General features: G+C 34.9%; 2 pseudogenes; one reads left to right on the forward strand and one right to left on the reverse strand.

The window, feature by feature from the left end:
* The first annotated feature begins 20,883 nt into the window (after window positions 1–20,883).
* Window positions 20,884–29,142, forward strand: LOC114755717 (ribonuclease P protein subunit p29-like; annotated as a pseudogene).
* Window positions 29,143–34,205: 5,063 nt separating this feature from the next.
* On the reverse strand, window positions 34,206–35,905 carry LOC114755732 (UDP-glycosyltransferase 88F3-like; annotated as a pseudogene).
* Between the last annotated feature and the right edge of the window lie 36,184 nt (window positions 35,906–72,089).

Raw genomic sequence — 72,089 nt, forward strand, 5'->3', positions numbered from 1 at the left:
CTGTGATTTTTGGTTTCAGATCTACCGTAGACTGCGAGGACATTGAGGGAGATCAGACTAGCTACGACTGTGATTTTGGAGCTCTGCTGAACAATGACCTCTGTCAGAGACTGTAGTGCCGTCGGCGACACTAAGGAGCAGGGATTGATTTTGGTTTGAGGGAGGAAGTCGGGTGAGCTGTCGCCAGGTTCAGTTTCAGGGGAGGGAAAATGAAAGATAGAATGGGAGACAGTTGCGACTTGTGAGCGAAAAGGAAAGGAAGAACCAAAGAAGAGAAAATTTTTTTTCAATAAATAAAACGACAATGTTTTGGGGGTGCTAACAGGCAAAAAAACTGACCAACCAGCCAACCGGGAAATACCCGGTTCATTCTGGTTATAACCGGTTGGACCAGTTTTTTCCCAGTTCGATGGTTCCCCGGTTAAGCAACTCATCCGGACCAACTAGAGACCGGTTTACCAGTTTTCCGATTGAACCAGCCAGTCCGGTCTATTTTTTTTCCTTGCATCTAAGGAGTATGAGGACGACGTAGAAGAATTTATTGAATTTACCAAGAGGAATGCTTATGACAAAAGTGAAAAGTATTTTTCCCCCTGTATTAATTGTTTAAATGGGAAACGATTGACTATTGATGGTTTAAGGGATCACTTATTTTGTGAGAGGATAAATCTTCAATATACAATATGGATATGGCATGGTGAAAGAGGAACAATGCCATTGGTTGAAGAAGAGGAAGTGGTGGGTGGATTCAATGATAGAATGCATGATATGATTCATGATGTTAGGCTGGTGCTCTCCGCACAATCACATATAAATGATAGCTTGCAAAGTGATGCAGAAATAGCTTTATACCCTCGGTGTTCTACGTATACACTGTTGATAGCTGTATTAAAGTTATTCAATTTGAAGGCAACTAATGGATGGACAGATAAAAGTTTTACGGAATTACTTCAATTGTTAGGTGATATGCTTCCGACTGATAATGTTCTTCCAAATAGTGTCTATGAGCCAAAGAAAATCTTGTCTTAGATAGGAATGGGCTATGAAAAAATACACGCTTGTCCTAATGATTGCATATTATACAGGTTTTCCTTCTTGTTATATTTCAGTCGACATTGGTCGTTGTGCATTCCTTGCCCCAGAGATAATGTCATTTACTGGTTTAATGCATTGAGTCGTCCCCCAAGCAAGGAAATGAAACATGTCTTTGACACATAAGTTTTATCATCATATATTTAGTTTTCCTACTTCATTAAGTTGTTCTAATCTCTGGTCATTTCTATTTGGTCATAGGTATGATTATTTGCTTTTTTCTATTGAATTGTTTTTCTTTAATTATCTTATTTTGATGAATTCAATCTTCTTATTTATAACTTACAGATCTTTGATGATGACAAATATTATAATGATGAAGAGATTGATGCTATCCGAGATTGTTTGGCGGGACAATTTCTTCAAGAGTTTTACTCTCAAAATGATACATGAGGTTGGCTTGGATGGTACTAAAGTGTCTAGGATTATTTTGATTGTTAAAACATATTAGAATGTTATTAGGATTGTGTATATATTCTTTTCTATGGAATGGATATGAATTTGGTGAATTATTATGTATTGATGTTATTAGGATTGTTGATTATGGAATGGATCTGAATCTGTTGAATTATTATGTATTGATGTTAATAGAATTGTGGATTATGAAATGGATTTGAATCTGTTGAATTGGCTATACTTTATTTTTTGCAAATCTTTCAGGGTTTTCTGTAAAAAAATTCGGGCAATTTCATATTTGTGAGGAAATTTTTTTTTATGGAACATATTCGTCTGTTGATGCGTCATTTTCATATGTTTTGATTGAACAGAGTTAACGATAAATTTTAGCTATATTTTAAGGACTACGTTAGGGTTATAGATACAACACACATATGTGCTAAAGTACCTAGGGTGGATGTTCCTTATTATTACGGTAGGAAGGAATTCCCTACACAAAATGTGTCAACAACTTGCACATTCGATTTAAAGTTCACTTATGTGCTTGTTAGGTGGGAAGGCACTACATTTGACTTAAGGATTATAAAAGATGCATTAAGACAAGAAGATAGCCTTAAGATTCTTCAAGGTAATAGTTCTACTAATTAGTAAAAAGTGAAATAATTAAATAACATCACAAATTTAAAACTAATAAAGTGACTATTTCATTTGATGATAGGGAAATATTACCTAGTCAATGCTAGATTCATGTTAACAGGTAGTCTTACAACATCTTATAGAGGAGTTTGGTACCATTTGAAAGAATATTTAGGTAGAAATTCGCCCCAAAATCATAGAAAACTTTTCAATATTTGACATGCATTATTGTGTAAAGCAATTGAATGGGCTTTTGGAGTATTAAAAAAAGATTTGTAATTTTATCAAGTACTGCAGAGCCTACTTATGGTGTCAAAGCTCAAAAGTTGATCATTGCTACATGTTGCATTCTTTGCAATTACTTTATGAATGTAAACCTTGATGAAGAGCTTATCCTTGAAGTGGATGATGAACTTACAGCTATGTTAGTGGTAGTCTCAACCAAGAGGGAGGTGAATTGGGTGAGATATAAAAATTTTACGAAATTAAAACAATGAACTAATGGAAACAGAGTGTGAGTTAGAGAGATTTCACTGTAGAAAAGTGGACACAGAATTTATACTGGTTCGGTCTCAACCACTTGAACTACGTCCAGTCCTCAGAACACCTCTGAGTATTGCACTATGTTCCAAGATTGATCGAGCTCTTAGTGCCTTAGTACAGTAATTGATACTCTTAATCACTCCCCCTTACTACCCGTAAGGTTACAATCCCACTCAAGAGTCCACACTCTTGAGTTTCACACAAGACGTGATTAATGATAAAAAATATAAACTCTCTTACAGAGTGAATAAATGATAATCACTGAAGCTCGGTGTATGGAAGAACAGAGTATTGAATGCAACAGTAAATGATCAACAGAGGGTAGCTCGCGTATTCAATCTGTTCATTTAATGCTTCTTCACGCCTTTCATAGTTGAGGTAGTTTAGTAACCGTTAGATGGAAGAGTTTCTAGCCATTGAGAGTCCGGTTGCGTGTTTTCCCAGTTGCAACGGTTTCCGCCATTAATGCTTTTGATAAGGTAGGTTACAGGCTACTTAGACAATCGTTGGAGAGCTGTTGGGTTTTTCTTTGTAATCTACAATAATACATTGATTCAATAAGTTTTTCTTTGCAGAGTAAGATCAAAAGCAAAACCGAACAAATGATAAAATGAACATTCATAGTTTACAAGTAGAATCAATCAGTTGTTAAATATGCTGAGCAATAACTGATCGTGCTTGATCGAAGTGGTGATTGATTACTGGTTGATCGATCAGGTTATCGATTATTCAGAGTAAGAGCTTTTGAAACAGATAACTAAGTTTATCGATCAAGTAATGAATTAATGATTTATCGATCAGGTGATCGATCAAAGGAAATAGTAACATCATACTGGTATGCAGAGAAAAAGATGAAGGTCACTTTTGATTTTGAATCTCTCTTTAAATAGAGAATTAAGACAATCATGAAGGCTGAGAAAAGCTCGAATGAAATAGATGATAAATTTTAAGAAACATCATGACTGGTTGAAGTTTAAACTGAAATCGCTCCATGATCGAACAAGTGATTGAACACTTGTTGATCGATCAGGTTATCGATAAACACGGTGTTATTAAAATAGATTTTAACGCAATAATTTTTGAACACATTATCGATAAATAGATGATAGATAACCTTATTGATAAACAATAAGCAAAAGTATATTCAATAAAAACACAGACTATGTAGGTTGATCGAATAGGTGATCGATTAATGAATGTTCGATGAAGTTATCGATAAAGTGGTTTAATCCTGTAAAGTCAAAGAATTGATTTATTGATCACGTTATGTGAAAAACAAGGTAAACATGTAAGTACGATAATTGATTATATTATCAATAATTTGATTATCAATCTGGTGATTGAAGAACCATAAACTAAGAGCGATGTACCGATGATCGATCATGTGATCAATAATTTGCTGATCAATCAGGTGATCGATAAGCTGCTAAAATAAGTACCTGCATAGAGAGTGTTATGAAGCAATATTTGATCATATTATCAAAAAATGGTGACTAAAGCAAAACATAGAATGAGTAGAGCGCATTACCATTTATCTGTCTTCTTATCGATAATCTGTTTATCGATCATGTGATTGATAATTGCCTGTCAGATTTATATTCCTTTATCTGATAGATGTTCGATCATCCTGATTATCGATAAAGTGATTGATAATTTACTCCAGACTTTCATACACAACTAAGTTAACAATGATTGATCAACACATTATCTAACACGTAATCGATCAAAGTTTCTGCTAAGTTACTTGATTGTACAGAGATATTATCTATCAGCTTATCGATAAGTTCTTAATCGATCAGATGATCAATCAACATACTGAAACACAAATTTCTTACTTTGTTATCATCAAAACCTTAATCCTAACATTCTCCCCCTTTTTGATGATGATAAAACATAGGTGAGGGATATTAACTAAGTAGCATCAGATAATAGTAAAATCAAATAAAATCAAATCAGATCAGATCAAAATGAGACAGAAAGGCAGCATAAAAGAAACTTTAACTGATAAGCAACAAAATTACACAACTATCATATTAGTAAGCAACAACTGTGAGAAACATACATTACAGAAATTGAATAAAAAAACTTAAACAACAAAATTAAATAGTAGAATCCTTATCATACATAACAGAAATTGAATAAAAAAAACTTAAACAATAGAATTAAACAGTAGAATCCTTCTCCCCCTTTTTGTCAGTATCAGAAGAAGAAGGGGAAGGAGTAGAAGCAGTAGGCACGGGCAGTGGAATAGGAAGAGGTAGAAGGTGAGAAAGTGGAGAGAATAGTGGAAAATATAAAGAAGGGCCTGGCTGGGGAATAGTAATAAGGGCTAAAGTGGTAAAAGGAGTAGGAGAGGTAGTGGGTACAGATGGTGAAGTGGAAATAGGAGAAGTGGGTATGGGAGAGGTAGATGGGGCAGGCTCATGGTGAGGAGGAGATGGTGGATGAGATAGTAAGTCCTCAAAGCTAAAAGTAGTGCTGGGGGCAGAGAAGTTGTTGCAGAGAGAGGTGACCATCCCTTTGAGCTCTTGGATCTCTCTGTCAATATGGTCAAATCTCTGAGAAACCTCCTTTTCCAAAACCATCATTGCTTGTTAGTGAAGATCTGGGATTTTGGAAATGCCCTCAAATTTTCTGTTTGAGACTTCCCCATAGTCTCTGGCAGTGGCATAGACTCTCCTATCAAACTCTTGAAGTTTAGTTTGAAACATGTCCCTAGTTGATCTCTCCATAAATGATGGTCCAAGGATATGAGAGGGAGTGGCAGTGGATTCGGCCTTATCTTGAGTTCTAGAAGTGCTGGCAGCCGGTTGCTTCCCTTTATCTTTCTGAATTTTCTTCTGTGAAGGTTTGAAGGGTACAGGAATCCTCATCTTGTTCAGCTGGGTGATACCAAAAGCAGGAACTTTTGTCTTGGATTCCCCAGGCTCAAAGGGGGCAATGTTATTTGCCTGTAGGATGTATATGGCCAACTGAGGATAGGGGATTGACGTAGACTTGGATTTGTTAAGAACAAAATCCTTTATTTCATTATAGATCAAGGCCCCTATGTTGATCTTTTCACCACTAATTATCCTAGTCAGCAGTAAATAATCATCCTGAGTTAAATGTGAAAAGCTCCCGGATTTGTTGATCATGCTCCTCAAATAGATAGAGTGGATTATTCTATAATAATCACACATCTGCTTAGGTGGAATGTTTAGCTCTCCAGGGTAGTCATCACTCTGCATCAAAATCTTATAAGCTTTTATATCATTCATATCTCCCCCTCTTACAGATTCTTGGGTTCCCAGCCACTCATTCAGCTTAGTACCAATAATGTGGATGGTTCGGCCTCTAAGTTTGACCCTTAAGTAATCTTCTATCAGATTGTCCTGCTCATCATATTCTTCTACTGATTCCATATTACAATAGAATCTCTTAATTACTTCAGGACAATATTCTCCACCAATTATCAGCCAATTCGAATAGTATTCCAGGGGGTTACTCAAGTCCAAACTAATTTGTTTATTTTTCTTTAGACTCTCAATATCCACAGACACCATAGGACAAAATCTTCGATTTGCAAAATTTGCCTTAAACTTAGCCAAATTCACATCTCTATCTAGGTTTCCAATCAACAGCTCAGAAAAATCAGATGGAATACCTTCAGTAGGAATCTGTCGTGACACACTTTCATTGGCTCTCTGCTTTTTCTGTCTCGATTTCCTAGGGATGGGAACTCTCAAGGCAGTCTTTACAGCTTTCTGAATTAAGGCTCCTTCATCTGACTCAGTTTCTGATTCCTCAGTGACTACTGGTAGCTTGGATTTGGACCGGGGAGATTTTCTTAGAGGAGTGGGTTGCTTTTCAGCCGGACTCTCTCAGATTTTAAGGACTCCTCTCTTCTTGGATGATTCTTCCCTTACTTTCGATCTATACCTCTTCTTAGTACCTAAGGGAGTAGTGTCGCTTGGTTGAGATCATCTCTTAGTGCTTTCTTCCCGCTCAATGTTCAGTTGCTTTACTCTTGCCAATTTTTGAGGTATCGAACAATTTCTGAGGAATTAATCAGTTGAAGGAGTGTATTTTGAGTTTGGTGGAGGTCGAGTAAGTGGCAGAGATGGATTCAAGTGGAAGGGAGTCAAAAATTTAATGGAATAGTGATTTTGGACTGTTGCGTGAAACAGGGGAACGGTTTTGTTCGAGCTGAGGTTCGATAACTAACGGGGGGTTTTCAAAAATTTAACGTTATAAACTTTAGAATTATCGATCATGTTATTGATCAACAGATGATCGATCACGTGTTCGATAAATATGAAGAACACACAAGAACACTGAAGACAATTATCGATCAAGTTATCAATAAAATTGATAGAGGGCATGTGTACTTGGTATGTTTTATCGATCATTTGATTGATAATCCACTTATCGATCAGCTTATTGATTAATGCTTATCAAAATTCAATGAAGTGTCTCAAAAACTTGTCGCTTCTGATCAATGTTTTGATCGATAATCCACTTATCAATCAGCTTATCGATAATCATCGTTCTAAATTTCTTCTTTCTCCTCACATGCTACATTTATCGATCAGGTAGTCGATAAATTTTCCCTTTGTGGCATTATGATTATTGATGTCTTGTTTGATTATTCCATACTTTGTTTACCTCTATTTTTCTTTGATAAAATAGAGCTTCTTGCAAAACAAATTTCTATCCACACCGATGCTTAAGTTAGTCATTTAATCATCAAAACATTAAATCTAAAGATTCAAATTTGAGAGATAATATGAGATTTCTTACAACTCATTGGGATTTACCATTCCCAATTCTCTTCTAAAGTAGTTGAATTTCTGTTGATCTAGAGGCTTCGTGAAAATGTCTGTTATTTGATATTCGGTGGGAATAAATTCTACTTTTACATCTTTCTTTTGAACATGATGGACTGGATTCTTAGACAGGCTTATTGTACTCGTGTTATCACATAGGATTAGAATCTCTTTCAAGTTGATTCCTAGATCCTGTAGTTGTTGTCTTAACCATAGAATCTGAGCACAACAGCTGGCAGTGGCAACATATTCTGATTCTGTTGAGGAAATTGCCAAAGTATTCTGCTTTTTGCTTGACCACAAGACAAGGCACCCTTCGAAAGATTGGCATTGTCCATTGGTGCTTTTTCTGTTCGTCTTATATCCTACATGATCTGCATCTGAGTATCCCATTAGATATTCTGCTCCCTTCTTTGGATACTAGATTCCCAAATTCTGAGTTCCGACAAGGTATCTGAGAATTCTCTTGATGGCTTCTTCATGTGATTCTTTTAGGGCTGATTGATATCTTGCGCACATTCCCACACTGAGTTGAATATCCGGTCTGCTAGCAGTGAGATAGAGTAATGAACCAATCATACCTCTATATCTGGTCAGAGTCATGTCCTTGCCCTTTTTGTCTGTATCTAGCGAGATGGTTGAGCTCATAGGAGTTTTTACACTTTTGGCATTTCTAATCCATATTTCTTTAGTAACTCTTTCAGATACTTTGTCTGGGATATAAATATACCATTTTTCTTCTGCTTGATTTGTAATCCCAGAAAGAAATTCAGTTCTCCCATCATTGACATTCGAACTCTCCCTGCATTAGCTTAGTAAACTCTTAACAAAAATCTTCATTAGTAGCTTTGAAAATAATATCATCCACATAAATTTGAACAATCAAAAGATCTTTCCTACTTCTTTTAATGAAAAGAGTACCATCCACTTTGTCTCTTTCAAATCTTTTTTCTATCAGAAAATTGCTAAGTCGTTCATACCAATCTCTAGGAGCTTGTTTTAAACCATATAAAGCCTTTTTCAGTCTATAAACGTGATCAAGAAAGTTTAAGTCTTCAAAACTAGGAGGTTGTTTGATAAAGACTTCTTCTCAAATATAGCCGTTCAAAAATGCACTTTTAACATCTATTTGATATAATTTGAAATCTTTTATGCAAGCAAAGGCTAAGAGTACTCGTATGGCCCCCAATCTAGCCACTGGAGTATAGGTTTCCTCATAATCAATGCCTTCTTCCTGATTATATCCTTTAGCTACTGATCTGGCTTTGTTTCTAATGATTTGTGCAGATTCATTGAGCTTATTTTTGAATACCCATTTGGTGCCTATGACTGGATGATCATTAGGTCTGGGTACTAATTCCCAAACTTGATTTCTCTCAAATTGGTTAAGTTTTTCTTGCATTGCAACTATCCAGAATTCATTGGATAGGGCCTCATCAACATTGATAGGTTCTATATGCGAGATGCATGTAGAGAAGTGCACTTTATTGAACACTTGTCTCCGGGTTTTGACTCCTTCATTGACTTTACCAATGACTTGTTCTAAAGGATGGTCTTGGTTATGTCTCTAAGCCTTAGGCTGCTCTAAATTTTCTTGTGAAGAAGGTTCATTTAAATCATTTTTGTCTTCTAAACATTCTTCTGAGGGTAATTTGTTTAAAAATTTGTTTAAATCCAATTTTTGAAAATTTTGAACGATCTCAGCATCATCATCTACATGTTTTGAAATCAGCTCAGTTTAAGAAAACACAACATGTATTGATTCTTCAATTGTAAAAGTACGTTTGTTAAAAACCCTATAAGCTTTACTACAATTAGAGTAACCAAGAAATAAACCTTCATCAGCTTTCGGATCGAATTTACCAAGATTCTCTTTGTTGTTGTTGTGAATGTAGCACTTACTCCCGAAGATCTTTAGATGAGCCAGGTTAGGCTTTCTTCCCTTGTATAGCTCATATGGTGTTTTCTCGAGCAGTGTTTTGATGTAGGCTCTATTGGAGATGTAGCAAGCCGTGCTCATTGCTTTTACCCAGAACACTTGTGTTCTTGTTCAGCATTGCCCTTGCCATTTCTGTGAGCACTCTATTTTTCCATTCCACGACATCGTTTTGTTGAGGAGTTCTTGGTGCTGAAAAGTTATGATCAATTCCATACTCGTCACAGTAGTCTGCAAATTCATTGTTTTCAAATTCTCCTCCGTGATCAGACCTGATTGACACAATGGAAATACCTTTTTCATTTTGGACCTTTTTGGTAAAAACAATGAATGCATTAAACGTTTCATCTTTAGAGGAAAGAAAAGGAAAAGTCTAAGTGAATCTCGAATAGTCATCAACTATCACAAGAGTGTATAGATTTCCACTGAAACTTTTCACTCTTGACAGACCAACCAAATCCATGTGAAGTTTTTAGAGTGGCCTTTCAGTTGAGACTGTCTTTTTTGATTTAAATGAAGACTTTGTTTGTTTACCCTTCTGACAGGCATCACAAATAATATCATGTTCGTACTGAAATCTCGGTAAACCAATAACCAAATCCCTTTTTGTTAATTTTGAGAGTTGATTCATGTTAATATGTGCAAGACGTTTATGCCAAACCCAACTTTCCTCCTTTTGGCTAATAAAACAGTTTTCAGAAATTTAGAGTCAATTTGGAGTGTATAGCAGTTACCGTCCCTTGGAGCTCTCAGCTTTATATTCAACTCTTCTTTCTTCGATGGCAAATCATTTTTGCTTATTACTAAGCATTCTTCTGAATCGAAGATCACCCAGTTGTCTTTGTCGGTACTCTGACTAATGCTGAGTAGATTGTAACACAGACCTTCCACATAGTACACTTCTTCAGCCTTTATTCCTTTATTCCTTCCTATCTCTCCGATTCCAGCAATTCTTCCAGATTGATTGCCACCAAAACTTACTTTGCCTCCGTCTTTTAGTTTGAGTGATGTGAACTTCTCAATATCACCCGTCATATGTCTGGAGCATCCACTGTCGATGTACCATTTGTTCATTCTGGATGCTTTGAGGCATACCTGTAACAACACAATCATGTTTTAGGTACCCATACCTTCTTGGGTCCTTTTTGGTTAGTATGAGTTGTCCTAGGCACATAAGTACCTTTGGGCACCCATTTTAATGTCCCGTAAATTCCTTTCTTCTTGTGATAACAAGAAGAGGTTATATGACCTTTACGGTTGCAATAAGAACATAGTACAAAAGGATTAGAGGAGTGAATATTATTTCTAAAGAAGGTAAGATATGATCGGCCACTACTCTTCTTCTTTCCCTTCGTTTTACCTTGAACAAGATCCTATCCTATTCCAGTTTTATCCATCGAACACTGTTGAGCTCCTAAAATCAATTTGAGCATTTCACTACCCTTAGTGAATTTTTTTAAGGTTTTTGTGAGATCCCCGGCCTTCTTTCTGTTCTGTTCACATTCCATACATACTAGAGGTGGGACTTCATTGTCCTTCTGCTTCATTTTTTGTTCCTCTAGGAATTTTATTCTTTTCTTGGAGCTTACCAACTCCTTTGCAATTCTTACTAATTCTAAATGTAATTCATTGTATTCAGACTGTAATTCATCATAGGAGGGTTCAGAAGTGATTACCTCATCTGTCTCTGATTCTTCGTCTTCCTTAGCCACAAGACAGATGTTGGCGGTTTCTTCATCGTCACTTTCTTCTTCTTCTTCTGAAGAACTATCTCCCTATATTGATGTGACAAAGGCTTTCTTCTTTCTGAATCTTTCTTTCTTCTTTTCTTTGTCCTTCATCTTGGATAGCTGGGGACACTCTGCTTTGATATGTCCTGGTTTCTTGCATTCGAAGCAGATGGTCAGTTCTTTTGGCTCATTCTAAGATATGGAGATTCTGCATTTTGACTGAAACTTCCTTCCGGCTTTGCTCTTGTAGAATTTCTTGAATCTTCTGACGATAAGACCCATTTCGTCATCCTCCAGGTCTTCTTCGTTGTCATCTTTGCTCTCCTGAGTTCTGAGAGCGATACTTTTGTGGTTTTTCTCATTCATCTCTTTTTTATATCTTTGCTTACTCTCATATTTTGCAAGGCTTCTGAATAGTGCTGCAACAGAGCCAATTGATTCTCCCTTCATTTCTTCAATTACTGTTACCTTCGGCCCCCATTCTTTTGTGAGACTACTTAAGATTTTTCTCACTTGGTCCTCTTGACTATACTTCTTTCTGAGTACCGTGGGGTGATTTATGAGATGAAAGAATCTGACTTCCATGTCTCGGACACTCTCTCCATCCTTTATTCTGAATAGCTCGAATTCTGTGGTGAGAGTGTTGATTCTGCTCTATTTTACACCGGTGGTCCCTTCGTGAGCTATCTCCAATGCTTCCCACATTTCTTTCGCAGTTTCCAGACTGGAAACTCGGAAGTTTTCTCGTTGGCTCAGTGCACAGGTAAGTATATTGATGGCTTTGTCGTTTAAAGTCACCAACTTGATGTCTTTCTCATCAAACTCGCTGGGACTCTTACGTACTTACTGTCCGTCTACAGTTTTCATAGAAACGTAGTTATCATGCTCGATCACGTCCCATAATCCATACTCAGTCGCCTTGATGAAGATCTTCATCTTTATCTTCTAGAAGGTATAGTTTTCTCTGTTGAAGCTAGGCGGTTTGGATGTTGAATACCCTTCAGGTAGCACGCTGCCTCCGAATCCTGCCATGGGATCTCTCTTTAGACTATTAAGTCTTTACTGAAAAGACCTGCTCTGATACCAAATGTTAGTGGCCATCTCACCCAAGAAGGGGTAAATTGGGTGAGATATAAAAATTTTACGAAATTAAAACAATGAACTAACAGAAACAGAGAGTGTGAGTTAGAGAGATTTCACCATAGAAAAGTGGACACAGAATTTATACTGGTTCGGTCTCAACCACTTGACCTACGTCCAGTCCTTAGAACACCTCTGACTATTCCACTATGTTCCAAGATTGATCGGGCTCTTGGTGTCTCAGTACAGTAATTGATACTCTCAATCACTCCCCTTTACTACCCGTAAGGTTACAATTCCACTCAAGAGTCCACACTCTTGAGTTTCACACAAGACATGATTAATGATGAAAAATATAAACTCTCTTATAGAGTGAATAAATGATAATCACTGAAGCTTGGTGTATGGAAGAACAGAGTATTGAATGCAACAGTAAATGATCAACAGAGGGTAGCTCGCGTATTCAATCTGTTCATTTAATGTTTCTTTGCGCCTTTTATAGTTGAGGTAATTTAGTAACCGTTAGATGGAAGAGCTTCTAGCTGTTGAGAGTCCGGTTGTGTGTTTACCCAGTTGTAACGGTTTTCGCCATTAATGCTTCTGACAAGGTAGGTTACAGGCTATTTAGACAACCGTTGGACAGCCGTTGGGTTTTTCTTCATAATCTGCAATAATACATTGATTCAATAAGTTTTTCTTTGCAGAGTAAGTTTAAAAGCAGAACAGAACAAATGATAAAATGAACATTTATAGTTTATAGGTAGAATCAATCAGTTGTTAAATATGCTGAGCAATAACTAATTGTGCTTGATCGAAGTAGTGATCGATTACGGGTTGATCGATCAGGTTATCGATTATTCAGAGTAAGAGCTTTTGAAATAGATAACTAAGTTTATCGATCAAGTGATGGATTAATGATTTATCGATCAAGTGATCGATAAAAGGAAATAGTGACATCATACTGGTATGCAGAGAAGAAGAAGACCAAGGTCACTTTTGATTTTGAATCTCTCTTTAAATAGAGAATTAAGATAATCATGAAGGCTGAGAAAAGCTCGAATAAAATAGATGATAAATTTTGAGAAACATCGTGACTGGTTGAAGTTTAAACTGAAATCGCTCCATGATCGAACAAGTGATCGAATGCTTGTTGATCGATCAGGTTATCGATAAACACGGTGTTATTGAAATAGATTTTAAAGCAATAATTTTCAAACACATTATCGATAAATAGATGATGGATAACCTTATCGATAAACAATAAGCAAAAGTATATTCAATGAAAACACAGACTATGTAGGTTGATCGAATACGTGATCGATTAATGAATGATCAATCAAGTTATCGATAAAGTGGTTTAATCTTGTAAAGTCAAAGAACTGATTTATCGATCACGTTATATGAAAAACAACGTAGACATGTAAGTGTGATAATCGATCATATTATCGATAATTTGATTATCGATCTGGTGATCGAAGAACCATAAAATAAGAGCGATGTACCAATGATCGATCATGTGATCGATAATTTGCTGATCGATCAGGTGATCGATAAGCTGCTAAAATAAGTACCTGCACAGAGAGTGTTATAAAGAAATGTTCGATCATATTATCGAAAAATGGTGACTAAAGCAAAACATAGAATGAGTAGAGTGCATTATCATTTATCTGTCTTCTTATCGATAATCTATTTATTGATCATATGATCGATAATTGCCTATCAGATTTATATCCCTTTATCTGATAGATATTCGATCATCCTAATTATCGATCAAGTAATCGATAATTTACTCCAGACTTTCATACATAACTGAGTTAACAATGATCGATCAATTGATCGATCAACACATTATCTAACAAGTAATCGATCAAAGTTTCTGCTAAGTTACTTGATTGTACATAGATATTATCTATCAGCTTATCGATAAGTCCTTGATCGATCAGATGATCGATCAACATACTGAAACATAAATTTCTTACTTTGTTATCATCAAAACCTTAATCCTAACAAGCTAAAGATGAATCCAAGAATGATAATTATACTCCAAGGGAGGATAGAACTAAAGCAGCTCACTGTGAGTTCATAAGGGATGCAATAGCTCATCAAATGTGGATTGATTATGAAAATAATGCTAAGAAATAAACTTTACATATTCTTTTGTTGTATGGTTGGTAGTTTAATATGTTTCTTGAAAATGAACATTTACTATAATAATTCAAATTATTGTGTTGCATTGCTTATTTGATGTACTTATTTGATATTGAACTTTATTGTGTTTCTTTCATATTGTTATTTGCTTAGTTAATGTATCATTTTTCGCATGTTATTTACTTATATGATATTCGTATTTAGTCTAAATTCTATTAGTTTGGCTCTTAAGACTGTTGGTAAGAACTTGATTTGGAGCTCCAAGATGGAAGACGCCTTGATTAATGCATTTATGCATGAACTTTGTCATACCTTCTTTATTGTCACATCATACATCAATTGGAATCATTAGGAGCCATTATTCAAGTCTTAAGCATGAGAAAATTTCAACTTCACCATTCCCATTTTCGGATTTTTGTACACTATTCACAGCAATTAGGCCAATTTTAAAAATTCATAACTAATTATAAAAAAATCAAAATGGGATGGTTCCAAGTTCCATAGAAAGCTCTTGACATGCTATTTAGAGAAAAAATACTTATTAGTATCCATATCTCATACATCATTCCCAGATTTCATTCAAAGTGGTACTGTTTATTTGGTCTTTTTCAATTTTCTAGGATTTATGTCTAACTTTGGAAGGGCATAACTTTCTATACAAAACTCCAAATTTAATGAATTACCACTTTTTTTAAAGCTAAAAATGAGATCCATAAGCATGCTAAGTTTTAGATCCAGATTCATCCAATTGCTTAAAATCACATTGGTCAAACTTTACCCCCCAAAAAGTCAACTCATATCTCTTTTCCGTACCATTCTTGCCTTTTCTTTTTCTTTTCCTTTCATCTAGCTTTTTCAATCATGCAACACATGCATAGACATAATTTCTTAGTCAATTATTCATGAATAGAGTATCCTTGATCGTCAATATAATATTTCAACGTTGTTTACAATGATACATAACAACTCCTAATAATTTACAACTCATAACCTCAATGACATTTAGCTTAAACTTCTTCCAATATGATTTCCAATCCTTTTCTCCTTGCCCTTGGCAACACCACTTGAGGTTCCTATTATTGTTTTTACATTGAAGGGGGGGTGAGATTTCATAGAAATTTCAGTAGCAATGAATCATAATTATCATGTCAAGCAAGCTCCACAAAATGTGACATGTTACAATGCATAATAATCAATTTCAAGACCATGAATAGCACATTATTCCTTCAAGGAAATTAGTACATATTCACATTTCATATCAATGTGCATTTGGCCAAAGCATATCAAATATCAAAAAGCATTCCATACCATAATATAAATCAATCCATGCATAAAAACACAAAGCAAGCAAAATATGCATATTAAGTAAACAAGAAAAACAATCAAATTAGATTCAAAGCTACCTCTTTTATACTTTGAACCAATTTAGCCTCTTCAATTCCTTTGAGTTCCTTTTTATTCTCTACACAATGGCTATCAATTCATGCATAAACACATTCCAATTTATCAATGATTCAAGCATAAATACTAATGCTTGACATTAAACTCAATTAAACCCCTTTTTTCTTGATTTTTAACAAAATGATTCCTCCTTTAGAATCAATAACCTCTTGACTTATTTCTACACAATTTTTCATGAGAAATTCAAATATGGAATCAAATTTTTGAAAATCAAACTCCTTTCCTATGAATTCATCTTGGCCGAATAGGGGTATATAACTGTCAAAAATTTCATTTTTGATTCCATGATTTTAAACACTTCCCAATGGTATATCCTTACACAAAAACATGTTTTAACTCATTGGAATCATCAAATCAAGCCAAAACAATTTGCTTCTACATGAACAGTGCTAAGCCGAATTGAAGCTCTAAAACCCTAGGTGGATTTTCTTCTAAAAACCAATCCATACATCACTTAATCCTACTTGTTCCACTTGGTGTTTAAGGTTTCTATCCTTCCCTAAATCTTCTATGAACAGACCGAAATTTGGCAACATCACACTTGAATTTTTCAACTAAAAAACTCAACCAAAATTACCTTAAAGCTTGGGTATGATAGGAAGGCTTAAGCATACCTTGATGTTTTATTGGTGTAAGTTGAGTGACTCCTTATCTAAAACCTCCACAAATTCAGTCTCCCTTGGTCAAAAACGAAAATGCATGGCAGCACCTCCCTTCTTTTTCCCAATTTTCCAACATTTTCTTGTATTTTAGGAAGGAATATTTATAGAAAAACCAAGCTGCCTTTCTCCTCTGATTTTTGGATGTCCAAAATGGCTGAAATAAGGTTAGTTGGCAGCCATCCAATGCCACAAAGCTTTAGATCTAACCATGTGTCCAAGCTCTAGATTATTCCAACATTTATCCCTTAATTTGCATTTTATTTTAATTAATTTTAGTGGGGTTTGGAAGCTGCACGAAATTGGGCCCTTATTGGGCTCAGTGTGGGCCCCACAAATGGTTTGGACTGGTTCAAAAAGATGGCCGACAATCTAAATCACTATCTCAAACTATATTCACTAGTAACATTCCATAATTTTTTTCAAACCTCCAAAAATTCATTTGTCTCCATGATAATTCATCTTTTTAATATGAGAGCATGATCTGGAAATTTTTATAATTTTTTGCCACCTCTAGGTATTTATTTTAAATTTTCTCCGATTATGCCTCTATCAGTAAATATGAGGAAAAATAAATTTCTAAAATTAATTCTTGAGATTTTAAGGCCTAAAACCAATTTTATAAATTCAAATAAATATTTAGGTGAATTACCCATTATTTTTCCAAATTTATTGAGGCCTCTAACTAATTTAAATAATTATTCTCCTCTGATTTTCCAATATTTTTTGAAAAACCTCTATTTACGGAAATTCCGTAATAATTTATTTTCACTATAATTTCACCTTTCAAACCTCAAACAAGTTTTTAAAACCTCATTGCATAATTTTCCCATTTTTTGGGAATTTTTTAGAATTTTTTTCAAATTTTTCCGTTTTGTCCTTCTTGGACCTATAAATTTAAAAATGCCGGTCCAGACCCTTTTTGTGTTTCACACCATGTTTAATTTTCTTAGCTAATCTTCTTTCCCTATTGGCCCTCAACCAAATTTTTTATTTCTTCTATCAATACTAAATTTGGCGGCATGTGACAAACTTGATATTGGCAATAAAGTTAATGAAACATGTATAGCTATTACTTATAATAATATAACACAATATTTGAGTGCTTTGTTTGGATTTAAATTTGATAAGAAGAAAGGCAAAACTCATTAGAAGACTTTAAAGAAGAATTTTTCTGAAAATTTATATCTTCAAAGGGGGTATGAGTGGCTTTTCATGGAGCTCATCCACTAATGGATGGGAAGTTAAGGATCAAATCTGTGATCAATTAAATGAGGTAAGATTAATAAATCTTTCATTTTAATATTCATACTGTTTTGAGGTTAAATCAAATATGTGAATCATATTGTTTTTCATTTTAATATTCGCGTGACTTTCCTTATAGACTTTGCAATGAATCTTTCATTTTGATATTCATAGTATGAAATGTATTTTTTTGGTTAAACCAAAAGCAGTGCTTGGAGGAATATATCTTGCCCAATTATGAAAAGATATTAGCTCTTTATGAAAATAATAGAGCCAATGAAGGTGATGGTGATATTCCTTCAAATTTGAAAAAATGATGATGTCTAAATCCTTGAGTTTGTTGATTCTATCAACGAGGTTGATCAACTTATGTCTCAAAATGAAGTGACTTTAGAGAATTTCTCAATCAATATGGATTATCCCCCACTTGATGACCACTCTCCAGAAGCAAATAGTAAGAATAGTAAAAGGACCAAAAAGAGTGCTACATCTAAAGATAAAGATCCTTTCCAAACACATTTAATTGTAGAGAAGATGGAATTCATTGCAAATGCTATGAGTGAATCGAATAAAATATTAAAAGATAGATATGTCCTACAAATTTCATGAATGATGTGGCTAAGCTAAGGGCAATAATTCAATGTCCTCCTTTGCTGCTCAAGCAAGTGATTATGGAAATGGTTTTGGGCTCTTAGTGTGTTGTTGATTGGAAGGAAAACTCTCGTTGTAGGCACTTTGTAAACACTTATTTTGGTATGGTTTCTCTTTTGATGTTTTTTGTTTGTCCATACAACGGCATTTGATGGCATTTTATGCCATGCTTAGTGATATTTTGTAGGGCCATATGAGGGCATTTGCTAATATTCTATGTCATGCCTGGTGATATTTTGTAGGGCCATATGATAGCATATGCTGATATTTTATGTCATACCTTGTCATATTATGTTATATTATATAGTCTATTTTCATTATCTTCAAACTTGCAAATATGATTATTATTAGATAGAGAAAGACGTGAGTTCTTGTTTTTCATGGTTCTTGATAATTTTGAGCACATCCTTGTACGTTGTAATATCTATTTATAATATATAATTATTTTTAAATCAGAATAATATTTATAATTACTATTGTATCTATATTGTGAGTATAATTTTACACATAATTACAATTTCAGTTATTGGATATATAGTAACTATTAATTACGTATTATCATTATATTTATTTAATTTTGCCAATTATAAATTTTTAATCTCATATATTAAATGTTATTTATAATTATATTTTATTAAATACTCTACAAAGTTTGCAAAAAACAACTTAAATAATATAAGGCACAATTGTTCATATAAGAATATTTTTCCTTCCCTCCCTTCCTGAATCAAACAAGGTAATATTAAAATTCCTCTCTTTTAGAATATAAGTTTGAATATTAGGAAGCGTATTTATAAGGAGGGCTTTAATCCTCCCCTCATCTTGTATTAATTCAAACCAAGTAATATTAAAATCCCTCGTCTTCTTATCATTTTCTTTTCCTCCATTAGAATTCCTCCACTCCCATCCCCTCCATCGTTGCAAACACATCGTTACTCTATGTTTGATGTGAGAGAAATGGAAGGGAGGGAAGGAAAAGGAAAATTTTAATAAACTTAATTTTAAAATTAAAGAATTGGGATTAAAATTTTTTTCTCCCTTCCATTTCTCTCATACCAAATAGAATGTTAAGGTTTGTCTTGCCTTAGAATGTTATTATTTTATAGAATAAGTAGAGTCAAATGAACTCAAGGCCATTCATTGGAGGTTAGCAACACTAATACAAACAAAACATATGTCCTGCGAAGAAGGCCTCCTCCTAGGGGATCAAATTTTCTCCTCTACCCAAAACTATGTTATTTGGATGTTAAACTTGAAGGCTAGCATTTTTTTTTACTAGCATTCAGTATCGTAAAATAAATTTTTACTGCAAATGATACCTAAAAATATTTTTTTAGTAATATCTAGTATCTAGCATGCCATACTTTGAACTATTTTTTTCAGTAACACTCAGTATTTTAAAATAATTTTTCAAACTGATATCTATTACTTTGAAGTATTTTTCAATAGCATTTATTATGTTAAATGCATTTAACATTTTAAAATACTTTTCAAATAGCATTAAGTATCGTGTAAGTTGAACATTCAGTATTCTTTCAAGCACATAGTATTCTAAACTAATTTTAGGATATTGAGTATTATTACATGAAAAATAATGCCGAGTATTGAAGGCATTAAAAATCATTTTAGGATATGAAATGCTACTGAAAAAATGATTTAGATTGTAGCTTGCTAAATATTAGATACTACTAAAAAGTATTTTTCAAGTGTTAAATGTACTGAAAATTATTTTAAAATACTGGATGCCACTTAAAAAATATTTCATAATAAAAATGTTGATTTAAAAAAAAAAAAAAGAAGTCGCAACCTTTAGCTAAGGGTGTGTTTGGGATCACATTTGGACCCCAAAACTGATTTCTTTGCCGACAAAAAGAGCTTTTTGATTCGGGATGTATTTGGAATCACATTTTTACAATTTGACTTATTTATGCAAATGAGCTTTCAGGGAGAAGCTTCTTTTTATTGCTTTTACCGATAAGTCCAAGAAAAGCTTTTGGAGTATATTGATCTTGGATGTCTATATGTTTTTTTTTTTGTTGACTGGGAAGTCAAAAAATGAGAAGAGGCGCAGCGTATGCCACTATTTTATATATATATATATATATATATATTTATATTTATAAGTATTTTAGTATTTTTTTATTTCTTCCTAACAATAAATTAAATTTCTTTATTTTTAATAATTTTATTTTTAATACTTCTTTTAAAATGGTCATATTATTATATAATATTATATATGTATTACTTAATAAAATTTTTGTCCTTTTAAGTCATTATGCATCTAAACTTATTTTTCTATTAATTATCCAAACAAGTTTAAGCTTTTCAAGCTTTTCAAACTGGCTTTTTTACAAAACACAATCTAAACACAAATCACATTATACTATTTGACTTTTATCCAATCTGACTTCTGTGAAAATCAGATTAAAAAAAATTACTTCTACCACTACTAATCCAAACACATTCTAAAACGGTATGGTTTTGCTGTTTCGGGGGTAGAAGTGTGTGGTAAGGGTAGATTGTAGGGCTGCACATGGGCAGGGCAGGACTCTTGCCTGATGCCTAGCCTGAAGAATGAACGGGATGGAAAATGCAGCCGTTGCCCAGCCCTACCCATGAAAAGCCTTATTAAGTTCGGGCTGGGCAAATACGAGCTGGGCTGGGCGGGCTTTCATGCCCAATAACTTAATATACTACATTAATTAACTAATTATTTATATCCTTTTAAATAATTTAATGTAACTTTATATTAAAATGGCAACTTGGCCTTAATTTTGTTATTAATAATTAATATACTATGAAACTATTTTTTGTAGTAGCTAGGAGGAGTGGACTATGACAAAAAAAATATTGTTTGTATATTTTATTAAACTTAATTGTTTTTCTAGTTTCTAACTCCTAAAATCACTCAAAAATAAATAAGTATAATGAATACTGAATATTGATGCAACAATATGTTTGATTCAGGAAATAAATATGATGCAAATAAAATATATGTAAATAAAATTATATATATTATTGTGGACAGGGTCAAATGAGTAGGGAAATATACCATGCTCGATGCCCAGTTCTGTTCAACAATTTGCCTAATCTGAACATGTCCAATAATTCTTTTGGACCAGTTTTTTTAGGGCTGATTGGGTATTTTTTTATGGGTTTAGACGGGTATTGCGGGCAACTGGGCTTCATGAACACCTTTAGGTAGAGGCGGAAACCCCCTTCCCTCTCTGCTTCCCGGTCTCTCCCCCTTCTTGCGTCTCCCTGCTTCATCGTGGTCGGTGCCTTAGTGCTTAGTCGTCGCCACCGTTGCCTGGTGCACCTCCAACGGCCACCGACGACGCCGCCGTATTTATCCCAGGTTCCGTTGTCTTACCTTTCTTTGTATTTTTTTAATTTTGCAAATCTGTTTCACTGTGGAGCTCTGAGCATAGTGATGAAAAATGAATGTGGTCTTTTTTCACTTGTACACCTCATCTTATACTGAGCATCTTCCTCTTTTCTTTCATGTTTTGGAACTTGAAGAAATATGTTAATTGGTACGCTGTGCCAGTTACTGAATCAGCTATGTTCATGAATGAAATACAAGAAGGACTAGAGGGAGAACTTTACTTTTGCATAATCCTTTGTCAGGGGTATAATCTGTTTGGAATTTTATGAGATATGATAACACGGTCACAATCGAATTATAAAATACTGCAAGCATGTAAACATCTTTCCTATTCAATATTTTGAATTTAGCTTTCAGAGTTACCTTGTGAAGCTGTTTGTCACCAGGTTTTGTCCAACATTGCTTAAGTTGTATTACGTTGCATTACGAGTTTTACAGATAAAATGAGGTCTCAACAACCTCTGTTTAACCTTTTTCAAAATAATAGAAAACTAAGCAATTTGTATTTCAGTAATTTTAGTAATCTCTTAAAACAAATATTCTATATAATTTCCCTCTCCTCAAGTTATCTTTTAGAAAGATGATTAAATGAGGTGTCGGAGGAAGCTTTTTGCCTTCTTTCGGTCCTTCCTGGGTGTGTTGAGAAATCTGATTTGAAAACTTACATATGCAAAGTAGTAATTTTCTGTGTGATGAAATTATTAAATGAGGTTACGGAGGAAGCTTTTTTGCCGGTTGAAGAAGTAATTTTCTGTGTGATGATATGGGCTGATCTCTGTGCGATTAGCATTTCTTTGGCTTGGTTTATATGGTTAGGCCACTGTACTTCACTTTCTAAGATTGGGTTTTTTGGATTGTGGGTTCTTTCTTGCCTATTCAGTTCATGGTGTATTTGCTAGGTTTGTTGATTAATTTTCCCGGGGATTTTGGTGCTCTGTTTAGCAATCATATTGTGCTCTTTTGTTCATATTATATTACCTCTAGTTCTGTTTGCTCATGAGGACTTTTTGGCTTTCTGCCATTCACTGTTCTCTATTAATGGATGGATAATTCTTGTCTTCGGGAGCAAAAATAGGAAAGATGCTGTGTATTAAGGACTTAATGGTTTTTATCTTTGGTTTCTTATTTGGTTTTCTCTATATGTCCATACTCCATATGACTTTGCATTCTTGTTGTGTTTACAGTTTGATAGTATGATCTTGTATTTTTCATGTACGATGCTTTTTTTTGACGAACTCCTTGACTGCTTCAAGCATATTTTGATTACATATTAATGCCTTTTCTATTCTTGTTCGTATAGCAAGAAGGGTGTCCATGGCTGCAGAGTCAAGCACCCAAGACTCAAGGAAACGGACATTGGAGGCATTGGAGAGGAGGCTTGCTGTTGCGAAAGCTGAGCTTCTCACACAACAGAAAAAAGGCAAAACGAATGTAAAAGGAGTTGGGAAACAACATCATACTGCAAGTTATACCTCTGATTCCTCATTGCTTTTATGTGGTTCGTTGGACACGACTCCCTTGAGCACATCTTCCAAGAAAGGTGTTTCAACTTTCAGTTTTCATGCTTTTGTCTTTTCCTCTTTACAATGTTCCCCATATTTTTGTTAAACATTTAGAATATAATCTTGGTGGTCACTTTTTGACTATGCTACCTCAGCCTCACTATATTTCAAGTTAAGCACTTATATTTGGTTGAAATTCTCTCTTCCTCATAAAATGTGCACTAATTCCATGCTTAAATGCACATGTTAAGGTCCTCCAATAGTTTTGTTATTTAAAAATTGAGGGTGATATAGATTTATATCTCCCAAAATCAAGAAAAGTCCTTATTCTATTTTGATATTTATAAGATTACTTTCGGTATCCAAGAGAGCTGTAATATATGGTTTCTTCTAGTGGACAAAAGATGCCACTTACAGTTACACTATGTCAGATATTTGATTCCTTGGTTTAATGATGAATTTAATATTGTGATCATGAATTGAAATCCATATATAAATTTCGTAGAGCATAACTAGTCCTCATTATGTATAGTTTGTGTTGGAAGACTTGTTTTCTCACTTTTTATTTCATATGCATGTTGCTATGGCGGCAAAAATTTTGGGATTGGTTCTGGTTTGTTCATTTAATAATTTGCTTAATCTTGTGTTGGAAGACATGTTTTCTCACTTTTTGTTTCATATGCATCTTGCTATGGTGGCAAAAATTTTGGGATTTGTTCTGGTTTGTTCATCTAATAATTTGCTTAATCTTGTTTGTATAGGGAATTTCACTTTCTCTGGGCAGGCTACTTTACAAGGTACTTAAGAATCTATACAATGCTACCTTTCCACATGGGCTTGTGCGCACATATACATACTTATGTGTACAACAAACACACAAGCGCCTATATATGCATATAGATGTGTCAATATATTTAAACATGCATTATATACATGCATATGAACACATGCACACGCGGATGATTCTCTGTGTGTATGTCAGTGTGTCTATATATATGCTATAGATTTTCTATTTGTATAGAACAAAAGAAACAAGTAGGTTTATTTTGCAGGCAATGAAGAAGATACTCCAGCTTATGCACAGTTCTCTCAAACTGTACATGAAAATCTCCTAGCAACTAAAGAAGAGGTATCCCTTTTTCTTGGACCCCATGTGTCAAGGTTAAGAAAAGCAGCTCAAACAATTTAGAAGAAATTCCCATTCGTTCAAAAGGGAATAAAAGATTTCAAACTTTCACTATGTAACATTGTGTAATGAACTTTCGTCTTAACACCAATAAATAATTGTTAAATGAAAATTTTAATTAAGGATTTCAGAAATCCTTTTAATGTCTCTGGATAAACTGTAAGATTGCAATTCAAGGGTTAGGACTAAACCAAAGACGCTTAGCTTTCTTTATCTTCATATTTCAAGGATAACACCCCCACCCCCCCGGCCTGGGGGTTTTATCATGAAAAATGGTCATATACTCTGCTAGTACTAGCCTGAAATTTTGATAATTTCTTGTCTTCACATGTCAAAAATGAACTCCCACTTCCATGTCCCCCCCCCCTTCTTTTTCCTGACTTAGTTCATGCAGTTTTCATCTGGCAGAGAAAGTTCAGTAAATAGCATATTGCATGAGCTTCTTCAAAAGGGAGATTCAGCGTCAAAGTACATGCAAGGATCAAAAAGCATGAAAATCGATAACTGGATCCTTCTTGATAATCTTGTACAAAGATGTGGGGCATCTTTTGGTTCTCGTACTAGGGCTTTGCGAGTTCATTCAAAACGATCCAAGAAACACATGTCTATGAAGCAGCACAAAAAGCATGGTACATTGGACCTTCCTCGAGAGCTCCATCAGTAAGTTTATCTTTTCTAAACTGCTCATTTGGACAATCATTCATCCCTTCTAGGTTTTAGTATACCCTTAGGGCTGTAATCGTGGAATGTGGTATTATGTTGGTGGGGTTTCATATATACTTTTCTGTATTCCTTTTTGTCGCTTGTAGTTTCCTGTTGAGGACAAGCAATCAGTTCAACAACTTATGAATAATCATCATCATCATTCTCTAATTACTGCCACTTGAATTACAGATTTGATATTTTCAGGCCAATGCATAAATTATGGAAAGGTTACATGCAACAACTTCTCAATGCTACTGGGTAGTTATTTCTATTTTCGTCATTAACTAATTTCACATGCATTGTTCCTAAAATTTATAATTTATCTCTCTGGTGGTTCTTATAACTATGAACATGTCCATTTTTCAGGAAGAATCAAGTGGCTCAATGTCTTCTTGATGCAGATCTACATGGTGCCATCATTCTAGGTTTGAGAACACTTGCCTTGCTTATTTTGCATTGGATTATTACTTTTAATTGTATACACACGTCTGTTCATCAGAAATGCCGAAATATGCTGAAATACATGATCTTGTTTATCTCATATTGAACCATGTCAATATCTTTCTAAATTTATTATGGTGTTCTGTTGATGGGAAGTTATGTTGACTGATTAACAATAATATTCATTCTCTCAGAAGCTGCTGAGGTGTTAGTATGTACATAGGCCATCAATGTACATCAAAAGGCGGGTTAAAGTTGCTTTTTTTGAAGAACTAAGATTTATCAAGACCTACATTGTGTTCAAAACCGCTAATGATGTTTACTGTGTGAGTACAAAAGCAAGGATGATCTTATGTTGTTTAGGCTATGGACCAGGAGTTAGCCTTGCCTCTCTAAGGAGGGGACCCCTGATTTTTAACCCTCTCTTCACCTTGACCTCACTCAAGTATCAAGATTGCCTCAGACCAAGTGAAAGATTCACATGGGGGCAAGGAGGGTTCGCCCATGCCCAAAAAGTCTTTACCTCTAGGTCTGTCAGTACTCAAGCCTAGACGAAAGTTTCTGATAGGATTCTAGATAGGTAGCAAGGAGGAAGGAAGAAAAAGTGTTTATTAAAATATGAAATTAGAATCTAACTACAGAAATTAATATAGAGGACAATCTTTAGTAGAAGAAAAGCAAGGATCTTAAACTCATACTCCTAATAACCCTAAGTAGAATCTCCCAAAATTACACAATGAATCTCAAAATCTACTCTCTGCCCATCTCTACTAGCTTCTGCTTTATTTATAATATAAAAACAGATGTTAAGTAATAATAAATAAATTAGAAATAACCGACTACATCCTAACCAAATCCTAATTGAGATATTTATAAATAATATCTCTTTATAAATTGACAACTCCTAAAAATATAACAAACGGATCCACAAAGTTCCTCCACTTTCACCCACAATCCCATGATGTACGATACTCTATCAGTTTCATAGTCTATAAATCCTGAATTAAAAATTAATCATTAGAACTTCTGCAAAATATATTTAAGTATTTTGTATCTTTAAAGCTATGTTAAGATCGAAATTGTTTTTTTTTTTTTTTTAAAAATCTATTTTACATCAAGAAAAAAAGTCATTTCTCCGATTCTTTTTGGTCACCGTTACTCCTGATTAGTGGATCGACTTATTTAGTTCTAGTAGTTCACTAAAAGATTTTTTTATTTTGGAAGACTCCTATGATAAAATATTGAGTAATATCGTCTTAGCCTGCACCTCCACTATAGCTATATTTTTATCTTTTGAATATCACTCCCTTTAATGCTTCCGTTTATGCTCTGCAGTTGTGGAGTGTAAGGTAACTTCTCTTACTGGAGTTTGTGGCATAGTGATTCGTGAAACTGCAGAAGCTTTTGGGGTAATTACGGAAGGTAACAAATTTCAAGGTAATCCTTCCGCCATTTTGAGTTATCTTGAACTCAACTGATGCGTCTCATTCCCATATATTTTACAGGCTTTCCATTTCTTTCTTATTTAAAGGCACTACATAAGCCCCACATTGGTTGTATGTTAAAGTCATAGAACCCTTATTCTGTCATGAATATATGTAATACAAACCTTTCATTTCTAGGCTTTCCAAAGCTTTTAACTTTCTATGTTTTATTCTTTGCATCCTATTATAACACATAGGGGAAGATATAAGAGAGCCAACAGCGGTTTATAGTTTGGTCAGGGCCTTGCTGACTTATTTGAGGGAGTTTTGGCCTTTGGGCCGCCATTTTGGCAGCTCTACGGTCACTCATCTGGTACATGCCCAGCCACCATCTGCAGGGGTAACCCAGCTACTTTCTGATTGATTCTTTGGCCTTTATCAACTCCAGGGCTTTTTCCATGCTGACCATTTTTTTTTTTCCTAAGCAAAACTTCAGTCACTTTTCTGATAATCCTCTAGCCACTTATGTTGGTTGTTCTTTGTCTATCTTACTGTGCCTTGTTGTAGCCATTTTTCCTTGGTTGCGCATCATTCCGGCTACCATTCTCATCAAGCATCATAATGATGGCACTTTTCTCTGACTTCATACTCCAACTACTCTTCCCACTTTCACGTTATCCCAGTGGTTCTTTTCTCTAGTTGTGCATCTCTCCACTCCCTTCCCTTATGCAACCTTGTTCACCTCCTCTTAGCAATACTCTTAACCTACTATTATGGCAGTGTTTGATACATTATTTCAGCAGTCTTGTTTTTATGTCTTCCTTGGTGATGCTCTAACTTGGCTAACTTATGTTTTGCAACTCGCCATTTTGAAACCCTTTTACTTTTTTGTATACTCTAGGTCAGCTTTTAGCCTTTCACTGCTGCCTCATGTAGAAAAGGCACTATGTTGATAATATATTGTCATAGGCAGAGTACTGGCTTATTAATGTCATTAGCTAATTCTTATTATTAAACTTTTTTAAAATGAATTATTTTCCTATTCTATTACGTTTCCATGGAATTCTTTCATTCTCAAGGGTTGCAATCTTTGTAACAAGCTTGGTGTATTCAGATTATATTTTCGCCGGTCAAAAAAAAGAAAAATTCAGATTATATTTTCAGGGAAGTTATCGAATAGTTCTGTCTTTCTACTTAAACCAACTACGCTTCCTAGGTATTGGTTGCATCACAAGCTTTGCAAATTTCATAATTGTGAATGTAGCACAAATGAATCTTTCCGAGGCATGTCTCTATTTTGATCTTTCCATAAATTTACTCATGCTTTTCTTTCACAATTGTAGATTGTCAATATGTATAATAGTGCTGTGTATTTTCAAATGAAATGTAAGTCATAAGCATGGAAAATGCATCTTTGGGATTAACCATGATATGAAAATGTTTGCTTAGATTGAAATGTTCTCTTTTGAGTTATGTTTTTGAGGACCAGAAGTGCTAAGATCACCTTTACTGGGAATGGTGAACAAAATCTTTTTATATGTTTCTACTGCAATGCATGGACAAGATTGATTTTGACTAATTTTAAAATGATTAAACTACCAATACTTGGATGTTTTATTTGACATGCCAATTTTTCGTGTACCCTACTTAAATGGAAAAGCCCCAGCAATTCCCAGACAGAATAATATACTCGAAATATATAAGACTAAATTCTACAACGTTGAGGTGATTTTCCCGTGGAGATTGAAGAAAGGGAGAAAACTACTGAAAAGGGCTAGAGCTTGACTTGGTATTTTTGTAACAAGTAAAAACTCTACAATAGAAAAAAGGAGCATTGTGGGGCTAAAGTTTATACAATCTATCTTATTAATTACATTTAATTCTAACGTTTCCCTTTCTTCTGTTTGTCAACTTGCAGTTATTCCAAAAAGGATTTCGGTATTTGTATTTAGTGTTGATTGCTGGAAAGTCACTCTTTATGGGGACAAACTTGCTTCAAGAAAGTTGGGATCGTGATATTCTGATTTCAGGTAATATATTGAAGCTATGAAAAGTATATTCATTCTCTGAAGTGTGAACGCTTAGGTATAAATAAGTTTGAGAGATAGACCAAAAAAAAAAAAGAAGGAGATATAGACAATAGAATTAGGAATTTAACCTTTTAAGCCACCAGTGACTTGTGACAGTGGAGACAGTGAATCTAAATTTTGTTCCACACTTTGAAACTTACATGCTTTAGGCACTGACGATACCAGCTTATTGGATAGAGAGATTCACTTACACCAACCTTAACTCTGCAAAACATTTTGGAACTTTGTGTGCTTCTGGAAGAATGTGTTCGTAACTTGAGACAAGCCTGACTGTAACACTGTGTTTGATTGTTAACACTGTAGATAAATTTAAGTATTCATTGTGATAATTAATGTGCAAATTCTTATAATTTCAATCAATTTTAAATAAGGTCTTTATAGGTTTTTTTGTTTCTTTTTACTAGGTCCTTATGCTTTCATATGTTTTTAAATTAGGTCCTTATATTTATTTTTCTTTTTATCAGATCCTCGTATTTTCACTTAAGTTTTAATCGTACCTGTGTTTTGTTAATTTAATTTAAAATTAATTAAACATATAATATTGAAATATAAAATATTAATAATAAATTTAAGTTAATAGTTATTTATTGAAAAATAAGTATTATAATTAATTAGCAATTATTAATTAATTCAAATAATTAATTAATTATAAATTAATTACAACTATATTTTTTTAATAAATTATATTAATATCATTCGAATTTTATAATTATAAAAATAAATAAAATTTATAATTATAAAATAAACTATATAAATATATGTTAATTTAAAAATTAAAAGAATATTAAAATAAAATTATTATAATAATTTATTATTTATAGAATATTATTGTTTATAGACTAATATCAAATAATATTATACTATTTTATATTTATAGACGAATATTATTGGAATTTATAAAATAAAGAACAAAAAATTTGAAGGACCTAATTAAAAACATTCCAAAGTATAAAGATTTGATAAAAAAGAAAAAAAAATAACTAGAAGGACTTGGTTTAAAATTGGTTAAAACCATAAGTATTTGGATATTATCTCTTTTATTTTAATTTTTTTTTTCTTATTCTATATGAAAGATTATTCAAGAAAAGAACACACTGATAAGTGTCTTGTGTGAGAGTTTGATGTGACATCTCCATTAACAGAATTAAAGAAAAAGAAACATATAGAAAGGTTTAAATCATGAAGAGTGACGGTTTGAGGGTGGTGTTTTCTGGTTTTGAACATTGTAGACTAGAGAATATTTGCATACGGATCAAAATTTAGTTGATCATTTCAATTATTCTTTTTTTTTTCCCACCTAATTCTCTATCATAAATATAGAGGTCATTTGGTGCGCACCATAGATCTGATAGAAAGGAAAAGCAAATCCGAAACATAATCATTATTGATGAGACATTTTCTTTATATCTCTGAACTAAACAAGCAATAAAAAAGGCTACTTTAAAGTAATACAAATAGAGATACATTACCAAAGAAAAATTAATACTACCTCCGGTCCTATTTATAAGTCCTCGTTTGTAAACTCTACAAACGAGGTCTTATAAATAGGACTGGTGGTAGTAATAGAAATGTAATAAATATTGCATATCTTATTTTTATTAGTGCAGAGAAAAAGTCTTCCTACAGGGTATGACCAAATTTCCCCACCTTTGTTGTTCAAACTGTAGACATTGTTCAGTGAGTGGTTCTTTGTTCTCCAGGGCTTGCCCATGATTGTATTGAAATTATAGTCAAATAGTCTCTGGAAGTGTTTGGATAAATATAAACCATAGTTTGAAAAATAACTCCTGGTAAAAAAAATGATTTTGGGAATAGATTTTAAAAGAATAACTTTTGGGAAAAAAGTAATTTTGATAAAATGAGTGTTTGGATAGTTGTTATCAGAAGCACTTCTTTTAGGTACAAATTATCAAAAAGTATATAAGTTATATGATAATTACATAAAAGATATATTTTAATTTATATTTTCATTTGAAGTAATAAATTTGCTCATAATTTTTTTTGCCAACATAATAACTGATATATAAAAGGTATAATTAATTAATTGTTAGTATGTGTATAAATACTTATAAAATATAAGATTAACTATGTTTTCAGAAAAATGAATATTGTTTTGCCAACAAAAAATATTATTTTACTTCAAAGATTATAAACATGAAATGCTGATATAATGATTATTGTAAAGCATGAAACAATGTCAGCTGGTTTTGAAAGTCGGAAATGTTCCTCCATACTTACCCATGCGCTTGTTTGTCTACGTGTTAGCGACCCCAATCATGGACCACTTCGGAGTTTCAAGCCTTCTGGCCCTCATAATAATTGTCCTAGGACTAGTTTTTATCCTCGGAAGCAAAATTTTTTCATTTTTTTCAAAATCACAGTTTAGGATGTTGAAACGGTGATTGTGGTCCAAACCATAGTTTCCCAAAAAACGTAAGAGTGTTTGGATAGTTTTGGGTTCAAACCATGGTTTGGGATCTAAAAGTGCTTTTTTGATGGTTTGCCAAACATCCCCTCTACCGTGAAATGCATTTTTGGTTTTTCTTCCCTCTTTTGGAATGAAACTACTCGTAAAAGTATTGGAATCAATTCATCTGTACTGATGAGTTTTAAATGGAATTGTTAAGTTGGTGCTACTAAACTTCTATGACTCGTATGCTAATATTACAATTGCATACGTGCAGTTGAGAAGAGAAAAATGGAAGAGTTTACAATCAATAGTGAGTCCAGGGAAGAAAAGAATCATAAGACCCTCAAGGTTTAATCTTTTGTGGAGCAATCTATCATCCGAATCAGCGTAGTGATTGAACTGTCTGGGACACTGGCTTATGATTCATTGGGCGGATGAGGGTTATTCTGTGATTGAACTTGTTGTATTTACAGCATTATATCTTTAATTCAATCTTAATTGTATGGATTGAATTATCATGTAGAAAATAAAAACTAATATTCATAACTTACTGGTCAAGTAAAAATTTTGGTACAATTTCATGTAATATCTTGATTTTTGGAAGGCAATTTAGGGCTGTTTTGTTTAAGCTGAAAAAAAAAAAGTCATTATTGTTCGATTTAAAGATTTTATGAAAAATGATTAATTCAATAGAGATTTTGTCAAAAACAGAAATTATTTTGTATTTTGGATGTCATAATATCTCCAAGCATCTGTTTATTAAAAACTGTTTATTATTTAATTATATCTTTATACTTGTATGATATTCTCAAAATAACGGGTAATCTGTTTTTTAATATATAGATTTTGATTTTTTTTGAAAATTAAAACTAGCACCGTAAAATATTATAGAAAATATTATAAAACTGAATTTTTTCAGGTTAGGGTGCTTTAAACACTTACAATTATTTTCGGAGCATCCTAAATATTCTGGTGCTGTAATTTTTGTCCGTACCCTAAACTTGGAACTTTTAACCGAGTTTTGGTAGATCATGGGGCTATGAGAGGTCTCCCTCTCTTTGAGGCGCTGCTCTGTAGAGACGATTGCCGAAACTTTGATTGCTCAGGCGGTGCTCATCCATTCGATCTTCGTGTTTGTGTGATTTCTTTAGTCTCTTGTCAGGTTTTATTGGAATTTATGAGGCTTCGTACAGCAACTTGTCCTATGGCGTGAATGGTTAGTTCTTGGTTTCTCTGTTATTGCTGGTGCGATTCGGTCTGCCACTGGTTCAGCGTTCTTTCTTCTCTGGGTTTCCCTTGTTCTGGTTTTCCGGTCATCCATGTTAGATCGGTGTTTTTACTAGGTTAGAACGTTGGTTGCTTTCTTTGACTGAAAATGTTTCTACCTGTTGTAAGTGAGAAGCATATTCCATATTGTCGTGAACACTTGCATTCTTCTTAAGGCTCTGGGTGATAAAAAGTTGCATGATGTTAAGCTTCAATCCCTATTTCGTTTCTAGTAGCATCTCAAGGGTATAATTCGTATTTTTCAACATGTTCAACATACGTTTATTATCTTCTTCAGCGACCCAAGAGATCAACTAGCAATTTTGCACCAAGGAACTCGGATGTTACAGGGGTTACATTCTTGCTGTCTGTCATTGGCAGCCAGATGTTCCTTTGGAAGAACAACGAAATATAATATAAAAATGGTGTTTAGGGTTAGGATTTGTATAGAGTTTCGGATCAACACAACACCATTTGAAATTAAAGCAAGGTAAAATCTCAAGAGGTGGGAGCATAAATCTTTTAAAATGACATATAGGACGGTTTTACATTGAGAGCCGCATTGGTTTGGTTTTTCTCTTATTAAAATAAGTCAGCAATAAATGGCAATTAAATATGTTAATCATGACGCATTTGTACACGTGACAATTTCTTTAGTAACAATTACTTATTGGTTCGTGAGATCTCTGCCTCATCATGTGACAGTACTGTGTTCTCATTATCATATATCGGACGTCATATATTTAAAAGTATGTACTAATGAAGTGCTCCACCTGCAAGTCAAGGTGATGCAATTTGTTGCGGTTGATCATAGAATTTTATCTTTTTTTTTTTATTGTAATCGATAGTCCCTATGAGATTTGGTCATAAAAACGAAAAATGTTTTTGATGACATTAATAGAATTTTTTTCAGTTTATCATCATCCAAAGTTTTAAACTTTTTGAATTAAATTAAAAAGCTAAAAATGGTTTTATACTATAAAAATTGTTCAAATCAATCCTACATAGCCGAAATAGATTGATCTGAAAAACACTGTGCATACAAAAAAGAATCTTCAAATGAATGTATAATCTCATCTCAACAATACTTTCATTTTGAATTATACATTTTTCACAAAGGTTAAGCTCTATGTCAATTTCCATATATAGATAAAAAATATAAATCCGATCAAATAAGCAATAAGACATTTTAAATGATTTACAGCAACATCTACATGCATATCAGTAGATTGTAGGATTTTTTTTTTAAGCACATGTATCTTTTTATTAAAAGTAATTTTATTAAGATAGTATCAGATATCTAATGTAGGTACTTTTCCTAGCAGATTTTCCAACAAAAATACACACACACCATTACAAATATTCATGCATCTCACTATTCTTTCCTCAATGCATAATGGGCTCCGCGCAGTAATTAGTGCTAATATCATTTCAGGAATGACTGAAGCTTTCCAACGGCGACAACAGTCCATACTTTCTTCTGTTTGGTAAGCAATTAAATGCATATACGTGTGTGTGTACAAATATCAATGGCAAGCCACGTCAAACAACACAAAGAAGCCACCTTCAATTCATTAAAATCTTACTTCTTTGACTCTGAATTTCATTTCACTATGATTCGAGTTTTCAATCATTCCACCTTTCAACCAACTTGTTCAACGATTTTGCGGATGAACCAAATGTACCACTTGCGGATTCAGCGACGTTTCTCATCTTCAAGCTTCTCTCTCTCATCTCTCTGCCTTTCTCCGATTCCATCAGTTGTCTCACTTTCTCCTCCAAATCGTCACCTTTCACGAACCCATCTTCGTCTCTGTGCTCCAACCCTATTGCCATCTTCATGTAAGCACCAGCAAATTCCTATTCATGCGCTGCTCGGCGTATAGAGGCCACGCAATCATCGGCACTCCGGCCACCACCGCCTCCAGCACCGAGTTCCACCCACAGTGGGCCACGAACCCGCCGACAGATTCCTGTGCCAGCACCTCCACTTGTGGGGCCCACGACTTCACCACCATGCCTCTATCTTTGGTTCTCTCCATGAACCCACTCGGCAAAATCGATTCCAAATCGAACTCTCCTGTTGTGTCCAAAGTCTGCTTCGTTCTCTGATCAATGGGTGGCCTCTTCACCACCCACAAGAATCTCTGCCCACTCTTTTCCAATCCATAAGCGATCTCCTTCAATTGTTCTATTGACATCGAGCCGCGGCTTCCAAAACACAAGTAAACCACGCTTCGGCTCGGCTGCTTCTCAAGTCACGACAAACAGTTCTGACTTTTTCCACGATCTTCTGCTTCTTCTCCTTCTCCTTCGTTTCCATATTTAGGCTCTGCAATTAGAGGACCTATGTAGTAAACAGGAGGCGCTTGCTTTGGATCCGGAAAGCACGCGCCTTCTGCTATAGCCTTAACGGCTATGGGCTCTAGCTCTTGAAACGTGTTAACAATAATACCACTTGATTTAGGAAGATGGGAACAGAAATATAGGAAGTCCAAGTAAACTGGATCGTCTCTGTCAAGCAATGGTTCAACCATGTTAAAGGCCTTAAGCTGGGGGTTAGCCGGGAAACGCAAGTCTATGGAGAGATCCTTGAAACTCTTCGTGGTTTGCTCATGAATTTTTGGAAAGTACGAGAAAGCAGAAAGAATAGCTGCTCCAGAGGTGAAGAAGTAGTAAACATGAATCCCAAGAGAAGAACCTATATTCATTGCTGATGTGCAGAACAGATCGATGACCAAAGCTCGAACATTGGAAGTTTGCGAGATTTCCTCAAGCGCTGAAGCCACGTTGGTGTCGTTGAGCCGAATGAATTCAAAGGCGGTTGCCGCACGGCTGCGAGGAGTGGCGGCCGGTTCGACGGAGAGGAAAGGGAAACGGCGGAAGGAGATGGAAGGGTAGGACTGAGAGATGCGACGGATGTAAGAATCAAGGTAGGGTTTGTCAAGTAAGCCCGTGGTGAGGAGGATGGTGACGGAGAAGGTGTGGGAATGGCGAAGAAGAAGGAGCTTGCCAAGTTCAACCATGGAGACTATATGGCCTATGCCTGGTGCAGGATAGAGAACTATGGTTTGTTCCATGTTTGGAACGTAGAGATCAACGTTTTGCTGACTAAAGAGTGAGAGCACGGTACAATGGAGTCTAAGAGAGAAGACTAAATCATGAAGTAATGAAATTTACTAACTAGAGGGGATAGCAACCTGCAGATCAAGCTTTTTTGGTGTATGGACTACTCTTTGGCAGAAATTTAATAAAATATATATAGGATTATTCATTTCAATAAACAAAAATATTCCACAAGTAGTTATATTTACGATAGCAATATAATGAAAGATCAATAATTAAACATACCTGGTTAAACTTATTTGACAATTGTTGATGGACATTGGATTTATTTATTGCCTTGTCAATTATCAACTACCATTAAACGACATGTGGTTTGGTGTGTCGAATATTTCTTATGAGATACTCATTTGGTGCCTTTATCGGGTAGAGTAAGAAGAAATATTTGGGTTCTATTTATCAAAGAATAAAAAATCAGACCAGATACTAAATCGATTGAGACAATAGGTTAAAAATTAGTGGATTAGATTGAAATCAAATTGAGATCAAACTAGCCATATTAAAATAATATAATTTGAATGATAATAAATGAGTACTCATATTACAAAACACTCTTAGTATATATATATTTTTGTTGTCTTTCCATTTCTTCTTGTTTTTTCCCCCCTCAGAAATCTTTCTTTTTTCTTGGAATCATTTCTTCTTCTCTCTCCCTTGTGACCGCTCCTCATTTTCCTCTCCAAACACGCCTTGCGATGCAGCTTGCTCTTTTCCCATTCCTCCTTGAACAACCAACAAGGAGACGGAGTAGAGTTGCATAGACACTAGAGTAGCATATTAACCTACTTGGACACGCATTCTTCATTTTTGTTTCTCGTTCTCCGCTAAATTTCTTTCTACCTTCCTCATTTCTCTTCCTTTCTCAAATAGAAAGAAGAAACGCTACCATTTTTCCTCTCTGCACTTTATCCATCCCATTCTCTCTGTTATCTTCTCTCTTATCTTCTAGTCTTCTTAAAGGAAAATGACTTTGATGCTTCAAAGTAGGACGCGACAAACTTCTTCATGATCTTCTCTACTTCTACCTCTTGTCTGTGCAGTGTCCATGGCTTGTCCAGCGGGACTTCTCATGGCTCTGGCGAACAGTAAGAGTGAGGAAGAAGTTGAAAAAAAAAGAGGGGGCAACCGGGCAACCCACGCAACCCAACAGTTTGCTCGATTTTTACAGGTTATCCAAATTCATCTCGATCTGTTTCAGGTTGATTGGAGCCGGTTTTTAAGTTAAAACAGATTGGACCATAGACCGGTTGACCAGTTTCTGGTCTGAATCGGTTGGTTCAATTTTTTTCCTTGCTATTTATTTAGCAAAGAAGAAAAGCTTTCATATAAATATACAACTTTACCTTTCATTTATGATTGTATTGACTTTATTTTCAAAGGGTATAATGTATATTAAATAGAGATAAAGTTAAAAAATTATTAGAGTTTAAAGGACACAGTTAATGAAGTTTAGTAAGATTTTTCTTAGTCTGTATCAAATATGTTAAAAGTGAGTTATAAATACAAATAGAGAAGCATTGCCGGCTTTCTTCTATGTAATCAAGGTATGTGAAACATGTAATAACTTCTAACTTTATACATACGTTGTTGGATTATGCAATGTAGATAGCAAGTTGTGGCAGCTACAATTCTTGCGGAATGCAAAGACGTTTGGTCTTAGCTTTACAACTCATGTTGGCATATATAGTATGTTTGAATACGTATTTTTTGAAAAATAAATCTTTTAGTTTCTATAATTTTAAATTGGTTGTAACTTATTTTTCATATATTGACTTTGTGTAAGTCAATCCTTATAATTTTAAGTCAAATTGAAACTTGGCTTATGATCTTTAACTCATTGCAACTCAAATCATTTGTCTTTAACTATTTAAAAGAAGTCCCTAAACTTCATTAAAAAAATATAATTTTATTTTCTAAAATATAGGCACTATAATCATGGCTAGAAAAAAATTCTTTTTAAACCAGCTTATTTACATTGTTCGTTACGACAAATAAAAAAATGTGAGCATTAGTATTTTTGTAAATATTGGTACAGTGTTTACACAGATTCCATACATGTTTAGTGTAACGAGTATTATTTACACCGGACATCTTCACAACCACCCAAGACATTAATATAAATAATTGAAAAACAATATATATATATATATATATTCAACCTAATTAAGTAACGTGTCTAAATTTTTAAAGACCATCATGTCATGTTATCATTTATTTAAACTCTAAACTCAACTTTTTTTCTATTACTTTCTTAGAAAGTTGTGATCTTCCTCCTCCTAATCATCATGGTGGCGTGCTAGAGAATAATGTTGGTGTCTCCTCCGCCTGAGCTACTTAATGAAGTAGCAACTATTGAGTTAGTCTACCACATCACCTTATCCTACTAAGCACTCAACAGCAAGGTATGGCCTCATAGAGGATCCTATTTCTCCCTCCTCCTCTCCCCCTCCTATTGCTCCTTCTCTGAATATTATTCCTCTTTTGATTGAACATGGAAACAGAGAAGGATTTTTTTTTTCCATTATGTAAATTTTTTTTATCTATTGTATATGTGCGCCTAACCACATCAATGAAAAAAAACTGTTTTTTGTGTTACAATCTATGTTGTCTTGATTTTTTTTTTTCACTTTATTTATGTACCCAAGCTAAGAAACAACGGTCACATAAAACGAAGTTATGACACAAACAATTGTTCGTATCGCTGAACACTTAAGTGAGGTGTGTTGGATGTTATATAAATTTTACAAAAAAATAAAATAATTAAACTTAAGGACTAGAGTTAGGTGAAAAAATTAGAGCAGGGTGCTGTGACATTATATAATTATAAAAAAAAAAAAGTTATAAGGCATTCCATTGTGAATTATTGACGAAGATTTTCATCACAATTTTTTGTTGTTAAGTTGAAATAAACTATCCCCAAAATTAGCAATAAAATTTTAAGTTAGTGACAAGAACAATTTTCTAATCTAATTTCTTTTGTTGTTTTTTGGGTAGTATAATATTCAAATATTAACCCACATACTTAGTTGATGGTAAATATAATATTCCCTCTGCTCCTATATATAAGCTTTAAATTTTGAGAAGGATGTACTACTTTGTTGCTATTTATAAATCACTTGTATCCCAAAATCATAAACCAAGAAATTTTTTAAATTGATAATTTTTTTGAAAAAATTGCAAAAAAAATACTCCTAAATAAATGAAATTGTGAATTGGGTACCTGAATAAACTAAATTGCCTCAGTAGATTGGGTTTAAATTGAAAATATGGAATGATGGTGAAAAGAAAACAAAGCCCCTCAATAATTTTAAAAAAGAATGTTATCCCTGTCTACTTTCCCCCATTATCGATGACTTCCCACTCTTTTCTCTATACTCTCTATTTTAGCACACAATCTTGCTTCCATTTTGTTGTAAGGTAGCGTCAAGAGGAATCTTGCATGAAAGAAGTGTGTATTTATAGTGAGAGAGGCGAACAAAGTACTAATTTGCCAACATTGTTGAAGGTAGGGGAGAAGGCAGAGGCATTATCACACATGGAGTAACCATCGTGTTTGGTTATTGGAGTTAGCAATGATATTGGTTGATAGTATCTGGTAAGTTTGATGGTTTATTTTGTTTAGGTTAGTTGCTACAAGTATGTGTGATTCATTAACCGCTGCAAAAGTTACGCATATTTTGCAGTAGCTCTAATAGAATTGCTGCAAAATATGAGAGTTTGCAGCGGTTATATATAACCACTGCAAAATATGAGAGTTTGTGGTGGTTATATATAACCGCTGCAAATTCTGTAGCGGTAACAACTGCAAAATCTGCAATGGTTCTACAAAACTGCTACATAAATAGCTGCAGAAATGATTCGACTGCGAACGTCTATAAATGTTGCAGCGGTTCGCAGACTGTGGCAGAAACCGCAGTAAAAGCCTCGATTTTTGCCTTGGGAGCCTCCCTAGGGAGGCTCTTTATATATTTATATGTCCTTGGTTTTTTTTTTTGCATTAGTTCCTATCTTGACAAGTTTTAAGGGGAGTCTCACTCTGAAAATCTTTTTCCAGGTTAGTATTTTTAGTATCAGCTGATTAAGATCTTGTATATAAAATTTATTTTATTGAGAATGCATTTTATGTTATTGTTTAGAAATTATCTATTTACATTTGAATATGTTTATTTATTTATCTTTGTATTTTTAACTATCACTGCATAATTAATTTTTTTAAATTTTGTGTAGTTATAGATTATAAATGTAGTGAATATATAAATTGAATTGGTTAAATTAATTGTTGATGTAATATTAATTGTAATTAATTTGTTATATATATAGGGGGTGTTTGGATAGAAATAAAACCATAGTTTTAAAAGTGCTTTTACAATATACGAAGTAAATATGTGGAGGAGTTTGTTTCGATTTGCAAAAAAGTACTTTTAAGAAGTGCTTTTGAGATGTACCAAACACCCCCATAAAGATTGTTATGTGCGCTTTAAGAACTGAACATATAAAATTTTTTAGTAAATGTTATAATTTATTTATTATTTTTTTATTACTGTAGACATTTGTTTTTATATGTTAATGTAATAATTTATATATTTATTTTATAAACATTTAATTATTTCAATATTGATTTAAATAATTGTTTAGCATTAACTATTTATAAATAATTCGAGTTTGTTGTACTTTACATATTGATTTGTACTTATAATAATTATTCATATAAAATTTATAAAAATGTATTTGTTACATAATTATTTAATAATTTGGATTATGTAATTAATTGATTAAATTGGATATTAATTAAATTGTAATTTTGTATTTTTTTAATATATAGTTATAATTATGTCTCGACGTCATGGAAAGGCACCTATGGAATATTTTGAGCCACCTTATCGAGGTCGAGGTCGAGCTCATGATGAGGGCCATTTGCCACCTCCGCATGTTGACGATGATGAGCAGGGCACAGATATTAATTTAGATTTAGATGATTTTGATGCGAAGATGATACAACAAGTGGAGAGTTTTATTGATGAAGTTGTGGAGAGGGATCGAAATATCCCTTGTCATTTTGCTACACAGGGGAGGGGATTTCACATTCAGATTATGCATATGTCAAAATTATTATATTTTTAATAATTATTTAATTATTTAATGTAATTATGGTCTTTAACTTTACATACCCTGAAGGACATATATATGAAGCCACATTGGTTATGAGACAAGTATATGTGTTGGATCCAAACCATCGTATACTTGTAGAGTGGGACGAAAGGATGGACTAGCCAATTGGTGCTGGTGGCACTATTTTTAACAGATACCTTGCTAAATTGGGGCACAGTTATGTCAATTTTCCCACATATCATGAGAACTGGCATAAGATGGAAATGCATAGGAAGAACTTGATTTGGACTGACATTGTAAAGGTAAATAATGTGACTGCAAGTATTATTTGTCATGTTCAAATATTATATTTAATTTAAAAGTAAATTTAAATTTTGTTGTATTTTGATGGTATAGAAAAGACTTGCTGTGATGGATGACCGTAAGAATTATGCTCTTTAAAAAATGGGCGATACGTGGAAGAATACGAGAGGGTGGCTGTATACTGCTAGAAATACGGATGGGACAAGACCAATAGATGAAGTGATAAGGGATGTGCCAAAGAACGTCCTGACTGAGGATTGGGGAAAATTTGTATACTTTAGGAGATCACTTGAGCATATGGTAATTTGTATATTTTTTATTTTTGTATTAATTTGTATGAAATTACAAGTAATTGTTTTAGTTATTTTGCATGTGAGATATAGGTAGTTTCTCGAAGAAACAAGAGGAGCCGGGCATGCGAAACGATCTTTTATACTAATGGATTGAAGACTTTTGCTGTGACCATGAGTGAGATGGTGCATGCATAATATAGTTACTATAATTATATATTGTTTGAATAATTAATTATTGTACTATAATTATAGAATTATTGTTTGTGTTGCTATGTAGGAGGCATGAGCTAGAAGGGAAGAGAGGCAGGTCGATTTTGGTGATCTGTATATTGAAACTCACAGGTGTAGGGATGGCACTCCTAGCTCGTAAAATGTTGAGAACGTTATTGTAAGTATTAGATTACATTTTCTTATTTTTATGTATGATTTCTGAATCAACATTTTAACTACTAATGTATTTTATATAATTTGGCAGGGTAAAATTAAGCATTACCAGATTGAACTTCGCGAGTCACAGGGCTCAGTGGATGCAACGGCTTCCCTCAAGGTGGCTATAAATCAACCCGAGCATCCTAGTCGAGTCTGTGGCCTTGGTTTTAGTGCCAAGCCCAGTAAGATTTATGGCAGGTGTAGAGGTGAGGCTTCATCATCCCAGTCCCCATTAGTGACATCACGAGGGGTAGGCACAAATACCCGTAATGATTTAGGACTATAGCAGCTGAGAGAAGAGCTGAAAGAGGAGGTCCGATAAGAGATACGGGAAGAAATGGAGGTGGTTGCATCCAAAATATTTCAGAAGATGTTTAGTGCATATAACCCTGGCAGCCCTATGCAAGACATGCAGATGCCTCATATGAATATTCCTCTTGATCCTGCACATTGCCCCCCATTTAATGTTGACCAGGCCAGACAACGCGCAAGTTAACAAGAAGGTGATGATGATGACGGTGATGATGATGGTGATGATGACAGCGATGATGATGAAGTCCACTCATAGACTTCATTGTATTAGCATTTTCAGATTTATATTTAAATATTTTATTATAACTATGATTTTATTTTGTAGAACTTTAATGTTTCATTATGTCTAGTTTAATAGATATATTAAAAAAGAAATTAACATAAATTCTGAAAAAAGACGATAAACATGGCTTAAATATAAAAAATATTGCATTGTCACATTTGTAGCGAATTTTAAGAAAACTGCTGCAAATAACTAAATATGCAGCGGTTATAACAAAAATTGTTGCAAATAAATGAATTTTGTAGCTGTTTTTATTTGTAGTGGTTGAACCATTACAAATTTTTTGAATTTGCAGCGGTTATTTCTATAAACTGTTGCAAAAGTTTTAATTTTGCAGTGGTTTTTAAAAAAACACTGCAAATATTAAAATTTGCAATGGTTTTTTCATTTAACTGCTACAAAATCCAATCTTCAAACTCTATAAATTCCCTTCCATACTCAGTTTATTTTCATCTCTCAACTTCTATAAAGTTCCATGGCAATAGATAAATCATAGATAGGCATGCCTTGAACTTCACCACAATATTTAGCTGGCTTAGATTCTTTCCTCAATTTTGCTATAGCCTATGCAAGTGCAAGTGGTAATATTATCTGTCCATGTCCTAAATGCAACTTTAGGAAGTGGCATGCGTGGGTGATAGTTAGGGAGCACTTAATAGTTAAACCCTTCCTCTTAGGATATACATTTTGGGCGATACATGGTGAAAGAAGCAATAATAATTTGCCTCCAGCAAATTCTCAGGCAGCAGTGCATGTAGAAGATCCTGATCCCATCAATGATGCAGTGCGTGATGCTTTCAGGATGCATGCAGACAACTTATAAGATGATGAGGTTCAAGGTCTAGATCCAGAGTTTACAAGAAATGACGACACTAGAGGTTTTTTTGAGCTCATGAATGATGGAGAAAAACCTTTATTTCCTGGTACAAATATTTTTCAATTAAATGTTCACTTTAATAAATTAGATTATAAATGATGGAAAATAATTTATTCACAGGTGCAAAATATTCTAAATTGTCTTTCTTGATTAAATTGTATCACATCAAGTGTTTATGTGGAATTATTGATAAGGCAATGTTAATGTTGCTTGAATTATTGAGTGATACATCTACCAACATGGATATTCCGAATTCATTCTATGAGGCAAAAAAAAAAAATGATCAACAAGTTGGGGTTGAATTATAGTAAAATTCATGCATGTTCAAATGATTGCATGTTGTATTGGGGAGATGATGCGGATCAGGACACTTGTAAGCGATGTCAAGCCTCTAGGTGGAAGTCAATATGAAAAGGAAAAAACAAAAAAAGAAACCTGCAAAGATTCTAAGATATTTCCCTCTAAAGTTGTGGTTACAATGATTGTATATGTCATCCAAGACTGCAGAGCACATGAGATGGCATAATGTGAAAAAGAACACTAACGGCAAGTTAAGACATCCATGAAATTCAAAGGCATGGAAAGCTTTTGATTTGAAATTTCTAGATTTTGTAGCTAACCCAAGAAATGTGTGTCTTGCTTTATCAACTAATGGGTTTAATCCATTTGGAAATCTCAATACCAGTTATAGCATTTAGCCTGTTGTCTTGATTCTGTACAACTTTCCACCTTGGATGTGCATGAAACAAAGTTCCTTCACATTGTCCATGATTATTCCAGGAAGGAGAGCACTGGGTAATGATATTAACATGTACTTGCAGCCATTGATTAAGGAATTACACTAATTGTGGACTTCTAGAACACAAACTTATGACTCTTATGAAAAAAAAACTTTTCAACTTATGTGCATCCCTTATGTGGACAATCAACAACTTTCTTGGATTCGGAACATTATTTGGTTGGAATGTTCATACCGGTCTCACATGTCCAGTGTGCAACTTTGACGTGCAGTCTATTCAACTTCTGCATAGTTGGAAATGGTGTTTCATGGGACATAGATGATTTCTTGATCAACGACATAGATTTAGGTTACAACATAACTGTTTTGACGGAAAACAAGAAAAAAGAGGTCCTCCTTTGATTTTGACTAGTGAGGGTATATTTCAAGAGCTACACGATGTTGATATTGAGTTTGGAAAAAGTGATGACGCTGAAGGAATTAGCAGAAGATCACAGGGAACTTCCATAGCAACTGAGCCCATGCAGTGGCATAAAAGAAGCATTTTTTTCACTCTTTCTTATTGGAAATGTTACATCTTACTATCGTATCATCTTAAGATTCAATTAAGACCATTTTAGACCACATTGGATGGTCTTAGGGTCAATTCTATCTCAAAAATGCTAATTTTTGGATTTTTACTGTTCATTGGGTAAAAATCCAGTTTTTTGGCCTAAATTAAAAAATTCATAACTTAATCTAGAAAAATAAAAATGGAGTGGATCAAAATTCTATAAAAATCTCTTTGAATGCTCTTTTAGGAAAAAATAGTCTTGTGAACCAATTCCATTGGAAAAAGCATCAGGTTTTTGTGAAAGTCACCTCTGTTTATTAGGCAAAAACCCTTTTCCCAGATTTTGGACCTTAACTTTGAAAAATCGTGTAGTTGGCCATTTTTAACATGTTAGCTATCAAAATGAAGCTCATAATGTGATATACAAACATGCCAAATTTAGTAATTAAACACATTTGGGAACTTAATCAAAATGTCACGTAAAGATGGTGGTGTCAGTGAGTTTACAACGCTGCCTAGCATAATATTACATAACCCAAAAGTCCATGAATTTTTATGGTATGATGCCATAATTTTAACCTTCAATCTGCAGCTTGCCCTTGGATGTTTCAGGTCTTAAAATGTTAGATTGTATTTGGGGAATAAGATTTCATTGAAATCCCAATAGCAAATTAACCAATTATATCATCAACAAGCATCATCATCATGCATAACTACATTAACTACTATTGGTGAACTAGCATGCTTATCATTTGGCAAACTCAATCATGCAAAGGCCAAAGCAAGAAAGTGAAAAGAGCAGCCACATCACAATCAAGGAAGTTCATCCACATAATAGCAACTAATCATGCAATAATCAATAATGCCAAGTTAATGTTAGTAGTTAGGTTCAACTTGCTACATTGCTCCAAAAGCTTGAGTTCTCTTTGTTTCTCTTCTTCTCCTTCACAAATATCAAACCCTAGCATGGCATTCCACCAAAAAGGGCAGCAAAAATCATTAACCAAACCAAGTAAAAGCAAGAACACAACTTAAATATGACCCTTGCTCCTTAAAGCTTCCGCCTTTGTTCTTTATTTTTGAACTTGTTTCCTTTTAACCCTAAAATTTGCTTCTTGACTTATTCCTACATGGTTTTTCATGTAGATTCCAAATATATGCTTAGATTTAAGAAAATAAAACTTCTTCTTTCAGTTGCTCTTGACTGAACCAAGAGGGTTCTTTAACCCAAAAATTATAACTTTGGTTTTAATGCTTCCAACACTTGTTCCTTTTGGTTTACCCTACACCATTTTTCATTTTGAGCACCATGGAAGCCTTAAAACATTGAAAAACTCATCCTACAGTTTAGTTACTATCTTGGCTGAAATGAACCTTAGGAAAAACACTAAAGAAAACACTTCAAAAACAACCAATAACCACTTGCAACCACTAGAAACTATCATGTTTTGAAATGTCTTAACAAGTTTGACTAACCAAACTTCTTCCCCCTCATGATAAACCAGTTCAGCCAGCACCAAAAATGAGAAGAGATAGAATTTTTCAACCACACAACTCAAGCAAACAAGGTGGAGAACAACTTAAGACCAAAAACTAACCTTAAATCCTTGATTAAGTGACCAAAATTGATAGCTTTTTCTTGTTTCTCCTTCAAAACCCTCTCTTTTCTCTTTTCCTCTCACTTGGCTAAACCACCATCTGAAATTATGGGGAAGAGAGCTTGTTTAATGAGCCAAAATATCTCAACCACCATCATAAATGAAATTCTAAGTGTCATTACCCTCTTTAATCTTACTTTCTCTTTCATAATTAACTAAATCCAAATGAAATTAATTACCAAAAGTTAAAATGCTCTCCATTTGAGGAATGACATTTGGCAAGTTCAAATCCTCTCCATTAAGGGCTTGACACATGGCTAATTGTGAACCATTTGAATTGAAAGACTCTAGTCTTGCTTTATCGGTGCACTTTGACTCCGAGTGTAACTTTGTTTCTATAATTACAGTATTTTGGCCTCTGTAATCATTTTCTGTCAAATCTCTAATTTATTCTCCTTATTTTTATCTTCCCAAATTTCTCCCTTTGTCTCAAAATTAATTTACCAATAATTAAATAAAAAGGAAAACTAATTTCCTTCTTTTTAGGGTTTTTCCAACTTTTAAAGGCATTGGGAAAGATCTTGGATATTTGAGGATCTTTATTTAATTCCATAATCTCTTATAATTCTTTAGGATATCATAGGAATTTTCTTATAATTTTATTCCCCTTAAAAATATTTATTTGGAATTTTCCAAATAAAATCCCTTAAATTGGCCTAAATCACCCTTAAATTCCTTTGTAATTTCTCTAAGGGTAATTTGGTCATAAAACAAATTTTATAATCTCATATAATTCTCAAAGGATATTATCCTTATTTTTCCTTAATTTTCTAAGGTTTGAAAATATTATTCCATAATTATATTTGACCAATTTTCCTTAATTAGTCAAATTTTCATAATTGGCTTGGAAAATCATAATAGTTATTTTCCAGCAAAATTTTTCTAATTCTCCTTATCATTTTTGGCCCTTGATTATTTAGGAATATTTCTTATTCCTAATTACCATAGTACTGGATGTGACAGGAAAGATAATTTGTTATGACATTATCTTGATGTTATGCATATTGAAAAAATATATATGCGATAATATCGTATACACATTGCTTAACGATCCTGGAAAATCGAAGGATCACCTTCAAGCATGAAAAGATTTACAAGCAATGGGAATTCGTGAGGATCATTGGCTAGATGAAAATGGTAAATTCCGACTAGCTAAATTCACATTGACAAAATAGAATAAGGATATCTTCTTGATGATATTGAAGAATATCAAAGTTCCTAATGGTATTCAAGCAATATTTCAAGATGTGTTGATTTGCAAGCTTGAAATCTTATAGCGTTAAAAAGTCATGATTCATACATTCTCATGCAACAGTTTTTGCCATTAGTAATAAAGAGTACATTGCCTTAGAATGTTTCAACAGTCTTGGTTGAGCTCTGTACATTTTTCAGGAAGTTATGTTCAAAAGTTCTGACTACTGAAGAGTTGGATCAGCTGCAACAAAAAATCATCCATACCCTATGTCACATGGAAATGATTTTTCCACTGTCATTTTCTACTGTCATGGTTCACCTGGCTGTTCACCTTATTCATGAAGTAAAACTAGGTGGCCTGGTCCAATATCATTGGACGTATCCTATGGAAAGGTATAAATTTTTTTAACTTTATTTATCATCTTATACTTTCAGTTAATTGGATTTTTTATTTATATAATGTTTACTTAATTTATAACTTATTTTTTTAATTATTCTTTAAGGTTTTTGGGTAAATTAAAATCGTATGTTAGAAATAAAGCTTGGCCAGTGGGTTCAATAGTAGAAGGATATTCAGGGGATGAGGTTCTGATTGAGCTCAAATTATTAGTTTCTTTTCATATGATTATCCATGATTTTGTCATACTTTCTGGTCCTTTTAAATGAAAATTGTGCTTAACTGAGATTTATGGTTCTTACTTTGAGTTAGTGTCATTTTGAGGATTAAATTGTCATAATTGGTTGTTAATTGGATTCAATTAACTTCTAGGACAATTGATACTTCAATTTGTTACTTTTTATTGTAGGACACTAAAGATTTGGGGCCAGAATTGAAGAACTCAAGGCAAAAGAAACAAGAGAAGATCCTCTGCCTAGGTTCGCCGCGGCCAACATCTCACTTCGCCGCGGCGAAAACCCATCCGTGAAGACAGGTCTCTGCCATGTTTCGCCGCGGCGAACCTCTCGAAGCAGCAAATCTTAGACCCGACCATTTCGGAAAATTTTGACCTACCCATCCCCAAAAACCGACCCATGCACGTAAGTTTTGGGTTAGAAACCCTATTTTGGGTATGATGACAGGAGATGACCATCATTCAGCCACCACCTTCGTATCTTTCATCCTCTTCTCTCATTTCACCTCAGAAACCCTAATCCCATTTCCATTTTCTTCCATCTACTGCTACCATGGCTGAAGAACAATATCTAGTTGGAGTTGGTTCAAGAGTTATGACTAGCTAAGCTTCTCAACTCTTGAATATGGTGGAAGGAGCATGAGTTCCAAGAGCTTCAAAGGGGAGTTAGCTTCATCTATGAGTTCTAGTTCTTCATTTATGAATTTCTAGGTCTAGGATTTGTAAATTTGAGCTAAACTATTTTGATTATGGTTGTAATCAATTCTGGATGATCATTTTGTGTATTGGATTAGTTAATGTTGAATTTGAGCTTCAATATATGTGGTTACATATATGTTTCTATGCATCTCTTTTGATACTCTCTGTCTTGCATGGTAATGTGTGATTGTTGAGTTGATCTGGGCTTGCATTTAACTAAGTGCATTAATTAATCTTAATACACACACCAAGTGAGCTTAATAGGATCTTATGAAATGGGTGACATTGATTAAGATCCTAGACTTAAAGAGTTCTTTAAGGTTTTCATTTAGAAAACTTGGTGATTTCTACTCCCAGAATTATTTTGAACCATGATTGTTTCAAAGCTGTACTCAGGAGATTACATATCATTAACTTCACTTCATTACTACTATCCTAGAAAAATCCAAAAACATAGTAACTTAGACTTGAATTAATTGCATTTAGTTTTAGCATTTCATTAATGGATAAAAACACCAAAAACCCCTTTTTCATTACTCTGCATAGCATTAATCTAACTTAGACATCTAATTTAGGCTCCCAAAAGAGAACGACCCGAGTTTGCAATACTGCATAGCTTGGATAAATTTTGACCGAGAACCTCTAAGCGAACGACAGGAAAAGGCTCTCTTTCAAGTGGCGCCGTTGCCGGGGAGCCAAGAAATTGGTTCTCTAGGTTAGCTTGTGCTATTTGATTGACTTTTGAGGTTTTTGATCTTTATGGGTAGCATTTAGGGTAGTTTAGTTGCATATTTGTTCATAGTATAGGTTTTCATCTTGCATAGCATCAAAATTTTTGGAAATACAAACAAATATACTGATTTTCTTGATTTTCAGCATTGCTCACGTTGCATCAGTGAAGTCCAGTGTCTGATAAGCATACTGCCAACTTTCGCCGCGGCCAACATTACCTTTCGCCGCGGCCAACTTTTCGAATTACTGAAGAAATCCCCTCGGGATACTTTCGCCGCGGCCAACTCTTTGAAAAACCGAAGGAATTTCTCTCGGGATACTTTCGCCGCGGCCAACCCCTGTTTTCGCCGCGGCCAACTCCCGGCAATCAGACATCTGGTCTTCTCTGCCAGCTTTCGCCGCGGCCAACCCCTGATTTCGCCTCGGCCAACTTCTCTGAAAGTTTTTAACACTTGCATTCAGCTTCTTTATCTGTGCATACTTACTCATACCCCACCCATACATACTCATACTCATCCATACATACTAATACTCATCCATATACTTTCATACTCACACCTTACACTTGCATTCATCACATTGCATGCTTTTAGTTGACTTTGTGTGCTGCAAGTCAATTTTGTTTGCTCTTTCTCTTGTGACTTTTATCTTGCATGCCACGGAAAACAAAACTTGTGCCCTATAACCCTGAAATCGAGAGAAGACTCACAGAGATAAGAAGAGAGAAAAGAGTCGGAGGGACAAGTGAGCTGGTAATTGAGCAAGAGAATATTTCAGTGGAATCTAGCCTATCCAGTAGTGAGAGTGAACCTACTGACCAAGAGATAATGGCCGATTTACCACAAAACCAACCTCATCCTAACCCCAATGCCAACCAAGTAAGGAATGGAGGCAATGGAGGAAATGGTGAGCAAGAGAGAGTGGGAGAAAATAATGGGAACCCTAGAAGAAGAACAATTAGGGAAGCCACCACATCTGATGTTAACTTTGACCCATTTACTACTGCATGTCCAAATTTTGAAGTTAATTTTGAGATTAAGGGTTTATTGATTAACTCTCTTCCTAAATTTCATGGCTTGACAGGAGAAGACCCATACCTCCATTTGCAATCTCTTTCCATGATTTGTCAGAGTATGAAGCCTGTGGGAGCATCGTTGGACCAAGTGCTATGGAAGGTTTTTCATCTATCCTTGGAAGGCAAGGCTAGGGAATGGTACATGAGCCTTCCAAGACATGTAGCTGATGCATACCATAGCTGGGGGAACTTAAGGAAGGCATTCTTGGAGAAATACTTTCCGGCTTCTCGGACTTCATCAATGAGGAAAGAGATTTATTCTGCCAAGCAAGACTACGATGAATCCCTCTACGATTACTGGAATAGATTTCAGGACCTACTTTCAAGATGCCCACATCATCAAATTCCGGATGAGCAACTGGTGCAGTACTTCTATGATGGGTTGAAGAACCAAGAGAAGGGTATGTTGGATGCTGCATCGGGAGGATCTTTAATAGACTCTACTGCTGCAGAGGCTTGGGATTTGATAAAGAAGATGGCCCTGAATCATCAACAACATGGGGTGAGAGATACTAAAGGAGTACATGAGATGGGAGCTGCTTCGGTGCACAGCAGAAGAATGGACGCTTTGGAATCAAAAGTAGATTCTTTAGGAAGCCAAGTGACATCTCAACTATCTTTGATCACTGCTGAATTGAAGAATATGAGTGTGCATCGCCCATCCACTCCTATGGACATTACAGCGCCTAGTTGTGACACATGTGGATCAGTCATGCATATATCTAGCGTTTGTCCGGGCCGTTATGAGGAAGTGTCTGCAGTCTTCCAAGGCCGCCCAAATCAAAAATGGGACCCCTACTCCAACACTTACAATGAGGGATGGAAATCAAACCCTCGATTGGGCTGGAGGAATGATGATAGTAGACCTCCAAATAGATTTCAGAAGAGTGGAGGAGCTGGTCCATCTTCAAACCAGTTCCAAAACCAGTCTCAAGCCCTTGCGGTCCCACCTAAGGATGAAACAAATCAACTCCTACAAAATATGATGGCTTTAATGAAGGAAGAAAGGGCTGCCAACGCTACTCAGTTCAACTCCTTAGCTTCACTAATTCAACAAGATTCATCCAAGAATGATGCTAGATTTAGTGCTTTGGAAAAGAGAATGGAGCAATGGGAGACTAAATCTGAGAACATGAACTCCTATGTAACTCAGTTATCCAACAACATGAGTGAGCAACAAGCTAGAAGCAGTGGCACCATTCCTTCCAATACTGTCATAAACCCAAAGGGTTTGAATGCAATCACGCTACGAAGTGGGAAGCAAGTAAGATTCAGTGAAGAGGAAGAGAATCAGTTGATGAGGAGATTGAGTGTGATAAGCCTCTTCTACACATTCAAGAGTTAAGAATTCTGAGAGTGCAAAAGAGAGAGAATTGCTAGATGAAAAGAAGTCAACTCTTCTAAGTAGCAAAGGAGCAAAATCTGAGAGTAATTATGAGGAAGCAGCATCAAAGGAGCATGATGGGTCATCTAAGCATGGAGCGGGTAAGCTGAATGATAAAGAGGTAAATCTCAAAGACCTTCCTTTTCCTAATTCATACTTGATAAGCAAAAGAAAGACTGAAACTAAATTTGAAAAAGATGTTATTGATTTGTTCAGTAGAGTGGAAGTTAATATTCCTTTGCTTGATCTTGTTAAGAGAGTGCCTGCTTATGCTAAATACCTTAAAGACCTATGTACCCATAAGAGAAAGTTTAGACCAAATGAAAGAGTCCAAGTGAGCTCCAATGTGTCTGCCCTGTTTAAGCCTCAAATCCCTGTGAAATGCCAAGACCCTGGATCCTTCACCATCCCTTGCACAATAGGAAAAGTTTCTATAAGGGGAGCCTTACTAGATCTAGGAGCAGCTATTAATGTGATGCCTAAGTCTGTATACACTTCACTAGGAGTCAAGACGCTTAAGTCTACCACTGTAGTACTCCAGTTGGCTGATAGAAGTATTAGGTATCCGGAAGGCATCATAGAGGATATTTTGGTTCAGGTTAAGGATTTGGTCTTTCCTGCTGATTTTTATGTACTTGATATGTCCTCTGAGCTTGTCCATGACACCACACTGATTCTTGGTAGACCCTTCTTGAGGACTGCTAACACTATGATTAGCATGAAAGAAGGTACCATCACTATGGAAGTAGGAGATCATAAGGTTTGTTTTAACATGTATGAAGCAATGAGGCATCCTTATGAAGACTATTCTCTCTTGGGTGTAAATATGATTGATGTTGCTGTTGATGATGTCTGTTCTGAGTTTGAATTGCTAGATGATTCCTCTAGTTCTGAACTTTATTCAGTTAATTCTGATGATGAGGATGACACTATTTCTTCTTTTTCATCCCTTTACTCTACACCTTCTTCTTGCTCATGTGGTGATAAAGATACATGCCTTGATTGCACTGTGTTTAATTGTATGCTCTCCCTCCCACATGCATTCTCTATTTCCTCCCTTGACTCCAATTTAGACTTTGATCCCTCTATTGTCAGCAATAATTCCCTTGGGGAAAGGTTTTCTGTTGCTATTTCAGATATGGAGGACGAAGTCATGGAAGAGATTCCCTCTAAGGCAGTTGCTGTAGATCAACTACAAGTTGGTTCAACGCTTGGAGAGGAAGCTATCTGCAAGGTTGAGGAATTCTCACTGATTGAAGGAAAGGGGAGTAATCTTTTCTCTCTTGAACTTCATAATTTGATTCCATCTATTGTGCAACCACCTACTCTTGAGTTGAAACCCCTGCCCCCTACTGTGAAATATGCTTTTCTAGAGTCTGATGAGCGATTACCGGTCATTATAGCTAACTCCCTATCTAAGGTTGAGGAAGAAAGACTCCTTACTGTTTTGAGAGAGCATAAGAGGGCTATTGGGTGGACTTTAGCGGACATTCCTGGAATTAGTCCAGCCATTTGCACACATAGAATCTTGCTTAGTGAAGGTTCAAAATCAGTGAGACAACCCCAGAGAAGACTAAACCCCCTGATTCTTGATGTGGTTAAAAAGGAAATTACCAAACTTCTAAGTGCTGGGATCATCTATCCCATATCTGATAGTGAGTGGGTTAGTCCAATACATGTAGTGCCAAAAAAGAGTGGGGTTACTGTTATTAGAAATGATAGGGATGAGCTTATTCCTACAAGAGTGCAGAATTCCTGGCGTGTGTGCATAGATTATAGAAAACTCAATGATGCCACACGAAAGATCATTTCCCTCTTCCTTTCATAGACCAGATGCTTGAGAGACTTGCAGGCAAATCTCATTACTGTTTTCTAGATGGTTTCTCTGGGTACTTTCAAGTACCTATTGCACCGGAGGACCAAGATAAACCACTTTTACATGCCCTTTTGGTACCTTCGCCTATCGTAGGATGCCTTTTGGGTTATGTAATGCTCCAGGGACTTTCCAACGTTGTATGATGGCTATATTCTGTGAATTTTTAGAGGAATGTATGGAAGTCTTTATGGATGATTTTACTGTTTATGGTGGTTCTTTTGATGATTGTCTTGCTAGTCTTGAAAAGGTTTTGAAAAGATGCATTGAAAAGAATTTGATTTTAACTTTGAAAAGTGCCATTTTATGGTCAATGAGGGGATAGTTCTAGGACATTTGATTTCTAAAAAGGGAATTGAAGTTGATAAAGCTAAGATTGAGGTTATATCTTCTTTGCCTTATCCTGCCTGTGTTAAAGATATTAGATCATTTTTGGGTCATGCGGGATTCTATAGGCGGTTTATAAAAGATTTCAGCAAGATTGCTTTACCTCTCTCAAAGCTTTTACAAAAAGATGTGAAATTTGATTTCGATGATTCTTGTAAAGTTGCCTTTGGTGATTTGAAATCTAAACTCATTTCTCCTCCTATTCTTGTTGCACCCAACTGGACCATGCCCTTTGAAATTTCATGTGACGCTTCTAATTTTGCTGTAGGAGCTATGTTAGGCCAGAGGGAGGAGAAGCTCTCAAGAGTCATTGCCTATGCTTCGAAAACACTGGATGCAGCTCAAGTCAATTATACCACAACAGAAAAAGAGCTATTTGCAGTTGTTTTCGCTTTAGAGAAGTTTAGACCTTACTTGTTAAATTCTCATGTGACTGTTTTTACTGATCATGCAGCTGTTCGCTATCTTCTTAAGAAACCACAATCGAAGCCACGATTGATTAGGTGGACATTACTTCTTCAGGAATTTGACATTGAAATCAAGGATAGAGCCGGGGCTGAGAACCATGTAGCCGATCACTTAAGTAGGCTACCTGATGATACACGGGGAGTAGACTCTTCTGAACTCACCTGTGATTCCTTTCCTGATTCAGTATTATGTGCTCTAGCTGTTAAAGAGCCTTGGTATGCGCATATTGTTAATTATCTTATAACCGGACTCACCCCCTTTCATGTCTAAATTTCAGGCACAAAAACTTCAAAGCGAATCGAGGCACTACATCTGGGATGCCCCTCACTTATGGCGGATATGTAGTGACCAAGTTATCAGAAAGTGTGTGCCTAGTGAAGAGTTTGAGTCTGTCATTACAGCTTGCCATTCAATGGTTTGTGGTGGTCATTTCAGTGCAAGGAGAACATCTAGGAAAATTCTAGATTCTGGTTTTTACTGGCCAACCCTTTTTAAAGATTCTTATGATTTTTGTCGGTCCTGTGACAAATGTCAACGTTTTGGGGGGTTAGGTAAAAGACATGAAATGCCTCAACAACCTTTACTGTTTTGCGAAATTTTTGATGTTTGGGGGATTGATTTCATGGGTCCCTTTCCTTCGTCCTTTGGTTTTATATACATTCTTCTGGCTGTTGATTATGTTTCCAAATGGATAGAGGCTGTACCTACTAGAAAAGATGATGCCCAAGCGGTTTCTAAGTTTCTTAAGTCCAACATTTTCTGTAGGTTTGGGATTCCAAGGGCTGTGGTTAGTGATAGAGGTACCCATTTTTGTAATAAAGTGGTAGATAACTTGTTTTCTAAATTTGGTGTCACCCACAAAGTCTCCACTGCATATCACCCCCAAACCAATGGCCAAGCTGAAGTGTCCAATCGAGAAGTGAAACAAGTGCTGGAGAAGATAGTCAAACCATCCAAGAAAGATTGGAGCCTAAGATTAGAGGAAGCATTGTGGGCCTACAGAACTGCCTATAAGTCGCCAATTGGAATGTCTCCTTATCGTTTAGTCTTTGGCAAAGCATGCCATCTACCAGTAGAGTTGGAGCATAAGGCATATTGGGCAGTCAAACAATGCAACATGGATTTGCAATCTTCTGGGGTGGAGAGGAAGTTGCAGCTGCAAGAACTTGAGGAACTGAGATTGGAGGCTTATGAGAGCGCTAGACTTTACAAGGAGAAGACAAAATTGGTGCATGATAAGGGTCTCCTACGGAAGAACTTCAAGGTGGGAGACAAAGTGCTGATGTTTAAGGCCAGATTCAAATTTAAGCAAGGAAAGTTCAACACCCGTTGGGATGGGCCTTACACAGTCACAAAGGTGCATAATTTTGGAATGGTGGAGCTTCTCGATGAGAAAACTGGAGCAAACCTTAAAGTTAATGGCCATCAGTTGAAGCTCTACCATGAGAACCAGAAACCCCCTTAGCTCCCTGGTAGTTTCTTTCCTTCACTCATTTACATGCTTTTGCTTAATTGTTAATCTTGTTATGTTGCATGTGTTGTATGTTGAATGAGTGTGGGGGAGAAACTCCCTTCAGTAGGAAAGTAGAGTAGTTATAGCTAATTTCAATAAGACTCCCCTGATAGTTTTTGATCTCTCTCCTATCTTGTTTCATGCCTGATGAATTGGTGTTTTAAGTGAATTATATGATTCAATTTGATTGAGGAATTTTATCTGTGGTATACTGCCTATTCATGGATTTGTTGAACACCTCTTGATCTCTTTTGAGGCATTTCTAAAGTTTTTGAAATATCCAGCCTTGTCTGTTGTTGGTTGTTGTGTTTATCTGGGTTTAAGTGTTTTGTTTTTTTTTTTTACTCTGTGCGTTCTGTGGTGTTTCGCCGCGGCGAAACTCGCCCGTCCCTGTGTGTTTCCTCTCGGGACTGTTTCGCCGCGGCGAACTTATGTTTGGCCGCGGCGAAACGTCTTTCTTCCGTTCGTTTCTTCTCGGGCATTGTTCGCCGCGGCGAACGTGCCGTTTCTGCGTTGAGGCGTTTCGTTTTCTGACTTTTTTTCCGCGTGTTTTTCCCTTTCTGCCCCCTATCTGAGTCGCCCAGCCCCCTTCCCTGAACCCCTTTTCGTCTTTTCCCATCCCCACTCAATTAAACCCTATTCATTCCCCTCTAATTTCAAAACCGTCGCCCCCCCCCTCTCTCAAACCGTCGGCACCCTCATATTCCTCTCCCTTCCCCCTGCTCGTCTTCTTCTTCAAAACCGCCGCCGTGCTCTGCTCTCATTCTATTCCTTCCGCCGCTCAGCGTCTCCTCTCTCGTTCAGCTTGTTCGGCGTCGTGTGTGTGTGCTTCCCCTTCGGCCTCCCCTGTTTCGTTTGTGTGTATTTCGCTTTGGCCACCTTCCGTGTTCCTTCTCCCCTTTCTTGGTATGTTCTTTCTCCTCCCTTGTTCTTTCCTTTAGTTTAGTTTAGTTTAGTGGTTTATTAGGTTATTTGTTATGGTTTTTGCTATTGGATTAGTTTGTGGTTAGTGTAGTTGCGTGGCCTGTAGGTTACCTAATGATTCATAGTGCATTGTCTTTTTAATTACTGTATTTGCTTAATTTTGAAAATTTTTAGTCCTCTGAAAACCTATGAATCATTAACTAACCATTTGCCACTGTTAGGTTTTAATTTTGTTCATTTCTGTGTTGTTTAGGTTGTAGGTCTTTTTGTTGTGATTAGTGTTCTTTCTGTTTGTTGCTTCAGGATATGCCTCGCACCAAAAACCCAAACCCTGAACCTTTACCCGTGTCTGAGTCTGAGTCTGACTCTGAGGGACCCATAACCTATGATTCCATCTATAGGGTAGTGGACAAGCGCCCCCTCCTTAGGGAGAGAGCCTTTCCCCTTGAACCATCCGACCATCCTTTTGTCCAAAGACTTCAGGAATCCCAAATGCTTGAATTGGCTCGCCCACGAGCTAATGGTAATGATGTCTTTGTCCGCCATTTCTACACCTACGCCCGTCTTCATGGTATGCTATCCATTCCTTTCCGGGGCAAGCATGTGAACTACACTTTCACTATTTATAACATAAGAGACCACTACCGGCTTCCTGTAGTCCGTAATTCTCAGTACTCCCATTATCGTGATAATTATCCTTATGATGAGATCCTCCAGACCCTATGCCGGGATGGTGCCACTTGGCATCGTCCCCGCACTGCTGAACTGTACCTAAAACGTTCTGATTTTCGGCCTGAGGCAAAGCCGTGGCTACACTTAGTCTGCAATAACATCCTACCTACTTCCCACCTCCAGAACCTCCCCAAACGCCAAGCTCTTATTGTTTTTCTCCTCATGACCGGCAAATCCTTTGATGTAGCTGAAATCATTCAATCCGCCCTCCATTCTTCCGTCAATACCAAAAAAATCACCAATAGCATCGTCTTTCCCCATCTTGTTTCTGACCTTTTCCGCAAGTGCGGAGTTCCTTCATTTGATGATGACAGCTACTTTGAGCCTGCACCTCTATTCCGGTTTGAGCGTCTTAAACTGCCCACCATTGCACCCCACCCACCTGTCCACCCCGTATACGATGTTAGTGCAGGCCAGGCCGCCACTGATCCAGCCGAGGAAGGCCCTGATGTTCCCGAACCCCCCCAGCCCGTCACCTTAGACACGCTTGCCGATGATATTGACGAGCTATCTGAGGAAGTTCATCAGATTCGCGTTACACTCATTCGGGAGATAAAGCGGCAGAAGGACCGTGACGCCCTCTATGAGCGAGAACGTCGCTACCGCCGCCGTTTTGATGCTTTGCTTGCGGATCGTTTGAACTTCACTTTACCGGCTGAGGAGGAGGAACCACAGCACCATATGGGTATGGACGGAGCAGGCACATCGGGTGCAGGACCGTCAGGATCTGGAGCAGCTGACCCTGAGCTTCAGTCTTAGTTTTCTGTTTTTGTGGTTTTCTGTTGTTTTCGTTTGCTCTTTTGTTTCATGTGTTGTTTTGAGGCTGGATTGTTTCTTACACTTTATGGTGCCTCATTGGTTTTTACGCTTGTTCACTTGGATGATTTCTGATTAGTTTGCTTTAATCTTTGTTCTATTTTCACTTCTGAGCCTCCTTGCATTATTTGCTGTCCCTTGTTCACAAATTGAGGACAATGTTGTGTTTAAGTGTGGGGGAGGTCTATATTGTGGATTTTAGCAAATGCTTCTCGTGCATCCATACATTTAGATGATTTTGAGGTGTTTTTGAACTGATAGATTGGTTTAATTGTGAATATTTTGAGTTTAGTTGCTGAAGAGTTGAAATTGCACAGGAATTTTCGCTTTCTGCCATGTTTCGCCGCGGCCAACTTCTTGTTTCGCCGCGGCGAAGCCTCCTCTTTCACGACTAATAAGCCATTCGGGCATGTTTCGCCGCGGCGAACCCTTAAAAAAAAAAATTTTTTTAATAAATTCCTTGCAATCTCAGCTGGTCTTCAAAAATTTTTTCCCAGCTTAGAATCTTCATACTCCTGCACTCTTTTTTTAAATTAGTAGAAAAGTTCAAATTGTACTAGTGCTTTTAGAAAATTTTCCATGCTGTTAAATGAGGGATGAACTTAGGCTAGTTATTCTCATGTTTTTGACAGATAGTAAATGATGATGTGCTTTGAAATTATGACTATGTGGTTGTTAACTTTTGAGATTGACTAATTGAGATTTAAGCCTTGTTGGAAGGATTTTTGGACCTTAAGTTATTGAATTGAGTGAATCTGCTTATTTCATATTTCTCTAGAACTTGTTTTCATTCTTAATCGAAGCTTAGCGAATCAATTTTTGTAAAAATGATAGAGGCATTCGATTTCATACCCACATTTCCCAAACACAAACCCAATCATTTTACCTTTGCAAACCCTTTTGAGCCTTCATCTTGAGTACATGCATGCAACATAACATTAAAAAAAAAAAAGAGAGAAAAAAAAAGAAGAAGAGAGATATAAATATTAAAAATAGGTAACTTCTCTCCCAGTTTTTATTTAGACTAATTTTGTCTTAATAATTTGTATGTTCGTACTCATTTTCATCTTCATGTTCATTCTCATTTCATTCATTCCGACTGACCTCCATTCCAAATTTTGACCCTTAAAAGTCCTCTTGATTTGCAAAGTTGTTTCCCATGGTGGAGAGGTAGAATTATTACAAGCCTATGGTAGAAATTGGATTGAGTATACTTGGAGTGAAATAACCCTAAAGACAAGTGAGTTAAGAGTGAAACACTTATCCGTGAGATGGATCTTTCTTAATCAATCTTTTAAGTTAATTTTCCTTTGTGCTCATTTTCTTAGCATGTCCGTGTTTACTGATGTCAACTCCGTGAGAATTTCTTACTAATCTTCTACTTTCATCTTTAAGCATGGTAGTGTTTCTCTTTGTTCTAGTGTCACTTTGAATTATTCTCACGCTTTGTTCAGGAGTACAAAGGTCTAAGTGAGGGGGAATTTGATTGAGCTCAAATTATTAGTTTCTTTTCATATGATTATCCATGATTTTGTCATACTTTCTGGTCCTTTTAAATGAAAATTGTGCTTAACTGAGATTTATGGTTCTTACTTTGAGTTAGTGTCATTTTGAGGATTAAATTGTCATAATTGGTTGTTAATTGGATTCAATTAACTTCTAGGACAATTGATACTTCAATTTGTTACTTTTTATTGTAGGACACTAAAGATTTGGGGCCAGAATTGAAGAACTCAAGGCAAAAGAAACAAGAGAAGATCCTCTGCCTAGGTTCGCCGCGGCCAACATCTCACTTCGCCGCGGCGAAAACCCATCCGTGAAGACAGGTCTCTGCCATGTTTCGCCGCGGCGAACCTATTCTTCGCCGCGGCGAACCTCTCGAAGCAGCAAATCTCAGACTCGACCATTTCGGGAAATTTTGACCTACCCATCCCCAAAAACCGACCCATGCACGTAAGTTTCGGGTTAGAAACCCTATTTTGGGTATGATGACAGGAGATGACCATCATTCAGCCACCACCTTCGTATCTTTCATCCTCTTCTCTCATTTCACCTCAGAAACCCTAATCCCATTTCCATTTTCTTCCATCTGCTGCTACCATGGCTGAAGAACAATATCTAGTTGGAGTTGGTTCAAGAGTTATGACTAGCTAAGCTTCTCAACTCTTGAATATGGTGGAAGGAGCATGAGTTCCAAGAGCTTCAAAGGGGAGTTAGCTTCATCTATGAGTTCTAGTTCTTTTTTATGAATTTCTAGGTCTAGGATTTGTAAATTTGAGCTGAACTATTTTGATTATGGTTGTAATCAATTCTGGATGATCATTTTGTGTATTGGATTAGTTAATGTTGAATTTGAGCTTCAATATATGTGGTTACATATATGTTTCTATGCATCTCTTTTGATACTCTCTGTCTTGCATGGTAATGTGTGATTGTTGAGTTGATCTGGGCTTGCATTTAACTAAGTGCATTAATTAATCTTAATACACACACCAAGTGAGCTTAATAGGATCTTATGAAATGGGTGACATTGATTAAGATCCTAGACTTAAAGAGTTCTTTAAGGTTTTCATTTAGAAAACTTGGTGATTTCTACTCCCAGAATTATTTTGAACCATGATTGCTTCAAAGCTGTACTCAGGAGATTACATATCATTAACTTCACTTCATTACTACTATCTAGAAAAATCCAAAAACATAGTAACTTAGACTTGAATTAATTGCATTTAGTTTTAGCATTTCATTAATGGATAAAAACACCAAAAACCCCTTTTTCATTACTCTGCATAGCATTAATCTAACTTAGACATCTAATTTAGGCTCCCAAAAGAGAACGACCCGAGTTTGCAATACTGCATAGCTTGGATAAATTTTGACCGAGAACCTCTAAGCGAACGACAGGAAAAGGCTCTCTTTCAGGTTCTCAATTTTTGCTTAAGGTACTTTACTTATATCGAGACATCGTACAATCATCCACCTCGAGTTGATGATCGCCCTCAATATGCTTCATCCACAACAAGCATTTTGTTTTGTTTTGTTGGTAAACCTGTTAAAGGATATGAAAATATAAAGCTTACTCTAAGGGAAAAATTGTAGGCACTAGACACGTGTTAATAAATTACAGTGAAGTTGATCCTTTCATTCAGTGAGATAATCATTAAAATCTCATATTTACCTTTCAAATTTTGACACATGAAGTAATATTATTCATTCTATACTTATTTTTTTGTAGAGAGTTCAGAAGTCATGTGAAGCGTCAGATGCGAAGTCGCGTGAACACATCTGCAGAGGTGGACAAACGAGTCTATAAGGAATTTTCTGCTTGGTTTGCATGCCGAATAGCAAATGACGTCTCCCACCCATCTAATCTTTCTATTCTTGTACTTGGTCCAATTGATCATGCACATAGGTTTACAGCATATAATGTCAACAAATTTAAGTTTGCATAGTTGCACATGATCAGGGTTTGCTTACCTAGAACTGTGGAGTTTTTGGCACTTTTGGAACTAGGAGTTATTCAAGCAGTAGCGATAACAATATGACTTTTGGGGGCATCCCATATTATGGGAAGCTGGTAGACATTATTGAATTAAATTATAATGGCTCTTTCACTATAACTCTATTCAAGTGTTCCTGGGCAAACACCACAACTTCACATGGTATCATCACTGATGAATTGGGCATAACATCTGTCAATTTCTCAAGGCTTATTCATATTGGTGAATCAGAGGATGATGAGCCATATATACTTGCTTCAGTGGCACATCAGGTTTATTATGTGCAGGATGAAAACATAAAGATTGGAATATGGTCGTTCATCTCAAGCCTCGAGACCTTTATGATATGAGTGATGGTGGTGAGATCAACTATGAGAGTGAGCTGTTCTAACCAACTAACTTGGATAATTATTTCCTTGATGGAGATGAGAATTTACCCTTTCTCAGGTACATATTATTCAACTTAAATTTTATTAACTACATTTCTTATATATATTTAAAATAAGTTTGTTTTTACCGTTTCTTTTCATTTATTTTTTCAGGGATGATGATGAAGACTGAAATGTTCAAGAATCTTTATATGTATATGTAAATTTCTTACCATAAATATCAATTTATTTTAGCTAAAATATAAGTATACGAAATTTTATTTATTTCATACATTATTAGAAAATAAATTACTCAAAATGACATTTGCAGCGGTTCAAAAAAAGACACTGCAAATTTAAACATTTGCAGTAGTTTTGTCACAACCGTTGTAAATGAGTTTTGCAGTGGTTTTTTTTTTGAACCACTGTAAAAGTTTAAAATTTGCAGTAGTTCTTAATAACTGCTACCATAACCGCCTCAAATATAAAACTTTTGCAGCAGTTATCATATTAACCACGACAAATTTAAAATTTTTGTAGCGGTTTCATAACCGCTGCAAAATTCGCATATTTCTTATAAATACACCCAATCTACTTGCCATTTGCTCCCTTCTTTTTCTCTTCTCCTTCCGACTTTCCTCTTGTTTCACCCCAGTTTCTGTTTCACTCATTTCATCAGAGGTAAATTATTAAATATTAATTTAGTATATTTCATTAGACGAAAATAATTTTTAATAACTAATAATAACACATTAGAATCTAAATTTCTAATAAAATACACAAATTACAAAAATTATATATATTTCATATTTTTAAACTAGTCATATTTTTTTAAATATTTGGTGAATGAAAATCAAAATTATGCAAACAAAAAAATCAATTACAAAAATAAATAAATTAATATTTTTTAACTGAAAATGTATACAAATTTGAAATTAAAAACATTTGCAGTGGTTTTAAATAACCGCTACAAATTCGAAATCAGCAAGATTTATAGTGGTTATCAAAAACCGCTGCAAATTTGAAGTCATACTAAATTTGCAGCGGTTATTCAAAACTTCTGCAAATTCTATTTTTGGGGAATTTTTGGCTCCACATTTACAGGGTAAGGAACCGCGGCAAATTTAAAAAATCCGCAGCAAATAATCATCCTTTTGAAAATAGATGCAGTGGTTCTATCATGATTTTGCAGCAGTTCTGACAATTGCGGCAAATATTTGTAGCAGTTCTGACAATAACCCCTATAAATATTTGCAACAGTTTGACCTCGTTTATAGCGGTTTATCGGAACAGCTGCAAATTACGTTTGCTACACCCGTTTTAGTAGCAGTTTTGGAAACTGCTACAAACGCATCAAAATAACTGCTAAGAAGTACTCATTTTTTTTGGAGTGACAAGTTGTTCAGTTGTTGAAAATAACAAGATGGCAATGCAAAATTGACAAGTTGCTAATAGAAAATAATAAGTTTATAATAATGAATAACATGTTATAGAGTAGCTGGGAATAACAAGATTGCTATGTGAAATTGATAAGTTGATAATAAGGAATAATAAGTTGTTCAATGGTTGGGAATAACAAGATAGCAATGCGAAATTGACTAGTTACTAATAGAAAATAACAAGTTTATAATAGTAAATAATATGTTATAGAGTAATTAGGAATAACAAGATTGCTATGTAGACTTGACAAGTTTATAATATGAAATAACAAGTTAGGAATACAAAGCTGACTATAACAATTTGAGAAGTTTATAATTAAAAATAAAAAGTTCATAATTGTAAATGACAAGTTTATGATTAGAAATAACAAGTATGATAAGTAGTTTGGAATAACAAGTTGAGTTTGAGGGATTGAAAAATTTTGTATAAGAATTAACAAGTTGATGTTTGAAAATAAGAAGTTAATTTTTATGAAGTAAGAAGGCTTTTGATTGAAAGAACTAGTGTTAACAGAGTTGTTGCTAGTTAGATAGTAGATGTGGCGATGAAAGATTGTATGTTGATTGCTTTGCAATAAAATGGAGATGGCATCACAAGGAGCATCAAAATTGAAACCGTTACACAATAGTTGGTTGCTATTTAGAAGGGAGTTTCTAGTGACATTAAATGGTAGTGATATAAAGGGAAAACAAAAAAGAGATGCTGTGTTAGAGCATGGAGAGCTCTGGCTCTTGAAGGGAGGAAGAGGTGCATAGAGGAGGCCAAGAAAAGGTAGAAAAAGAGGGAAAAATATACCATTATTTCTAACCCCAGTGTCCATGAAAGATTTCAAAAAATTAGTGCACTTTGTGAATAATAATGATGACTTAAGGGATACGATAGAGAGGATAAGTTTTGGGAGCTTGTTGAAAGTTAAATTAAAGAGACTCCCCCATGATCTGATTGTGACTATGCTTAGATTATATGATCCACCAACGCATCAACTTACAATTAGGGGAAATACAGAAAGGATATGAGCAAAAGATGTTGAAAAGCTCATGGGAATACATCATAGTGGAGAGAAGGTTACAATTAAAGTTTTGGAGAATGATGCAACATATAAGAACTTGAAGAATGATTATCAGAGATTGTCATTCAGCAAAATATTAAAAGACATTATTTCTGGGAAGGAGGATGACAGATTTGAGTTCTTATTTGTCCTCTACAAATAGGGTACTTTTGTTTGTCCCTTGTCAAACCCAAAAATAAGTGACAAGTTGGAGAGAATCATACATTGCAAAATGGATGACTTTGCAAAGTATGATTAGGTGACATATATTACGGAGGACCTACAGAAACAAATGGGTAACTGTGTGAAAGTATATAGGTAGGGTAATGAAAGACAAGGGAGCAGCATTATTAGTGGTTGCATATATTAGCTTTTAGTATAAGTATTTTGTTTGTCATTATCTTTAATTTTATTGACGATGTAAACAATGTTGATGTTGATGACATGTGGTGTTGCAGCTTTTTTTGTTTGAGCATTTTAACCTCAAATGTTCAATGAGGCTCCACTAGTGCGATTGAATACTAGATAGATAAAAAAAAAAATAGCGAGTGTCATATTCTATTAATTTTAACCTGCTAAATGAGGAATTAAAAATTAACGAAGGGCTAGACATGGTAGTAAAGACAGAGATGGAAAAACTTTTGAAGCGAAACCCAAACAGAAACTGGACTATCATTTTAAAGAGCTCTGGTTAAGAAAGGGCAGCAGCGAAAACTATGCCCAAAATTTCTAAAAATTTTCAATAGCATCTGAGGTCTAAAAGGTAAAAGTAGGATAAAAATAATCTATTTTAAAATTAATTATTGGTATTTTTAGCTAATTAAGAAAAAATTATCCAAAATGAATTATTTTAAATATACAGAGGCCTCAATAATTTAGATAGAAATGAGGAAAAATTTGTTAGGATGTGATTACAAATTGTAAAATTATACACAACCTTCGAAAGGGGTTAACTTTAAAATATTTAAAGTCGAATTATGTGGGTAAAAGGCCAATTTTGGAAAAAAATTGAATAGAAGGAGTTACAGGTTTTGACCTGAGAAAAATTGGTGAACTTTCCCTCAATAAAAGGAAATTTTTGACACAAAATAAACTTTTAGAGATACTGTATTAGATAGGATCCACAAAAAAGTTAATCGGATAGTGAAATAACCTAAAGCTTAGTGAAACAATTTTTTCCCTAAATTTTCTACTATTTTTGGCACTAAATATGAGAAGGAGGACATGGGTGGAATTATACAATTTATCTAAAGGCATAATTAGAAAAAGTTAAATTATAATAAAATATTATTTTATAATCACATGGGTAATAGGTGGCATGGTCATGAAGGGGAAGACTTGATTAAGAGCCAAGTGGTCATGGAATTTTAAGGTTTCCCAAGGCCAAAACAAGAAAATTTAAGGTAAAAAATTGTCTATAAATATTCTATTAGAAAATAATCAAGCCAAATTAGAGAAAATAGAAAGGAAATGTTTTGCTCTAGTTCGAGGAAAAAGAAGAGAAAAAGAAAGAAAAAGACCAAGTTAGCTTCAAGCAATCATCCAAGTTAAGTTAAGGCTTTCATTAAGGATTTAATTACCTTGATTAATGATTGTTTTGGGATTAATTTGGATGGATAAAAATGGCTAAAAAAATCTATGGAACCTTGCTACCCAAAATGCCATATAACTTGTTATGAATAATTAGAAGATGGCATAGGAATTAGAGGATAGAAAATGGTCAAAAACTTGTGTTTTGGCTTGGTTTATAAAAGAACTAGAAATTTTTTCCTTGTGTGATGCATGGACTAAAATATTTAATTAGATTTTAAATTCTAATCAATGTATAGGAGTATGATTATTTTACTCATCCAAATATGATCTTGAATGATATGCAAAATTTAGGGAGAACATATAAAAATTTAAAACTAATTATTTATTTCTCCATTTAGGCATCCAATTAACATACTATTTAATTATGATAATTTTATTTAATTCAATATATTCAAATCCCAATTAAGACATTATTTAAATTCAAAATTAATTATTAGTTTCTTTATTTAAGTCTCAAATTGAATTCTCATTTAATAATGATATTCCTCATCTAATTCGATATACCCAAATTCTAATCAAAGTATTATTCAAATCTTATTAATTAAATAGATTCAGATATCATAATGTCAAACCCGTCCCGTTTTTAAACGAATCGGGTATTACAAGTTTTCAATAATATAATTGATGATCCAACTTGTGACATATACATACATGCTTCAACCAGGAGAGAATTATGAGGCTAGGGTTTGATTCATGTTAATTTGATGCTTCCAGTGAGTTTAGAAGATGAAATTGCATAGGGCTATGTTAAGAAAATATGTTTGGAAACATTAAAATTGGAAATAAAAATTTTGGATTTCCATAGCCTATGTCTCAACCATACATGAAACTTGAGGAAAGAATTGGATTTTGATAAGTCTAAGTTCAAATATGGATTCTTCATGCAAAATCATGTAGGAAAAGTATGTGAAAATTACATTAAGAAAGATTATACAAAAACCCTAAAATCAAGGATGAAGGGCTAGGGTTAGGGCTGAACAAAAAACCTAATAGTCTAGTTAACTTGGTCTAGCCTAATAAGACTTGGTCCAGTTTAGCCCAAAAAAATCAACTCAAAGAAAAACTTAAAAAAAATAGACTGGGTTGGATATCGGGTCAGACTAGGTTTTGGGCTAACCCTTCAGACCAAATAGTCTGGTCTGACTCGATGCTTTTATTTTTTTAATTTTATATCTTTATTTTATCAAGCCTTGAATTCCCTCATTTTCTCATTTCCCACTCTTACCAGTGGTGCCTCCTCCCTCTTAGTCTCTTGTTCACCTTATTCATCTTCTATATGTCTTCTCCATCCTTCACACGTGTATGTTGTTGCTTCTCTCCTTCTCTAACCCACTCACAGCATCCTTCCTTCTATGTTTTCTATGGCTTAAAGTATTCTAGATCTGCCTAATCATTCTAGATCAGCTTTCATTGACGGAATCTTCCAAATATGTTGAAGCCGAAGATGGAGATCCCATATCAGATCTATTCAAACTAAAGAGTGGAAAATAAAGACCCTGATTCCCTTTTTTCAATGCATGTTTCAATCTTCAAGTCAAGACATCCTTTTTTTTTCACCATATAAAAGAGAAAGACTACACTTTCATATGAAAAGTTAGCTCATAGTAGGGTTTTGGTCTTACCTCTCAAGCTCTTTTCTACTAAATTCCCCTTGTCATTTTTTCTTTTCCCATCTTAATACACACAATTATTTGATTTATTGCTTCTTCATCAATATTATTTCTCCTTTTTTCCTTTCACCTAGCCATCCCCTATTTGCAATAATTCTTAGTATATAAAAAAATAATTCTTGACATTTCACTCGCTTATTGCTATCAAATAATTTTGTTAATATATTGCTATGAACTAGGAAGACTATTGATTGTTGATAAGGTTCAAGGCTGTAGAACTTTATTACAAGATTTGTTGTCTTCTTCATCTCCTCAATTTCTATCTCTTCTACTTTCTTCACTATGTGCAAGAAAATTTCATTGGAAAATTTTTGTGAAGTTGTTGAAGTAACCCAGTCCAGCCCGAAGTGATCAACCCAATCTTCTCTAGTGGTTGGGTCGATTTGGGTTAGACTTTGTGTCTTGGGCTAAAAGATAGAACCCAAGGTAAATTCAAACTGGGCTTCAAGTTAGGGGTTAACCCGATCTAAGTGCAGCCCTAGTTAGGGTTTTAGGTTAAGTTTTTAATGAAATTGGTTGCGTTAATATATAGAGTACCATTATTGTGTAATTGATAGGCATTGATCTTGGATAAAAAGAGACTCAAGAACAAATACAAGGGAACAAGAATCAAGGATTTAACCAAAATAGCAAGAACTTACAATTTTAGTGTTGACTTATATTAGTTGCTTTTGCTTTGTGTTCTATGCCATGATATGGTTGAGTTAGCTATGATAAAATGTGTTTAGCTCCTTGTATTTATACCTTGAAAATATGTATAGTTGAATTGTTTAATGGTGTGATTAGGTGCTCCCTTTCCATGGCATAATGTTATATATGAATGCATGAAAATCTTGATTACATATAGCATAAATTTTTTTTTGAGCTGAACATATAGCATAAATTAACCTTGCATTTTTAACATTATGATTATTGTTCTTTCCCATTAAGATTTTTTTTAAAAAAATATCACCTCCTTTATATTTAGTCAACACCACTAGGGGTTGGCATTTCAAGAAAAAAAAGGGGAAAATATGAAGGTTTAAAGGAAGTTTGCAAGATATTTCATGCAATTAGATGTTTGACTATGTTATGTAATTAAAAGCTTTGAATATATGTATGTAATATTATGTAAATCTTGATGAATGGACATATAGGATAATGCTCCCACTCTTGAGAGATATAATGATGCATAAGTATATGATGGTATGAATGGTAAATAGTAAATGTAGAGGTTATGGCCTAGGTTTCATAAGTTAAGGCAATAAAAAAGGGATAGAAATTTTTAAAAAATCAAGCTTTTAGGGTTGTGACCTTTCTGGTCAAATGAAGAAATCTGGATGTGATATTTGATGAGCTTAAAGTTTCACATTCTAAGCTTCAAATGGAATGGTAGATCACTTGATTTAGAGCTATGTACTAAAAGCTATAAATTTTTGAAGTTATGGTGAAAAGTTGGAAATTAAAAATTAAACAAATGAACAGTGCTTTTTGGGAAAAACTTGGACTAGTGAGTATTTTTTCTATGTAAAGAAATAAAGGAGCTTCAAATAGAACTTGGAATCACCTATTTCAGTTTTTTTGAGAATTATTATAAATTTTCAAAGTTGGTTAAAATTTTAGGGTTACCAAGTGACTAGATTTTCAAAGTTGGTTAAAATTTTAGGGTTACCAAGTGACTAGTAAATTGAGAACTTGACTTTTCACAGTACAATTTTCTAAGCATACTGCCATGTAATATGATTCCATTTGACATGTTTTGGTTCTAAATATGGTTATAAATTATGGTGCTATATTTTTTATATCAGATTAAAGGTTCTAGCTCTGTATATTATGTCTTGCTGGTGTGTTAGAGTTATTGCATTAGTTATATGTGAAAGGGTTTACAGGAAATTAGTAAAATGGCTTATATAGAGGGAGATAATTTTAAAGAGATTATTAATCAAAGATTTCCAAGTGAACCACTTCGTCCATGGTACCAAACAGAGGAAGACCTTAAAGGTCCTACTATTCCTCTAGGGTGCTATTCAATGAGGCAAGAAGTGAAAGGTGTCTTTTCCTCTGTGGTATCCAACAGAGTAGTTGATTTTGATCTTGAGGATCATGCAAAGAGTCTTCCAATGCTAAGGCTAGATAGTTATTAGGCTGGACCCAGCATGGTGCTGCTACCAATAAAGTCAAAATTTCAAATATATAATAATCTGTTAAAGGAATTCAAGTTATGGGCCTGGCATATAAAGCAAAATGAGAATCAAGTGGCCTCAGTTTACCTTGAATTTCTATATCATATTAGGGTCCTATATTATGTAGTTACTTATGAGGACTACATATTGGATGATGCAACTTGGATCAATACTGTGATTGAAGTACTTCCCTCTATAGATATATAGTATAAATGACTTTGTGATTTTTGTTACATGGCACTAACTACCTTTGAGTAGATGGTTGAGGTCATAGAAATCTTTGTATTAGTGAACTTTCCGTAGATAGCCATTAAGTCTAGTTAAACTTTTGAAATGAGATTATGTGTGCATGTTAGCTATATGTATATATGAATTTCACTGCCTTACTGTACAAACTAGTAGGAATGAAATTTGAGTTTCACATCTATAATGGCTCTGTTCCTTTTGTAGTGTGAAACGATAATAAAATATTTAGAACCAGAAGAAATGTTAAAGTAGTAGAATGGCTAGAAGAACTTAATAGGCCCCTGCAGACTCGATGCAAGAAATTATGAACCATTTAGGGGAGTAGTATAAGATAATGGTAGAGATCCAAGCTAGCCAAGAGCAAAAGCAAGACGCTATGATAGCGGTAGCAGTGGCAACAACAGTAGCCAACCTGCGGCAACTTGAGTAGGGAGCAGTTGATGTGCCTCTGTAACAAGTCCAAGCTCAAGGTCTACCAGCTAATCATGTAAGATCGATAGTGGAGCAGGATATTCAATACTAGATTAGTTGCTTTCATATGCATAATCCTCCTACTTTTGAGGGGGCTTTTGATGTGTGAGTAGCTAAAGATTGGATCACGCTGGAGAAGATATTTAAAGTTATGAGCTGTCCGTCAAAAACAAAGATACGAATGGCCATATATAAGTTAAAGAAAGAAGTTGACCGGAGCTGGAAGAACATTGAGCTAGTTCTCTGAGCCAACAATATCTCAGTCATGTGGGAAGTATTTAAAGAACAATTTTACTTGAAATACTTTTCATAATCGGTAAGGGATGTGAAGGAAGCAAAATTCCTTACTTTAAGGCAAGGAGAAAGAGAACCTCTTGATGAGTACTTATGCAAGTTGATCGGACTAGGATGTCACCTTATAGATCATCAAAAATATGATTGCATGAAATAATGTAGTATAGGCCACAACTTATTGTTCTTCTCGAGGAGCGCTTTTATTGGAAAACCTAAACTAAATTGGCTATCAAAAACATATTGATCTAGATTAGTCACTTCCATATGCATAATCCTCCTACTTTTAAGGGGACTTTTGATGTGTAAGTAGTTGAAGATTGGATCACGCTGGAGAAGATATTTAAAGTTATGAGCTGTCTGTCAAAAACAAAGACACAAATGGCCATATATAAGTT

Source organism: Neltuma alba, unplaced genomic scaffold (assembly GCF_004799145.2).
Source record: "Neltuma alba isolate B1F8T4 unplaced genomic scaffold, ASM479914v2 tig00010324_pilon, whole genome shotgun sequence".
Taxonomy (NCBI): domain Eukaryota; kingdom Viridiplantae; phylum Streptophyta; class Magnoliopsida; order Fabales; family Fabaceae; genus Neltuma; species Neltuma alba.